The sequence below is a fragment of the Macaca fascicularis genome, chromosome 19 (assembly GCF_037993035.2).
Source record: "Macaca fascicularis isolate 582-1 chromosome 19, T2T-MFA8v1.1".
Lineage (NCBI taxonomy): Eukaryota > Metazoa > Chordata > Mammalia > Primates > Cercopithecidae > Macaca > Macaca fascicularis.
Window position 1 is genome coordinate 21,699,943 of NC_088393.1, and position 72,089 is coordinate 21,772,031.

The window sequence follows — 72,089 nt, forward strand, 5'->3', positions numbered from 1 at the left end:
GAACAAAATAAATAATTTTAACAAGGTGACTACCAGAAAATTTAAAACTTCAAAAATGCTGAAACCAAATGTATATTGTCTGCCTTGTATTGAATTGATTACTATACAATCTATGGCTTATAGTTCTGAATCTCCCAATGCAAATTCTCTGTATTTACTTGCCTGACACTCATGCTATACCCCTAATATTTTTGTTTGTATATATTAGTCCATTTTCATGCTGCTGATGAAGACATATCCAAGACTGGGAAGAAAAAGAAATTTAACTGGACTTACAATTCCACATGGCTGGCGAGGCCTCACAATCATGGTGGGAGCCAAAATGCACTTCTTACATGGCGGTGGCAAGGAAAAGGAAAAAGATGCAAAAGTGGAAACTCCTGACAAAACCATCAGATCTTGTTAGACTTACTACCATGAGACCAGTATGGGGGAAACCACCCCCATGGTTCTAGTTATCTCCCATCGAGTCCCTCCCACAACATGTGGGATTTATGGGAGTATAATTCAAGTTCAGATTTGGGTGGAGACAGAGCCAAACCACATCATTCTGCCTCTGCCCCCTCCAAATCTCATGTCTGCACATTTCCAAACCAATCACGCCTTCCCAACAGTCCTCCAAAGTCTTAACTCATTTCAGCACTAACTCAAAGGTCCACAGTCCAAAGTCTTATCTAAGACAAGGCAAGTCCCTTCCACCTAAGAGCCTGTATAATCAAAAGCAAGTTAGTTACTTCCCAGATACAATGGAGGTAAAGGCATTTGGTAAATACAGCCATTCCAAATGGAGACAATTGGCCAAAACAAAGGGGCTACTGGCCCTATGCAAGTCCAAAATCAAGCAGGGCAGTCAAAGCTCCAAAATGATCTTTGATGACAAGTCTCATATCTGTGTCAAGCTGATGCAAGAGGTGGGTTCCCTTGGCCGGGCGCGGTGGCTCAAGCCTGTAATCCCAGCACTTTGGGAGGCCGAGACGGGTGGATCACGAGGTCAGGAGATCGAGACCATCCTGGCTAACACGGTGAAACCCCGTCTCTACTAAAAAATACAAAAAACTAGCCGGGCGAGGTGGCGGGCGCCTGTAGTCCCAGCTACTCGGGAGGCTAAGGCAGGAGAATGGCGTCAACCCGGGAGGTGGAGCTTCCAGTGAGCTGAGATCCGGCCACTGCACTCCAGCCTGGGCAACAGAGCGAGACTCCGCCTCAAAAAAAAAAAAAAAAAAAAAAAAAAAAAAAAAAAAAGAGGTGGGTTCCCATGGTCTTGGGCACCTTTGCCCCTGTGGCTTTGCAGGGTACAACCTCCCTTCCAGCTGCATTCACGGGTTGGCATTGAGTGTCTGTGGTTTGTTGGTGCCTCTACCATTCTGGGGTCTGGAGGACAGTGACCCTGTCCTCACAGTTTTACTAGGTGGTGCCCCAGCAGGGACTCTGTGTGGAGACTCTGACCCCACATTTCCCTTCTGCACTGCCCTAGTAGAGGTTCTCCATGAACACCCCACCCCTGCAGCAAACTTCTGCCTGGGCATCCAGGCATATCATACATTTTCTGAAATCTAAGTAGAGGTTCCAAAACTTTAATTCTCGACTTCTGTGCATCCACAGGCTTACCACCACATGGAATCTGCCAAGGCTTGAGGCTTGCACCCTCTAAAGCCATGGCCTAACCTCTACATTGGCCTCTTTCAACCACAGCTGGAGTGGCTGGGATGCAGGACATCATTTTCTCCTAGGCCTGCAGGCCTGTGATGGGAGAGACTGCTGCGAAGACCTCTGATGTGCCCCAGAAGCATTTTCCCCATTGTCTTGGGAATTAACATTTGGCCCCTTGTTACTTTTGCAAATTTCTGCAGCAGCTGTCTTGAATTTCTCAGAACATCCATTTCAACCTCCGCCTGTTACCCAATTCCAAAGGCACTTTCACATTTTGGGTATCTTTACAGCAACACCCCACTCTACTGGTACCAATTTACTGTATTAATCTGTTTTCACACTGCTGATAAAGACATACTCGAGACCGGGAAGACAAAGAGGTTTAATTGAACTTACAGTTTTACATGGCTGGGGAGGCCTCAGAATCATAGTGAGCGGCAAAAGGCACATCTTACATGGCAGCAGCAAGAGAAAAGGAGAAAGATGCAAAAGCGGAAACCCATGATAAAACCATCAGGTCTCATGAGACTTATTCACTACCATGAAAACAGTATGGGGGAAACTGCCACCAGGACTCAAATTATCTCCCATTGGGTCCCTCCCACAAGTGGGAATTATGGGAGTACAATTCAAGATTTGGGTGAAGACACAGAGCCAAACCATATTTTATTTATATATATGTACACACACACACATACACATGTATGTATATATTATGGTTAATGAATTATTCATTATGTGAATAATTCATTATATATAAATATATATACATGTATGTATATATTTTAGTTAATAAATTATTCATTACATGAGCTAGCCTGTAATTAAAAGATTTTTATAAAATTTAGTAGTGCAGACAAAATAATTTTGATGTAATTCCATAATTAGTGTATTAAATTACATTTTATTTAGTTACAACACTCCACTTTGTTCTTTTAATTGGAGAATCCTATGTAAGCTTTCTTTTCTTTATTGCTCCTTTCTGTTTTTATAATTGATATATTGAGTCAATGTTTAGGTATTAGGGAAGCTTAATAAGTCATGAGAATGTTTTTATATATAAATGTAGGAAACACACCTGTCAGTTTTTGCTGTGTAACAGATGCTCCATAATACGTCACAAATATTTCTGCTAAAGTTAGTTTGTAATTTCAAGTCAGTGATGGAAAATATCAATGGTGAAGAAATAAAATTGATTCTTCAGGTGAAGAGAACATTATTTCCAGGCTGCAAAGCTGAATCTTGCTGAATTCAACCTATTTATGCCTGAGGTTACAATTTTTTGAATTTTTGCAATCAGATTTTTGGTGATGACCTTGAGCCATAGGATATAAATAACTCCCACATGCTTAGCGATCCAATAATGGAACACTAGGCATAAATGGATCATGGAGAAATTCTGCATGTATTATTTCCTAATTATCTTCAGTTTTGTTTGTCTCATTATGTGTATTCTAACCATGTATGCATCACAGCCCTTCTTCTTTTCTGTGTTATAGCTACAGTTTACTCACTGTTGTCTTCATGCCATGTCATTTCAAATGGTACTTTGTAGGTTTTGATGAGCAAGTTGCTATTTTTTTTTTTTTTTTTTTTTTTTTTTTTTTTTTTTTTTGAGACGGAGTCTCGCTCTGTAGCCCAGGCTGGAGTGCAGTGGCCGGATCTCAGCTCACTGCAAGCTCCGCCTCCCGGGTTCACGCCATTCTCCGGCCTCAGCCTCCAAGTAGCTGGGACTACAGGCGCCCGCCACCTCGCCCGGCTAATTTTTTGTATTTTTTAGTAGAGACGGGGTTTCACCGTGTTAGCCAGGATGGTCTCGATCTCCTGACCTCGTGATCCGCCCATCTCGGCCTCCCAAAGTGCTGGGATTACAGGCTTGAGCCACCGCGCCCGGCCACAAGTTGCTATTTTTAATACACTGAAAAATTATTTTTAACTGACGAGTTTGCTTATCAATATAAATTTCAGATCATTTAATTAAGATGAAAAGTATACACTATCCACAGGTAACAGGATTAAATCAGCATTGTTTTTCTTTGTAAAAGAAAAATCTTGGCTGGGCATGGTGGCTCAAGCCTGTAAATCCCAACGCTTTGGGATGCTGAGATGAGCAGATACCTGAGGTCAAGAGTTCATGACCAGCCTGATCAACATGGAGAAACCCCGTCTCTACTAAAAATACAAAATTAGGCAGGTGTGGTGGCACATGCCTATACTCCCAGTTACTTGGGAGGCTGAGGCAGGAGAATCGCTTGAGCCTGGGAGGCAGATGTTGTGGTGAGCCGAGATCGCACAATTGCACTCCAGCCATGTGCTAGAAAATGTACCTTAGAAATAAAATTTTTAAGAGAGCTAATGGTAAGTGAATAATTTTAAATTTAATTTTCTATGATATACTTACAGCACAATGTACATTTCCATGCAGAATCTTCTATTTTTAAGTTTGAGTATGAAATGTTGGAGAATAATAAAATAACTTCTGTGATTTGAAATATAGAAACATGTTTCTTTTCCATATTGATATTATAATTTGGAGGAATTTCTCACTCTCATTTTATCTTAGTGTTACAAGTTTTTTTTAGTGTTAATTTTTTTTTTATTTTTATTTTTAGGTTTTTTTTTTTTTTTTTTTTTTTTTTTTTTTAGTGTTACAAGTTCAGTCTACAGTTTTTAGTCACCAAACTGTAGCCAACTTCTTAGTCATTTTCTCTGGAAAAGCTTCAGAGATTATGATAGCTTTTTGGTTAAAACATTTCCTGTTATTTTGCATGCAAACTAGTTTACTGTGTTCACAGAGTGGCCAGTCATTGGACCATAAGCAACACCTGCCCCCTTCGTGTCTTTCATACCATTACCATCAGCACCAGAAACTCCAGGTGCCCCAATCTTAAAGTAAAAATCCTAAAGTACATTGGCTCCTCCCTTGCAATGTGCTGGGTCCAGAACATGCTGTCAAATATCAGAGTTTCTATGGTTATTGTTGCGGGAAGTCAGGGACCCCAAACGGAGGGACCTGCTGAAGCCATGGCAGAAGAACATAAATTATGAAGATTTCATGGACATTGGTTAGTTCCCCAAATTAAGACTTTTATAATTTCTTATGCCTGTCTTTACTGCAATCTCTGAACATAAATTGTGAAGATTTCATGGACATTTATCACTTCCCCAATCAATACTCTTATAATTTCCTATGCCTGTCTTTACTTTAATCTCGTAATCCTGTCATCTTCATAAGCTGAGGATGTATGTCGCCTCAGGACCCTGTGATGATTGCGTTATCTGCACAAATTGTTTGTAAAGCATGTGTGTTTGAACAATATGAAATCTGGGCACCTTGAAAAGAACAGAATAACAGTGATTTTCAGGGAACAAGGGAGAAAATCATAAGGTCTGAGAGTCTGCGGGGCTGGGCAGAACAGAGTCATATTTCTCTTCTTACAAAAAGCTAATAGGAGAAATATCGCTGAATTCTTTTCCTCAGCAAGGAATAGCCCTGGGAAAAGAATGCATTCCCAGGGGGAGGTCTCGAAAACGGTCACTCTAAGAGTGTCTGTCTTATGCAGTTGAAGATAAGGGATGAAATATGCCCTGGTCTCCTGCAGTGCCCTCAGGCTTGCAATGATTAGGAAATTCCAGCCTGGTGAATTCTAGTCAGACCAGCTGTCTGCTCTCAAACACTGTTTCCTGTTAAGATGTTTATCAATGACAATGTGTGCCCAGCGGGACATGGACCTTCATCAGTAATCCTAGTTTCACCCTGGCCTTGTGATCTCACTCTGCTTCCCTGCCCTTGTGATCTTTTATTGATCTCTGAAGCATGTGATTTCTGTGACCCACTCCCTATTCATACCCCCCTCCCCTTTTGAAATCCCTAATAAAAACTGACTGGTTTTGTGGCTCAGTGGGGCATCGCAGAACCTGCCGACATGTGATGCAACCCCCAGAGACCCAGCTGTAAAATTTCTCTCTTTTGTACTCTTTATTTCTCAGACCAGCTGACACTTAGGGAAAATAGAAAATAACCTACATTAAAATATTGGGGGCTGGTTCCCCCAATAGGTTATGACTGACAAAATAAATGACAAAAACACCCCAAAACTACATATTTTTGATAATATTCAGCCAAGATTATGACAAAGACACCAACAATATTTCAAACACTGTCCTCCTTCTATGATGTTTTAAAAATATATTCTTTGACAGATAAAATGTGTATGTTTTCTGCAGCACATAATATTTAGAAGTATATATATTGTCAAATGATTAGTTCTAGGTAATGCTTTACCTCCATAGTTAACTTTTTTTTTTTTTTTTTTTTTTTTTGAGACGGAGTCTCGCTCTGTTGCCCAGGCTGGAGTGCAGTGGTGCTATCTCGGCTCACTGCTAGCTCCGCCTCCCGGGTTTACGCCATTCTCCTGCCTCAGCCTCCCGAGTAGCTGGGACTACAGGCGCCCGCCACCTCGCCCGGCTAATTTTTTTGTATTTTTAGTAGAGACGGGGTTTCATTGTGTTAGCCAGGATGGTCTCCATCTCCTGACCTCGTGATCCGCCCGTCTCGGCCTCCCAAAGTGCTGGGATTACAGGCTTGAGCCACCGCGCCCGGCCCATAGTTAACATTTTTATGGTGAGACCATATGACATTGTCTTATTATTTTTCAAAAAAACAAACACATTATGAACTATAGTCACCATGTTGTACAAGAAATCTCTTGAACTTATTCCTCCTATCCAACTATAATTATGTATTTTTGACAAACATATTTCCAGCCCTCCATTTCTTCTAAATACCTTGGCACCTGATAGTCACCATTTTACTCTCTACATCACTGAGGTTTAAATTATTTGAAATCCATATGTAAGTAAAATAATGAGATATTAATCTTTCTGTGCCTGGCTTATCTCAACTAATGTAATGTCCTCCAGCTTAACCCATGCTATTGAAAATAATAGAATTTTCTTTTTTTTTAGGCCAGGAGTGGTGGCTTTCACCTGTAATCTCAGTACTCTGGGAGTCTGAGGCAGGTGAATTGCTTCAGCCAAAGAGTTTCAGACTAGCCTGGGCAACGTGGTGAAATCTCATCTCTAGAAAAAAATACGAAAAAAAAAAAAAAATCAGCTGGTCATGGTGGTGCATACCTGTAATTCCAGCTACTTTGGAGGTTGAGGAATGGGAATCTCTTGAACCAAGGATGCCAAGGTAGCAATGAGACAAGATCGTGCCACTGCACTGTAGCCTGGGAGACAGAGAGAGACTTGGTTTCAAAAACAACAACAAAAATTATTTTTAAAATAATAAATAGCATTCCATTGTGTATATATACCACATTGTCTTTATTTACTCATTAGATGTTGAAGTGAAGGTTCTGTATTTTGGCTATTGTGAAGAGTGCTACAAACAACATAGAAGTAAAAATATTTCTTCATTCTGATTTCATTTGTTGTGGATATATATCCAATAGTACAACTGCTGTTTTACATGGTAGTTTAAGTTTTTAAAGAAATCTACCTTTCATAATGGCTGTCCTCATTTACATTCAAACCAACAGTGTGCAAGCATTCTTTATTCTTCAAATCTTTACCAACATTTTTTCTTTTTAATAAGTCACTCTATCAGGAGTAAGTGTATAACTGATAGTTTTTTTAGCTTGCCTTTCAATGATAATACTTTACCTTGAAAAATTTCTTCTATTTTGCCAAAAAACCCTGCAGTTACATGTTTATGGCAGCATTATTCACAGGAGCAAAGACAGAGTTAAACAAGGTACCTATGAATCTTAGACTGAATAAGGAAAATGAGGTACTTATACTATGTAATACTATGCAGCCACAGAAAAGAATGATGTTTTTTGCAGCAATGTGAATGCAGCAGAAGGCCATTATTATAAGCAAATTAACCCTGATCAGTAAAACAAATGCCACATGTTCTCACATACATGTGGAAGGTAAACATTGGGTGCACATGGAAACAAAGAGACAAACAATGAACACTGGGATTCTTAAAAAAAGAGAGACAAGCATTGAAAAACTACTTGTTAGGTATAATGTACACTATTTGGGCAATGGGATTATTAAGTGCCTAAATGTCAGCATCATGCAGTATACCTGTGATACAACTCGGCACATGTACCCCCGAATCCAAATAAAAATCATAAAATGTTTTGTGCTATAATAACATGTTACATTTTTCTAGTTCTTGGTTAATAGTTGGAATTTGGGGTGAAAGACACAGAAGTATGTTTCCTTTGGGCACGGGGTGAATGTTTCTATGCCAGGTCTCCCTACATTTTATGAGCTAACATCTCTGAACGCTCTTGGCCTATTGCCCAAGAAGTGTTTTCTTCCCATGTATGTGGCCAAAATAAATGACTCTAAATATTTGGTTTTTATTTATTAACTGTACATTGGACTATAGAGTTAATTTGTTACTCTACTCTTTGGGGAATAAATTTCAGTATACAACCTGCATTGCTATAATAAATATATTATTCCTTTAGTTTCGATTCTTCAGAAGATGATTCAATTCCCTAGTGAATCAAAATTGAAAGGAGAATAACTCTTTAGGGTAATAGATGTAGAAAGACCCATTACTTTTGATCAACTTCTTCACCCCCAGCCCCAGACAATCATCATTCCACTCCCTGCTATTATGAGTTTGACTTTTTTATATTCTATGTAGAAAGGAAAACGTGGTATTTTTTTTCTGTGCTGGCTTATTTTACTTAGAATAATTCTTCCAGGTTTATTAATGTTGTTGTATTTTCTTTATCCATTCATGTGTTGATGGACACTTAGGTTGATTTCACACCTTAGCTATTGTGAGTAATCCACTTTCTTTTCTTTCATTTGTTTTTATATCTCTTCATTCCTTCCTTTTTTATTTCTAGAAGTATTTTACTTTTAATATATAAATTATGACTGTTAAATACCTTCATTTCTATACCTTTTTTGGTTAATAATTTGACTGATTGAAAACTAAGTTCTTCAAAAATGTTTTGGATCAAGGCCATTACTTCATCATTAACATAATTTGAGACAAAATAGCAATGAAAATCAACATCGATTAGTGAAGCAACTATGATCTAGCTCCTGGGTATCATTTCCTCTCCCACCAACATGAAAGCAGCATCTTTGTGTCATCTCTCCCAGTTCTAAGAAAGAGGTTTCTGATCAAATTGATCAGCATAAAATTTTATAAAATTTAACATATTTGGTCTGAGAATTAATCTACTACCAGCGAAGTTGGTCTTTTGATATGTATTGTGTTATGCTGTTCTATTTAAATTTTTAGAAAAACTAAACTGACAAAGCAAACATTTAACTTTTTTGAAAACTAAAAATGTTTAAGACACATTTTTGTAGAAACTAAAACTAAAAATAATTCCAAATTTTTAGAGAACATCTATCAAATACTTCAAGTTACCTTCCTCTGACAGTAGATATGTATTTTTCAATATTGCTATAATGGAGCTTTGGCTGTGCTTTGTGGCCAACTGTCATTTGTATCCTATTTTGTTGTGTAGTATCTATGTTATGCATTTTACATTTTAAAAGTTGTAGTCCATGCAATGTAATTTTCAAACAATTGATCAACCTTTTTCCATGTCAAACTCTCTGCTAAATCAGAAGACACTTTATTTCACTCTTCAAAGGCATTTTAACTGCCTGAAAAGCAAAGGGACAGTTCAAGTGAGTGTGCCAAGCTGCACAATCTGTTGAAACTTACACAAGTGTCAAGCTATAGAAATTCACACAAGTAATCTTCTGGTGAAAGAGGGTGCACTTCAACAGCATTATCACAGCAATGTGGAATAGTTGTAATAAAATTAAAGATGAATCACTGCCTTCCAGGAAAAGGAGTTAAGACTCCATCTCGAAACAAAATGTTGATAATAAAAAATACAAAACAAAGCATGATAATGTTGATGGCTGTTGTGAGACCTTGGTTCTTGTCTTCTTAGTTTTAAAACATTTAAACAAGAGACACAAAACAAAGAAGATGCAACATGGAGTAATTTATTGCAAAGTAGAAATGCTATTTTAAAAGTTAGGTGAAGAGGCCGGGCATGGTGGCTCATGCCTGTAATTCCAGCACTTTGGGAGGCCGAGACAGGTGGATCATGAGGTCAAGAGATTGAGACCATCCTGGTCAACATGGTGAAACCCTGTATCTACTAAAAATACAAAAATTAGCTGGGCATGGTGGCATGTGCCTGTAATCCCAGCTACTCGTGAGACTGAGGCAGGAGAATTACTTGAACCAGGGAGTTGGAGGTTGCAGTGAGCAGAGGTCATGCCACTGCACTGCAGCCTGGCAACAGAGACTCTGTTTAAAAAAAAAAGAAGAAGAAAGAAGAAAGAAGAAGAAAGGAGGAGGAGGAGGAGGAGGAGGAGGAGGAGGAGGAGGAGGAAAAAAACAGGGTGAAGAATAGCCAGTACTCCCTGAGAGAAAAAAAGATTCAGGGTAGCATGAGACAGCAGGCCGCGCATAGTGGCTCACGCCTGTAATCCCAGCACTTTGGGAGGCTGAGGTGGGAGGATCACCTGAGGTCAGGAATTCGAGACCAGCCTGGAAAACATGCTAAAACACTGTCTCCACTAAAAATACAAAAAACTAGCTGGCTTCGTGGCAGGCACCTGTAATCCCAGCTACTCAGGAGGCTGAGGCAGGAGAATTGCTTGAACCCAGGTGGCGGAGGTTGCAGTGAGCCAAGATTGCACCATTGCACTCCAGCCTGGGCAACAAGACCGAAACTTCATCTCAAATTTTAAAAAAAGAAAAAAAGAAAGAAAGAATGAGACAGCAAAGACTGGAACTAGGGACATTCCATTTGTGGGAGTCTTACATAATTATTTATAAGGAGGTGGGAAGAGATGTTACTAATAAGCATGTTCTGGGTGGTCCTCTTGGTACACAGACACAGTACCTGTACATGTTTCTTTATATGTCACATATCTCATTAACATCTTAAATCTCCACACAAGTGTGGTTTTTTTTACTATTATAATGAGTAAAAGGTCAGTTAGAGGACAAGTAAAATCAAAATGTGCTTTCTGCAGGGGAATTTCCCTACTGGAGAGCTTTTCTTGAATGAGCTGAAATCCAATGTAAATGCCGGTGCTTATTGTGTTGGCAGTCTGCAGTCGTCATGCAATTGCCATGGTTGCTGCATCCCCAAGACACAGCCACCCTCTTGACTACCTAGTCTGCCCCAATAGTATTTGTCTTGATTTATTCCCATCTATCAACTCTGAGACTCAGATTAAGCTGTTCTGTCAACATTGTCAACAGGGGGAAAATTAAAAATTTTAAATCAAATATATTTGAGCTTGATTTGGGTCACTAGCTGTGTATCCAAGAGAAATTATTTTACATTTTTGGAACCTCAATATGAATAAACATTATTTTCCCCAAGACTATTTTAATTCATGCATGGTAGCTAGAATACATGAAAGTCTTGTCCAAATATTAAACATTTAAGAGAAAGAAAATCATTCATTTTTCAAATATATAAGTGAGTTGGTATATTTTGTCATATTTAGTGTATTTTTTCTTTTTTAAAAAATGCCAAAATAGTAATTTGTGTGTGTGTGTGTGTGTAATAATAGACTGTTTCTAAATTATGACTTTGCTAATTTTCACATATGGTTTTGACTGCTACTGTCGGATTTAGGTTAAATTTCAAATCCACTGTGTGGTTTTTGGGGTCATTTTGGGGAACAAAATATTTGACTTCGACTGTTTGGGGAAACTTGGCTTCATTTCTGCCCTCTTTCTTTTTTTTATATCTGACACTTTAAAAATGACTAGGATTCAAGTAAGGTTGATTTGGAATCAAGCAACAGAAATTCCCAGAAAAGGCTGAGGGAAATAGCTACCGGATAGTGTCTTTCTGTGATTTACACATGAAACAGAGTTCAATAAAATTTATAAAGTTATTGCAAGTTTTTTGGCCGGGCTCAGTGGCGCACGCCTGTAATCCCAGCACTTTGGGAGCCTGAGACAGGTGGATTACCTGAGGTCAGATCTCAAAAAAAAAAAAAAAATTAGTGCAAGTTTTTTAAAATTAGGAACTAATTGCCTTCAACATACTAGTCTGTTGTCTTAGTTTGTCTATGGCAACCCTACCATGCAAAAACTTTAATTACAGAAAAGGATACTGCTGCTGCAATAAGATTTGGAACAAATACTTATATGCTTATAAACATTCCTCCTTAATAATCCTTAGATACATGTCATTCTGGTTCAATCCTTTTTGCACAACTGTAAGTCCAGAGACTCCTTCCTACCAAGGTCAAGCCACGGTATTTCCAGCTATTTATTTATTTATTGACATGGAGTCTCGCTCTGTCATCAGGCTGGAGTGCAGTGGCGCAATCTCGGCTCACTGCAACCTCCGCCTCCCAGGTTCAAGTCATTCTCCTGCCTCAGAATCCCAAGTAGCTGTGGTTATAGGCGTGCACCACCACATCTAGGTAATTTTTGTATTTTAGTAGAGACGGGGTGACACCATGTTGGCCAGGATGATCTCGATCTCTTGACCTTGTAACCACCTGCACACGTGGTGTCAAAAAGGAGGACTTCACCTCTGTTGAAATGTGCCTGCTTTTTAGTAAGTCACCTGTGTTTACATATGCAAGCCTCCAGCTTGCTTATCAGCTTGCAGCTTGAATTTTCAGGCTGTTTTCTGTTAGAAAAGAAATGGTTTGGGGGCTGCTTTTTAGTAAAGAAAAATTCGAGTGAGAGAACTCATTTACCCTCTCTAAATGCCTAAAACAATTTCTTAATAACTCCTGTGTTATTCCCTCCTCAGGAGAAGTATCCCTAATTGCTGTCATGGGGTGTCAGATGATGCATCTTTCTGGATACTTCCTGCTGAAAAGGGGCATCATGTTGGGGAACAGCAGTGAGGCTCCTGCTGAGGTTGATCTAAGAGTCCTTGAAAGAATGGTGTGTCCAGGCCGCCTGTGTGTACAGGCTCATACCTGTAATCCTAGCACTTTGGGAGGCCGAGGCAGGTGAATTACCTGAGGTCAGGAGTTCAAGATTAGCCTAGCCAACAGGGTGAAACCTAGTCTCTTATAAAAATACAAAAATTAGCCAGGCATGTGTGCCTGTAATCCAAGCTACCAGGGAGGCTGAGGCAAGAGAATTGCTTGAACCCCAGGAGGCGGAAGTTGCAGTCAGTCAAGATCGCACCACTGGTGCCAGAGACTTCATCGCAAAACAAACAAAAAAAGAACGGTGTGTCCATATGTGGCTCTGTTTGCAACATTATTTGGTGTTTGACTGCTTCTAGGTAAAATGAGATAATTTTTACTAGAAGGGTTAAAATATAGGATTAGAATATGCATATTAAGATGACTAGGGAATACTTTTAGGTTTAGGCCATTTTTATAACTTTCAATATGATTGGGAGAAACACATCATCCGAGGGCTAAAGTAACTTTAGTGTTAATCTTGGCAATGCCTTTCCTTTAATTATTAAACTCTTTATTTCCACAGACCATCTTATAACATACTTAAACTTTCTGATTCGCCCTAAACATCCATTCTTTAAACAACCAGTCATTTCCTTTTAGAACAAGAATTTACCATACAAGATTCTTCCTTATATAAAATCTCTTTCTTTGTAACTGTCTTTCTATAGCTTTGAGTGCATCATATTACCAATTTTTAATGAAAAATCCCACCAAGCTCCGTGAAGTAAAACTTTCATGCTTGGCCGGGCGCGGTGGCTCAGGCCTGTAATCCCAACACTTTGGGAGGCCGAGACGGGCGGATCACGAGGTCAGGAGATCGAGACCATCCTGGCTAACATGGTGAAACCCCGTCTCTACTAAAAAACACAAAAAACTAGCCGGGCGTGGTGGCGGGCGCCTGTAGTCCCAGCTACTCGGGAGGCTGAGGAAGGAGAATGGCGTAAACCCGGGAGGCGGAGCTTGCAATAAGCTGAGATCTGGCCACTGCACTCCAGTCTGGGTGATAGAGCGAGACTCCGTCTCAAAAAAAAAAAAACAAAAAAAAAAAACAAAAAACTTTCATGCTTACTTCTTGTCTGTAACTATTGCCCCGATACGAGGATAATTAAGCAAAACAACCTTGACTAAATCTTTCCTGCAATTATTAATACTGTTATAAGGCGGTAATTAGGCAAAGTATTACAGCAATTAGAATGTTGCAACCAGAATTACACATTGCAGGTGCCAAAGTGTATAGTTGTATTGCAAATAGTAGAGTGACTATAACAATTCCTGCAACAGCTGCGTAATAGATAATTTTTGTTGTTTTAGAGATGAAGTTTTGCTCCTGTTGCCCAGGCTGGAGTGCAAAAGTACAATCTCAGCTCACCACAACCTCAGCCTCCTAGGTTCAAGCCATTCTCTCACCTCAGCCTCCTGAAGAGCTGGAATTACAGGCCTGTTCCACCACGCTCAGCTAATTTTGTATTTTTACTAGAGACAAGGTTTCTCCATGTTGGTCAGACTGGTCTCAAACTCCCGACCTCAGTTGATCCACCTGCCTCAGCCTCCCAAAGTGCTGGGATTACAGGCCCGAGCCACTGCACCTGACAATAATTTTTGTTTAAAATTTTACTTGCCAAATTAATAGCCTATCAACGAAAAAAAGTCCAGGACCAGATGGATTCACAGCTGAATTCTACCAGAGGTACAAGGAGGAGCTGGTACCATTCCTTCTGAAACTATTCCAATCAATAGAAAAAGAGGGAATCCTCCCTAACTCATTTTATGAGGCCAACATCATCCTGATACCAAAGCCTGGCAGAGACACAACAAAAAAAGAGAATTTTAGACCAATATCCCTGATGAACATCGATGCAAAAATCCCCAATAAAAGACTGGCAAACCGGATCCAGCAGCACATCAAAAAGCTTATCCACCATGATCAAGTGGGCTTCATCCCTGGGATGCAAGGCTGGTTCAACATACCAAAGTCAATAAACGTAATCCAGCATATAAACAGAACCAAAGACAAAAACCACATGATTATCTCAATAGATGCAGAAAAGGCCTTTGACAAAATTCAACAGCCCTTCATGCTAAAAACTCTCAATAAAGTCGGTATTGGTGGAACGTATCTCAAAATAATAAGAGCTATTTATGACAAACCCACAGCCAATATCATACTGAATGGGCAAAAACTGGAACCATTCCCTTTGAAAACTGGCACAAGACAGGGATGCCCTCTCTCACCACTCCTATTCAACATAGTGTTGGAAGTTCTGGCTAGGGCAATCAGGCAAGAGAAAGAAATAAAGGGTATTCACTTAGGAAAAGAAGAAGTCAAATTGTCCCTGTTTGCAGATGACATGATTGTATATTTAGAAAACCCCATTGTCTCAGCCCAAAATCTCCTTAAGCTGATAAGAAACTTCAGCAAAGTCTCAGGATACAAAATTAATGTGCAAAAATCAAAAGCATTCTTATACACCAGTAACAGACAAACAGAGAGCCAAATCATGAATGAACTTCCATTCACAATTGCTTCAAAGAGAATGAAATATCTATGAATCCAACTTACTAGGGATGTAAAGGACCTCTTCAAGGAGAACTACAAGCCACTGCTCAGTGAAATAAAAGAGGACACAAACAAATGGAAGAACATACCATGCTCATGGATAGGAAGAATCAATAGCGTGAAAATGGCCATACTGCCCAAGGTAATTTATAGATTCAATGCCATCCCCATCAAGCTACCAATGAGTTTCTTCACAGAATTGGAAAAAACTGCTTTAAAGTTCATATGGAACCAAAAAAGAGCCCTCATCTCCAAGATAATCCTAAGTCAAAAGAACAAAGCTGGAGGCATCACGCTACCTGACTTCAAACTATACTACAAGGCTATAGTAACCAAAACAGCATGGTACTGGTACCAAAACAGAGATATAGACCAATGGAACAGAACAGAGTCCTCAGAAATAATACCACACATCTACAGCCATCTGATCTTTGACAAACCTGACAAAAACAAGAAACGGGGAAAGGACTCCCTATTTAATAAATGGTGCTGGGAAAATTGGCTAGCCATAAGTAGAAAGCTGAAACTGGATCCTTTCCTTACTCCTTATACGAAAATTAATTCAAGATGGATTAGAGACTTAAATGTTAGACCTAATACCATAAAAACCCTAGAAGAAAACCTAGGTAATACCATTCAGGACATAGGCATGGGCAAGGACGTCATGTCTAAAACACCAAAAGCAACGGCAACAAAAGCCAAAATTGACAAATGGGATCTAATTTAACTAAAGAGCTTCTGCACAGCAAAAGAAACTACCATCAGAGTGAACAGGCAACCTACAGAATGGGAGAAAATTTTTGCAATCTACTTATCTGACAAAGGGCTAATATCCAGAACCTACAAAGAACTCAAACAAATTTACAAGAAAAAAACAAACAACCCCATCAAAAAGTGGGCAAAGGATATGAACAGACATTTCTCAAAAGAAGACATTCAGACAGCCAACAGACACATGAAAAAATGCTCATCATCACTGGCCATCAGAGAAATGCAAATCAAAACCACAATGAGATACCATCTCACACCAGTTAGAATGGCAATCATTAAAAAGTCAGGAAACAACAGGTGCTGGAGAGGATGTGGAGAAATAGGAACGCTTTTACACTGTTGGTGGGATTGTAAACTAGTTCAACCATTATGGAAAACAGTATGGCGATTCCTCAAGGATCTAGAACTAGAAGTACTATATGACCCAGCCATCCCATTACTGGGTATATACCCAAAGGATTATAAATCATGCTGCTATAAAGACACATGCACACGCATGTTTATTGTGGCACTATTCACAATAGCAAAGACTTGGAATCAACCCAAATGTCCATCAGTGACAGACTGGATTAAGAAAATGTGGCACATATACACCATGGAATACTATGCAGCCATAAAAAAGGATGAGTTTGTGTCCTTTGTAGGGACATGGATGCAGCTGGAAACCATCATTCTCAGCAAACTATCGCAAGAACAGAAAACCAAACACCGCATGTTCTCACTCATAGGTGGGAACTGAACAATGAGATCACTTGGACTCGGGAAGGGGAATATCACACACTGGGGCCTATCACGGGGAGGGGGGAGAGGGAAGGGATTGCATTGGGAGTTATACCTGATATAAATGACGAGTTGATGGGTACAGCACGCCAACATGGCACAAGTATACATATGTAACAAACCTGCACGTTATCCACATGTACCCTAGAACTTAAAGTATAATAAATAAAAAAAAGAATATACTTACACACAAAAAATTTTTTGCTTGCCAAGATATAACATTTTCCTTTGGGGATCTATGAAATTACAAATACAATCTCATGTATAATTAAAATCTCCCTGCATATATGCGTTTTTAAAAGTTCTAATATTTGGCAGTAAATTTTGAGAGAAAAGGGTAGAAATATAAAAAAGTATTTAGTGAGGAGGAAGTGAGATTGAGTAAGATGAGTAGATCTCACTTATCTTTTATGGTTTTCAGCTTAAGTCCCTCTATTTTCTCACACTGATATTTAGGACACTCCTCTGGGCCATCAAGTGTTGCTCCCTCAGCTCTTCAGGCTTTGTGTCACGTATTCAGAAGTTGATACCTGTAACTTTTACTGCTGAGGGAGAACAGTGTATGGCCCTTCCTAGCTTGGCTTAGAGAAGGAGAGAGGGGAGAGTTTTCAGTAATACCAAATCTGGGTTAAACAGAGATGGTTCTATTTCCTGGGGTTGGGCTTTTTCTAGTTGTGTTAATTACTGTTGGAAGATCCAAGTGAAAAGCTTGGCGAAGGATTTTAATGACTTTCCATGGGCTGGAGGCTGGCAAATAGTTTGCCATCCTCTGACTGTAGCCATCCTGAGAACTGGAAAGTATGCCCTTGAGAAGTGGCCTATTTTATTTCTTCAGAAAAGTACTGAGGTTTAATTTCTCTTGTAGGGCCTTCCTAGATTAGAAGGGCTTGAAGTGTGTTGATGCCTTGGGGCTTCCTTTCCACTGACTTAGCTACCTATTTCCTTTGGCTATTTATTTGTTTCTCTTGATGTCCCTTACAATGCATCACTGACATTTCTCATGGAATGAAAACCGAGGATAATAACCTGTTAATTTCCTGTTGATATTTTATAGAAGATCCATTAGTGGTAAGAAAATGTCTTTCCTTTTAAATGGCGGCATGAGCATGGAGAACTAAGAAAGCATGCTTGGAGTCAGTGGAAATGTTAGCTACCTTTCCCTTGCTTAATTCAAGTATTCTTGTAAGAGCTATTAGCCCAGTTAGTTGAGCACTTGTGTCTGGAGAGAGACATTATTTAGAGTGACTACAGCTTATCCTGGCTTATTTCTTGCTATACTGGTTGTTGGCTAAGGGCTCCACCTAGAAGACAGTAATTCTGCCATGTTACATGGGGTGTAAACAGTTATTTCCTAAGGTTAATTTAGAGGCTTTTCTGACTAGAACTACTGTGACAGTGGCTTGGAGGCATGTGTAAATAACATGTGCTCCTAACTGCAACTAAGAGGTTGAGAAAAATATTAAGGTTTTCCTGAGATGCCCCTTTACAGTCATGCTACGGGAAGAGGGGAGGCCTAGATTTGAAAGGTAAAGACAGACAGACTGGCTCTAGTGTTTAAAAGGAGGTCTATTTTCTTCCCTTCAATTTCCAGAATCACCCAGGGCTTCTGTGCTGTAATGGCAGTTTGAGCTGCTGGAGACAGGGGTTTGAACCCTGGGACCCATCAGTCATGCTGGACCATCTGTGAGACTAGTCATAAACCCAGCAACCTTTGTCTCTGGGGGCAGTTTGATTTCCAGTGGTCTTCATCACAGGTTGGACAGGGTCAAGGTGGCTTCTTCTTGCTGTTTGGGCATTCCTTCTTAAAATGCCCTGACTTACCACACCAATGGCAACTAGCAGATGCACCTTAGGGATCTTGGACTTTGCAGGCTTGCAAAGCAGCTACTAGAGCCTTTGTCCTTCTCCTGAGCTTTCTCTTTCTCTTGAGCCACCTCCTGGTACCTATTTTAAAAGACCAAAGTGGCCACCTTCAGAAGGTTCTCTAAAGTGCTATCTGGTCCTATAGCTTGTTTCTGTAGTTTCCTTCTATATCGGGAGCTGTCTGTGTAATAAACTTGTTCTTTAGAATAAGCTGTCTGATGACTCAATCAGGGGATAAGGAGGTATGCTCTATTTTTTGTTTGTTTAGACATAGTTTTGCTCTTGTCGTCCAGGCTGTAGTGCAGTAGCGTGATTTTGGCTCACTGCAACCTCCACCTCCTGGGTTCAAGCGATTCTCCTGCCTCAGCCTCCTGAGTAGCTGGGATTACAAGTGCCACCACCATGCCTCGTTAATTCTTGTATATGTTTAGTAGAGACAGGGTTTCGCCACGTTGGCCGGGCTTGTCTTGAACTCCTGACCTCAGGTGATCCACCCACGTTAGCCTCCCAAAGTGCTGGGATTACAGGCGTGAGCCACCACTCCTGGCCAGAAGATCTGCTCTATTAGTGCCTCTCTCAGCCTTTCCATAAAGATTGCAGGATTCTCAACTGGCTTTTCATCTATTATAGGCAATTTAGAAAAATTGAGAGGTTTGGCCTTAGTTTTATGTAGGCCTTCTAATATGCATATTAAAAAGTGTTGTTGTTTTTTATTCCTCTGCAGAGGTATTGGAGTTCCAACCAGGGTTGTTAAGAGGAACTACTTCTGGCCAGGCATGGTGGCTCATGTCTGTAATCTTAGAACTTTGGGAGGCCGAGGCAGGTGGATCACCGGAGGTTGGGGGTTCAACACCAGCCTGACCAACATGGAGAAACCTCATCTCTACTAAAAATACAAAATTAGCTGGGTGTGGTGGGGTATGCCTATAATCCCAGCTACTCGGGAAGCTGAGGCAGGAGAATTGCTTGAACTTGGGAGGCAGAGGTTGCAGTGAGCTGAGATCGCGCCATTTCACTCCAACCTGGGGACCAATCTAGACTCCACCTCAAAAAAAAAAAAAAAAAGTTACTGCTTTGCTTCCTATTTGGAATGGTGTTTCTGCTATTTCTTCACTTTCCCTATCTCCTTTTTTCCTTTTTGGTGTATTATAGGAGATATGTTGCTCATCTCCAAAATCCTCTGCTGCCTGCAGAGCTGCCTGCTTTTCAGCTGTGGTTAGGGTTTTAGAAGCAGCATAACATCCTTTCATGGGAGGTAAACCACCTGAGTTAAATTCAGGAATGCTTCTTATACTTATTGGGGTTGTCAGAAAATCAGCATGTCTTCTTTTACTTGCCTAAGGTCTTGTAATGAGAAGGGAAATTGAGGTGGCCCCAAATAAGAGGGATTATTATATGGTTCCACCAGAAGTTGCTTTCTAATTTTGTGGAGTTATTCTCTATAGGCCTTCCTGATATGACTGTTAAAAAAGCTGGGTTGGGTCAGGCACAGTGGCTCATGCCTGTAATCCCAGCACTTTGGGAGGCCCAGGTGGGCAGATCACCTGAGGTCACAAGTTCAAGAGAGCCTGGTCAACATGATGAAACCCTGTCTCTATGAAAAATACAAAAATTAGTTGGGCATAGTGATGGGTGCCTGTAATCCCAGCCACTGGGGAGACTGAGGCAAGAGAATCACTTGCAGAAGTTGCAGTGAGGTGATGTCACACCATTACACTCCAGCCTGGGCAACAAGAGTAGAAACTCAGTCTTAAAAAAAAAAAAGAAAATGAAAAAAAAAAAAGCTGGGTGGGTCTTATAACACTTAAAAAAGTTTACTATAAATGTCATCCCCTTATTAAAAAAAAAAAAAAAAAGTCACTTTTATAAGTCCTGAAGTTAAAGGAGTTCCAGTGTTTGAGTGCACTTCAGAGGGTTGCTGAAGTTGATCTGTTACCAACCTAGAAAAAAAAGTGAAAATAGGTCAGGCTCAGTAGCTCACACCTGTAACCCCAGTACTTTGGGAGGCCAAGGCGGGTGGATCACCTGAGGTCAGGAGTTCAAGATCAGCCTGGCCAACATGGCAAAACCCCATCTTTACTAAAAATACAAGAATTAGCCAGGTGTGGTGGCACGTGCCTGTAATCCCAGCTACTTGGGAGGCTGAGGCAGGAGAATCGCTTGAAGGAGGCGGTAGCTGCAGAGAGCCGAGATCATGCTACTGCACTCCAGCTTGGGCAACAGAGCGAGACACCATCACAGAAAAAAAAAAAAGCAAAAGAAGTGATAATAAAAGCGTCTTTTTAGTCTCCCTCCTTTCAGTGTGACCCAGGGTGGACGAAAAAACAGCTGAAGCATCTTGACTGTTTTTTCTCCTTTGTTCCTGGCTCCAGCAGCATGTTAAATGTGGCACCCACAGTTGTAGGTGTAGCCCTCCAAGCCATGGAACTGGATAAACGAAGTGATGGGATTTAACCACAATTACCCACACAGCCTTAGTTAGCTACTTGTGGCTCCACTTTGACATTCTAAACTTGTGTGATCTGCCTGGCTCCCCAAAGAATGGATCTCTGGAAAAACTGTAATGGTAGCATGTGGGCAATGATTACATCTTCCTTCTTAATGGAGGAAGTGTGCTGGTTGGAGCTCTATATCCTGCTATTATGGCCCACGCTCAAACATTTCACCTTAGAAAATGGTTCCAATTAACTTGCAGACTTAAAATCTCCTAAGTACTGTTCTAACTGGAGACAGAACGGGTACACCAAAGCAACCTAAAGGGGGCCGGGCACGGTGGCTCATGCCTTTAATCCCAGCACTTTGGCAGGCTGAGGCAGGCAGATCACAAGCTCAAGAGATTGAGACCATCCTGGTCAACAAGGTGAAACTCCGTCTCTACTAAAAATACAAAAAAAATTAGCTGGGTGTGGTGGCAGGCACCTGTAATCCCAGCTACTCGGGCAGCTGAGGCAGGAGAATCACCAGAACCCAGGAGGTAGAGGTTGCAGTGGACTGAGATTGCGCCACTGCACTCCAGCCTGGATAACAGAGCAAGACTATGTCTCAAAAAAAAAAAAAAAAAAAAAAAGAATTGAGGACTGGTTAAAGGCTTTTCCACATTCTGCACATTTGTATGATTTCTCTCCAGTATGAACTTTCTGGTTTAGAAAAGTTTGAGGTGTTGTCAAAAGCATTGTCACCTTTTTCTTGTTTGTAGAGTTTCAATCCAGTATGAATTATCTTATGTATGTGAAGAATTGAGGACTTGTTAAAAGGCTTTGCCACATTCTTCACACTTCTAGGGTTTCTCTCCAGTATAAATTTTCTTATTTGTAGTAAGGATTGAGGTTCAGCTAAAAGTGTTGCCACATTCTTCACATTTGTGGGGTTTCTCTCCAGTATGAATTGCCTTATGTGCAGTAAGTTGTAAGGACTGGTTAAAGGCTTTGCCAAATTCTTCACATTTGAAGGGTTTCTCTTTAGTATGAATTATATTATTCATAGTAAGATTTGAGGACTCATTAAATGCTTGACCACATTTGTAGGGTCTCTCTGGTATGAATTCTATTTAGTAAGGGTTGAGGACCAGTTAAAGCCTTTGCCACATTCTTTACATTTGTAGGGTTTCTCTCCAGCATGATTTTATGTGTAGTAGGGGTTGAAGATTGGTTAAAAGCTTTGCCACATTCTTCATATTTGAAGGGTTTCTCTTTAGTATGAATTATCTTATGTTTAGCAAGAGTTGAGGACTTACTAAAAGCTTTGCCACATTCTTCACATTTGACGAGTTTCTCTCCAGTATGAATTTTCTCATGTTTAGTAAGAGTTGAGAACAAGTTAAAGGCTTTGCCTCATTCTTCATATTTGTAGGGTTTCTCTCCAGTATGAATTCTCTTACGTTTAGTAAGAGTTGAAGAACAGTTAAAGCTTTTGCCACATTCTTCACACTTGTAGGGTTTCTCTCCAGCATGAATGAACTTATGTGTAGTAAGGGTTGAAGACTGCTTAAAAGCTTTGCTACATTCTTCACATTTGTAGGGTTTCTCTCCAGTATGAATTATCTTATGTGTAGTAAGGTGTGAGGACCAGTGAAAGGCTTTGCCACATTCTTCACATCTGTAGGGTTCCTCTCTTGTATAAATTATCTCATGTGTAGTAAGGCTTGAAGACTGCTTGAAAGCTTTGCCACATTCTTCACATTTGTAGGGTTTCTCTCCAGTATGAATTCCCCTGTGTCTAGTAAGGAGTGAGAACCAGTTAAAGATTTTGCCACATTCTTCACATTGGTAGGAATTCCCTCTAATAGAAAAATCTTCTATGTTGAGTTAGGTATAAAAGTATACAAAATGATTTGTCACATTTTTTACATTTGAAAGGTTTCTTTCCAGTATGTCTTATTTCTATATGAATTTGAAAATTTATGAATGACTTTCACATATTTCGGACATTGAAATATTTTGCTCTTGGTAGTTGTCAAACACTGGTTTAGTCCATCGCAACCTTCTTTGTGCACATTACACTCATCTACGCTCTTATGACTTTTTGTTAATTGTAAATTCTCATGTCCACATTTTCTATATCTTCTCAGTACCACTTTTTGGAAAGAATTTTTTATGTCTTGCTCTGGCCTAAGGTCTTGGGCAAAATGAGAACACATAACTGAAAGAAATAAAAACAGATTACTTCACTTACTAGACTCAGATTAATATAGTTTACAAATCTCACCTATAAAATTATACAAACTAAATAAACAAGATGGCAAACCAAAATATCAAAAGCCCTAATTTCTTTATAGACATATAAATGTAACAAAAACACTAACCAAAATACATGTGAGGAAAGTTTATAAATGAGTTAAGTTTGTGAAGTGCCCCAGGTGAGCACAATGCAAAGAGTGACATAGAAGAAAAAGAAAAGTCTCTTAGGTTTACCTAAAACTGCTCTTTCTGGTCCCCAATATAACATATGGCCTTTAGAAGAAAACTGCCAACTTTTGGCTTTTTTTAATAAAGGTAAATACCGGCTCATATATCTTCATTACTTGCTTTTAGAGGCCTTTTCAGACACCGGTTTCTGTTTTTTATAACACATAGTGCTGAAAGAAATGGTGGCATACTTTGGAATGACAGTTTAAGTCTGCTGAAACTACAGTTAAATTTTAAAGCAGCAGAGAGACTGCAGTATCAAAGACAGAAAAGAAGTGTAGCAAGTGATTACTATTAAGAAGAAACACGAATAAATGCCTTTAACTAAAAAATAAACACAAAATCATTGACAAGACTCATTCTAAGAACACATTTGAGAGACTCCCAGAATCTCTAATCAAGACAACAGTTTTCGGACTATACCAGGACAAAGCTACCTTAAAAGATTGTGACAGGTAACTTTTTCTAATGTACAAATTTCATTTGAAGACTACAATGTATTAAAAAATCGGGCAATGTGGTTTCACCAAAAAATTACAGCATTTTCAGAAAAACATCATAAAAGAAATATATACATTTACGTTAAAAAAGGAAAATAAAGTGAATAATACTCAATGGGTGAAAGAGAAACAATGAGAACCATAAAAATCAAAACACGGGAAGAACAAAAATATTTAAAATATCAAAAAAACAGGAACTGGATGTAAAAAAAATACAACAAAGAATAACTGAAAACTCTTGAAAGAAAAATTGATATAGAAATGAAGAAGCTCAACAAAAAAACTAAGATACACACAAAGATATATTTATAACAAACACATATAAAAGCACCATTTCAAAGTCACAGACAAGAAGAGAATCTTAGGAGCTGCAAGATAAAAGTGATGTGGCATTTGCAAGCATAGTCTTATTAGACAGCCAGTAAATTGTCAACAAATTTTTTCAGGCCAGAAGGGAACTGTGTAATATAGTCAAAGTCCTGAAAAAAACAGTAATCAAGTAACTATAATACCATCAGCACGTCTGTCTGCCAAATAGAAAGATAAAAACCTTCAAAAATAGCCAAATTCTGAAAAAGTATATTGGCACTCCATACGCCCTACATACACCGAGAGCAGCTGCTTCTACTGAAAATAACAAAATTCAACAAAACAATAATCATATTAGATACATTATTTTCTGGGAAAGATATACACATATGCAAAAACTGAATTTCATAGCATTATCATAATGGTAATGTAAGATAATATGATTTGTAATATCAATAACAAACTGGAAAACATAACAGTATAGGTTTTGTATTTAACTGAAGGTGTATGAGATTAAAATATATTGTTTTAACTTTAAGATGTTTAATCTCCATTTTTCAACACGGTTACATTAGAAGTCAAGATGATTACATTATATTTATGGATAGTATGCAAAACAAAATGAAAAAATAAAGCGTGTCACAACAAAATTAAAATACACAAAAATTAAGGCAGTGAAACAGGAAATGAGAAAAAAACATATCTATAAGAAACACATAAAACAGTAAAAATGAGATGGTTTCTGAGGACTTAGTCTTTTCCTAAGCTGGCTCTGAGGAATCTAGGCACTTTCGATGTGTGGAATTCTTCCCAGTTTAGCAAACCCTTTCCACCAAAGGGCAGCTAGAGTACACTGTTAAGTGGTTCCCTGATCCCATGCATCCTGATGGGGAGACCTCCCAACAGACATCATCAGACAACATATACAGGAGTGTTCCCACTGTCATCAGGTCGGTGCTTCTCTGCAACAAAGATGCCAGAGGAAGAAGCAGGCGACTAGTCATCTCTGCTGTTCTGCAGCCTCCACTGGTGACATCTCCAGGTGTGGGACGGACCCAGGCAAATATGGTCTGGAGTAAACCCCAAGCAAATTTCAGCAGCCCTACAGAAGACAGCCCTGACTGTTAAAAGAAAAACAAACAGAAAGCAATAAAAACAACAGCATCAACAAAAAGTTCCCAAAAAACCTTATCCAAATTTCAGCATTCTCAAAGATTGAAGTTAGGTAAACTCACAAAGCTGAGAAAGAATCCACACAAGAATGCTGAAGACTTAAAAAGCCAGAATGCCTCTTCTTCTCCAAATGATTGCAACACCTCTCCAGCAATGAAACAGAACTGGGCAGAAGCTAAGAGAGATGAATTAACAGAAGTAGGCTTCAGAAGGTGGGTAACAGTGAACTTTGCTGAGCTAAGACAGCATGTCCTAACCCAATGAAAAGATGCTAAGAACCATGAAAAACATTACAGGAGCTGTTAACCTGAATAACCAGTTTAGAGAGGAACATAAATGAACTGAACTGTGCTTTTTGGTTCCTCAATAATCGAGTAGACCAAGCAGAGGAAAGAATTCAGAGCTTGAAGACTATCTTGCTGAAATGAGACATCCAGACAAGGTTGAAGCAAAAAGAAATGAAAAAAATCTCTGAGAACTATGTGATTATGTAAAAAGACAACCTGCATCTGACTGGGATACCTTAAAGAGATGGGGAGAATGGAACCAACTTGAAAAATATACTTTAGGATATCACCCAGAAGAACTTTTCTAACCTAACAAGAGAGTCCAACATTTTAATTCAGAAAGTCCAGAGAACCCAGTAAGATACTCCATGAGAAAACCAACCTCAATACATAGAATCATCACATTCTTCAAGGCTGAAATTCAGGAAAAAATGATAAGGGCAGCCAGAGAGAAAGGCCAGGTAATCTACAAAGAGAAGCCCATCAGACTAACAGTGGAACTCTAAGCAGAAATCCCACAAGCCAGAAAAGATAGAAGACCAATACTCAACATTCTGGGATTATAATTCCTTGGAAAAATTAGAAACTGGCATGCTGTAATAATTTTTCTTTAAACATGTCCTTCAACCATATACTCAAAAGGGCAATGTGACTGGTGTTCATAAGTACTGCCTCCCAACATACTAAACACGATTTTCAGTTTTAAGAGGCCGAGGCAGGCAGATCACCTGAGGTCAGGAGTTGAAGACCAGCCTGGCCAATATGGCAAAACCCCATCTCTACTAAAAATACAAAAATTAGCCGGGCATGGTGGTGGGCGCCTGTAATCCCGGCTACTCGGGAGGCTGAGGCAGAGAATTGCTTGAACCCAGGAGGTGAAGGATGCAGTGATCCGAGATCGCGCCACCGCACTCCAGCCTTGGGTGACAGAGTGAAACTCCATCCAAAAAAAAAAAAAAAAAAAAAAAGTCAGAGGTGACACAAGCAAATAAAAAACCATTTTATGCTCATGGATAGAAAAGATCAGTATCATTAAAGTGGCCATACTGCCAAAATAAATTTAACAATTTGTTACTATTCCTATCAAACTACAAAATAACATTCTAAAAAAAACAAAAAACACTAGTTTACAATTTATATGAAACTGAAAAAGAACCCAAAGAGCCAAGGCAATTCTAACCAAAAAGAACAGAGCGGAAGGCATTACATTATCCCACTTCAAACTATACAACAGAGCTACAGTAACCAAAGCACTATGATACTGATACAAAAACAGATTGATAGACAAATGCAACAAAACAGAGAGCCCAGAAATAATGTCATAACATTACAACCATCTGATCTTCGACAAAGCTAACAAGAGGAGTGTGGGAAGAATTCCATAAATGGTGCTGCTATAACTAGCTACCCCTATGTAGAAGACTGAACCTGGACCCCTTCCTTATGCCACACATCTACAACCATCTGAACTTCAACAAAGCTGACAAGAGGAAAGTGGGAAGAATTTTTTATTTAATAGATGGTGCTGGAATAACTAGGTAGGACTACGTAAAAGATGGAAACTGGACCCCTTCCTTAAACCATATATAAAAATCAACTCAAGACGAATTAAAAACTTAAATGTAAAACTTAAAATTATTATTATTATTATTATTATTATTTGAGATGGAGTTTCACTTTGTTGCCCAGGCTGGAGTGCAATGGTGCAATCTTGGCTCACTGCAACCTCCGCCTTCTGGGTTCAAGCGATTCTCCTGCTTCAGCCTCCCGAGTAGCTGGAATCACAGGCATGCGCCACCATGCCTGGCTAATTTTGTATTTTTAGTAGAGACGGTGTTTCACCATATTGGTCAAGTTGGTCTCGAACTCCTGACCTCAGATGATCCACCTGCCTCAACCTCCCAAAGTGCTGGAATTACAGGCGTAAGCCACTGCGCCCGGCCAAAATTATTATTTTTTTAAACCCTGCAAGATAAATAACCTAAGAAACAGGAACTAGACATAGGAACTGGCAAATATTTTATAATGAAGATACCAAAAGCAATTGCAACAAAAGCAAAAATTGACAAATGAGACCTAACTAAAGAGCTCTTTACAGCAAAGGAAACTATTAACATAGTAAACAGACAACCTACAGAAAAAAAGAAAATATTTGCAAACTATGCTTCTGACAAAGGTCTAATATGCAGAATCCATTAGGAACTTAAGTTTACAAGAAAAAAACAACCTCACTAAAAAGTAGGCAAAGGATATAAATAGAAGCTTTTTTTTTTCCTTTGGAGAATGAGTCTCACTCTGTTGCCCAGGCTAGAGTGCAGTGGAATGATCTCAGCTCACTGCAACCTCTGGCTCAAGGTTCAAGCAATTCTCTTGCCTCAGAGTAGCTGGGACTACAGGTGTGCAGCACCACACTCAGCTAATTTTTGTATTTTCAGTAGAGACAGAATTTTGCCATGTTGACTAGGCTGGTCTAGAGCTGACCTCAAATGATCCACCTCCCTCAGCCTCCCAAAATGCTGGGATTACAGCCGTGATCCACTGCACCTGGCCAAACAGATGCTTTTCTTGCTTCTCCTTCCTTCCTTTCCTTCCCTTCCTTCCTTCCTCCCTCCCCCCTCCCTCTCCCCGCTTCTCTTTCTTTTCTTTTCTTTCTTTCCTTTTGCTTTCTTTCCTTTCTTTTGTCTTTCTCTTTCTCTCCTCTCTCTCTCTCTCTCTCTTTCTTTCTTCTTTCCTTCTTTCTTTTCAGACAAAGTTTCACTCTTGTTGCCCAGGCTGGAGTGCAGTGGTACGATCTCAGCTCACCACAACCTCCACCTTCTGGGTTCAAGTGATTCTCCTGCCTCAGTCTCCCGAGTAGCTGGGATTACAGGCATGTGCCCACACACCTGGCTAATTTTTTTGTATTTTTAGTAGGGATGGGGTTTCTCCATGTTGGTCAGGCAAGTCTCGAACTCCTGAACTTAGGTGATCTGCCCGCCTCGGCCTCCCAAACTGCTGGGATTACAGGCGTTAGCCACCATGCCCGGCCCAGATGCTTTTCAAAACAAGACTTACATTGGCTAACAACCATAGTTTTAAAATGCTCAGTACTAATCATTAGAGAAATATTTTCAAAAACCACAATGGGATACCATCTCGCACCAGTCAGAAGGGCTATATTTAACAAGTCAGTAACAGATGCTGGCAAGGCTGCAGAGAAAAGAAAATGCTTATACCCTGCTGGTCAAAGTGTAAATTAGTTCAACCATTGTGAAAAGCAGTGTGGTGATTCCTCACAAAACTAAAAACAGAATTTGCCATTTAGCAACCTCACAGTTGGGTATATACCCAAAGAAATATAAGCTATTCTATCAAAAAACACATGATGCACATGCATGCTAATTGTAGCACTGTTCGCAATAGCAAAGACATGGAACCAACTTAAATGCCTATCAGTGGAAAACTGGATAAAGAAAATATGGTATGGGCAGGAATGGTGGCTTATGCCTGTAATCCAACACTTTGGGAGGCCAAAGCAGGTAGACTGCCAGAGCTCAGGAGTTCAAGACCAGCCTGGGCAAAATGGCAAAACTTCATCTCTCCAAAAAATACAAAAAGAAAAATTAGCTGGGCATGGTGGTGCACACCTGTAGTCCCAGCTACTTGGGGGGCTGAGGTAGGAGGATTGCTCAAGCCCAGGAGGTTGAGGCTGCAGTGAGGAGACATAACACCACTGCACTTCAGCCTGAGTGACAGAATGAGACCTGTCTCTGAAAAATAATGAAAATAAAACATTCAATAAAAACAAAATATAGCACATATAAATCATGGGATACTATGTGGCCATGAAAAAAAGAACAGGATCATGCTCTGTGCAACAGCATGGAGGGAGCTGGCAACTATTATCCTTAGAAAACTAATGCAGAAACAGAAAAACAATTGCATGTTCTCATTTATAAGTAAGTTAAATGTTAAGAACACATGGACACAAAGAATGGAAAAGAAGCACTGAGGCCGAGTTGAAGGGGGAGGATGAAAAGACAAAAAGGAGCCAGAAGTGGTGGCTCATGCCTGTAATCCCACCACTTTGGGAGGCAAAGGCAGGTGGATCACCTGAGGTCAGTAGTTCAAGACAAGCCTGGCCAACATGGCGAAACCTCGTCTCTACTAAAAATGCAGAAATTAGCAGGGCATAGTGGCCTATGCCTATAGTACCAGCTACACAGGAGGCTGAGGCACAAGAATCGCTTGACCTCAGGAAGCGGAGGTTGCAGTGAGCTGAGATTGTGCCAATGCACTTTAACCAGGGCAACAGAGTGAGATACTGTCAAGAAAAAAAAAAAAAAAGACAATCTGTTGGGGTCCGCGTGTTTCCTAAACAAAGGAATGAACACACAAGACAACACAGGACAAGACACACATGGCGGCCGCCCCAAACGGCACACTCTGCTTTATTTTATCCAGCCGTTTGTGGAACGTTGCCAAGTCACAGGACATGTGTTGCTTCTCTGACCTTTCCTTGACTCGCAAGATCAGTAAACACTGACCAGTTCCGAGTCCGCTGTTTACAGCTGGCTCCTTTATCCTTCTTGTTTGCAGAGAAGGAATGTCCTGCTTTGTTTGCAAGAGCAGGGCTTATTGGGAACATCCCGTTTGCGAGCACACAGTCCTCTACAACAATCAGAAAAAATACCTGTCTGGTGCTATGCTTAGTACTTCAGTGAAATAATAATCTGCACATCAAACCCTCATGACACAATTTTACCTATGTAGCAAACCTGCACATGTACTCCAAAACCAAAAATAGAAGTTAAAAGGAAGAAAATCGGGGCCACGCGCAATGGCTCACGCCTGCAATCCCAGCGCTTTGGGGGGCCAAGGTGGGCAGATCACGAGGTCAGGAGTTCGAGACCAGCCTGACCAATGTGGTGAAACACCGTCTCTATTAAAAATACAAAAATTAGCCGGGCGTGGTGGCGCGTGCCTGTAGTCCCAGCTACTCAAGTCGCTGAGGCACGAGAATGGCATGAACCCGGGAGGCGGAGCTTGCAGTGAGCCCAGATCGAGCCACTGCACTCCAGCCTGGGGGGACAGAGCGAGACTCCGTCTCAAAAAAAAAAAAAAAAAAAAAAATACACCTGAGAAAATTCCTAAACTCACTCTAAGAATGAAATAGGTAAATGAGAATTTTTAACAAATGAAATATATGATTAGATACTAATTTTTTTCTGAAACCCAGCTTTTATGCCCTTTATATATATTTTCTTACCTTTCAAGTCCTACTAATAAAATGCAATTTACCATTAAAAAATGAAAGTCAGAGGCCAGGTGTGGTGGCTCAGGCCTATAATCCCAGCACTTTAGGAGGCCGAGGCAGGCGGATCACCTGAGGTCAGGAGTTCGAGACCAGCCTGACCAACATGAAGAAACCCCGTCTCTACTAAAAAAAAAAAAAAAAAAAAAAAAAAAAAGGAAGTCAAAATAAGTGAAAACAAATCTTTTCCAGGTGACAAACCAAGGGAGTATCAGTGCTGATTAGAAAACAGATGTGTCTGACTCATTTGTCAAGTCAGGCCAGTCAATCACTTCAGAGATTCATCCACCGAATCCTGCTCCTGTGCTCAATAACCACTCACTCAGGAGACACTGCATTATGCCCAGTACTGTCCCATGTGCATTTTACTTTGTTAAGTTCTTGCACCATCTCACTTACATAAGTTTTTTTTTTTTTTTTGTCTTTGGGATACTTTTTCACAAAACTTAGAGAATCCAAGGGGCAAAAAATGATTTCTGTGTTTCCCTCTCGATTTCAGCAACTGATTGGCCAGTAATGTGTCTCCAAGAAAGGGAAGCTAGGTTGGGTGAAGACAATCTTAATGTCTGAAGGGGTTGGCTTTTCAAAGGAAGAGTATGCCAGGAGATGCCTCTCAGCCCCAGGGCATCCACCTACTCCCTTGAGGATACACTCTATACCTCAGGTTGTCCTCAGGGAGAAAATAACCCGGGAGCTGATATTCACTAGACACTCTAGTAGACAAAGCCATGGTGGGCATCTTGGTTTATCTTCAGACAGTACTGAAACCCAGGACCAGAAAAAAACTGAAGGTTGGCTGAGGACACATCACTCCATAAAGTTTCCAAAGGAAAGCCTTGATCTGAAAACTTTCTGATAAGATCTCCGTGCCTAGGGAAGATTAAAAAAAATAAGAGGCACAGAGAGTTTTTACAATAGTGTCAGGGGATTATTCTTTGCTTTATTCTCATGGGAAATATTTCCAAACAAAACAATTTTTTTTTAAAGTGCCATCCAATGCTTTGTCAAAAAATGATTAATCAAAATACAGTATCAGAAATGTACACTAAAGGAAAAATAGTTGACAATGTGAATCATGAAAGGAAAGTTGTCGTCGGGACTGTAAGAAGAAACTGGAAATCTGGTACTTGACTGCAAGCCAGAGTTAGGCTGAAGGAATGAGGGGTAGAGGGTAGACTTGAGACACATGGGGGTAGGCTTGGGACACATGTGAAAAATCCAGGGGAAAAGCAGTTCCCTGTGGAATGTGAGAATAATTAAGTGGCAGGCAATTGGACTGAGGTGGCTCTAGTCCCAGGGTCCCTATTTTTTAAAAAATCTTACTCAAATGCATTTTTTGTAAACTACTACATTGAAGGAAACAAAATTCAGGCTTAACCAATTAACCTCCGATTACATAACCAGGAAATTTCCACCTTGATTGTACAAAGTAAGAAAGTATGTAACTGTACCTAACCAATTATTGGATTTGGTTTTCTTCATCATGCACCTTATAAAAGTCTTTCCTTCAAGCCCCTCCCATGAACCACAAACTACAAACCATAGCTGGGTGCTCTATAACTTTTGAATGGCTCTTTGATTAAATCTTTAATATTTTTGCGGTGACTCCCAAACATTTTTAATAGGAGAAAACAGGAATTGGGAACTCCACAGACCAAAGCTCTTCCCATTCATGAACCTGCATCCTGAGTCAGGATTCTCCCCTGACGCCCCTCCCTGGTCCCCGTACAATCTGGGAGAGACGAGGCGCTGCTGGTGCAGAGGTTCCAGGCCAGGGCACAGTCCCTACGCAGGGAGGAGACAGGACTCCCGGGGCCCGGCTGTCAGCGTAGCCACCATCTTATGGCCGAAGGGGACTGAGGCCGAGCTGGGCAAGGAGAACTCGGGGAGCAGATTGTGGAGCTGACTGAGGGGAGGCCTGAGTCCCGCCACAGTCACTTCCCACCGGTTCCAACCAGCCTCTCCCCCTCTTGGGATGTCGGACGCAGCACTCTCACCATTTCTAGGCTTCCAGGGAGTCCTGGCGTCTTAGCTGTGCATCTCCCAATAGCTGCAGGACACAGGACCACAGAGGCTGGACCCGTAGGAGCAGAGGATACAGGGCAGTGAAGACGAGACCTGGAGCTCCGGCTGCCGCAAGAAACAAAGGCCGCAGCGAACCCGGAAGCCGGTCCAGCCCAGCGTTTCTGATTGGATAATGTTTAAGACCCGCCCCCTCAGGCCCTAAAGGTGTTGGGCTAAATGAACCTAGGCTGAGCGACAGCCTAGGCTGCACGTTTTTCCGGCAGGGGTTCCTGCCTGAGCTGAGCCGGGTCCATCCCAGAAGGTATTTGCATTTAAATTTGTGCATAGGGCCGGGCGCGGTGGCTCAAGCCTGTAATCCCAGCACTTTGGGAGGCCGAGACGGGCGGATCACGAGGTCAGGAGATCGAGACCATCCTGGCTAACACGGTGAAACCCCATCTCTACTAAAAAATATAAAAAACTAGCCGGGCGAGGTGGCGGGCGCCTGTAGTCCCAGCTACTCGGGAGGCTGAGGCAGGAGAATGGCGTGAACCCGGGAGGCGGAGCTTGCAGTGAGCTGAGATCCGGCCACTGCACTCCAGCCTGGGCGACAGAGCGAGACTCCGTCTCAAAAAAAAAAAAAATAAAATAAAAAATAAATAAATAAATTTGTGCATAGGGTTATGTGCATTTATAAATAATTTATTATATGGGTAGTCACAAATGAAAAGAATATAATGATTATTTTAAAATTTCAACTTTTATGACCTTCCTGGCTTCTGGTCCTTTGAGCAGGCAGCCTGAGATTTTTAAAAGGAGGCAATCCTCTGAAATAAAATAAATAAAATGTAAAGTAAATAAAATGTAAACCACATGTGAATTTTAAGTTTCCTAGTAGCCAAACTTTAAAAAGAAACAAGAAACAGGTGGACTCGACTGTAACAATTTAACCCAATATATCCAAAATATTATAATTTTAATATGTGAACAATGTGTAACTATGAATGAAGTAAGTACATATATTTGGAGCTAAGTCACTGAAACTAACTCTGTATTGTACCTTTCTAGCACATTGCAATTCAGACCAGTCACATTTTAGACACCCAGCAGCCACACATGGCTAGTAGCTGTCACATTGAAGTGAAGCTCTGACATCAGAGGGGTGAAGGGCCTGAACATCACCTTTCTGCCAGAGGTAAGGTGACAGCCTCTCTTTACCAACATCTCTTTTTAGTTCCAAGGATGAAACAGAAAAGAGTGACCATAGAAAAAGCAGAGGGCAGCAGGAATAAAATAACCACTGTTTGCCATCTGTTGCCACCCCTCTTCCAGAGATCAGACAGTGAACAAAGGCTGATGGGCCCACAGGCGAAAAACCTCTGTCTTCAGATCTGTCCACAGTCTTGACCTCCAATTATTAGATATGAAGAAAATAGATTAAAGGCAAACTTATTCTGCTATGTGGCCTTGGCCCTAATGGTCAGGCTGTGGTTATCTGTTTTCTCCTGTGGTGTGAGATACTTGTGAGTATAAGTGCCAACCACATATATACATGCCCACATGTACTCCTGCATTATTCAGTATTGTCTTACAAGACATCCAACTTTAAATCAGGGAAAACTCAGTAGCTTTAGGGTGTCCACTATTAGAAGGTAACTAGTAATCAACCTGTCATTAAATCCCAGCATCCTAACTGCACTGGGTGCATGTATTAGTTAGCTACTGCAGCATAACAAAACATCCAAACTTATTAGGTCATAATCGAGATAGTCAGTCATTTAGGCTGGTCTCAATGGGGCCATCCTTCTGGTCTCAGCTGAGCTCCTTCAGACATGTATCATCAGCTGCTTGTTGACTGGGCAACTGTGTTTCTGGGAGTGCGCTTCTGATTCTGTGACTGTCAACAGGGGCAACTTGTTTCTCCCCATGGTACCTTATCCTCCAGTTGGCTAACATGGGCTTTTTTAATGGAAATGACAGCATTATGAAATAAAAATAGAAGCATTCAAGACCATTTGGGTCTAGGCCCCAAACTAGCCCACTGTCACGTTCACAAGTTTCCACTGTCCTGAGTAAAAAAGGCCAGCCAGCTCCAGTGTTCAGAAAACAGATTCTGGACCTCGATGGGAACAGCTGTAAAAGCACCTGGCAATAGACATGGATAGAGGAGAAATGAAAAATTGCTACCATTTTTGCAATCAGTATCATTCTGCCCTTTTTTGTGTATGTTGTTTATAGAACTCTTCCACATCAAGAAACTTGTCCAAAGACCCACAGTTACTAAGTGGCTGGGCTGAGACTCAGGATCAACTGTGTCTGACTCCAAAGCCCATTCACCTCCATAGATCACACTACAATGCTAAAGTAGCTGCCACAGATCCTTGAAATCCTGAATAGTGACACTTTAATAATAGAATCAAGATCCCCTTTAGATTTGTGACTATATAATACTGTTTATTATTGGGAATAATCCTCCTAAGAAATTGCAGAAGCACACGGTGGCTCACACCTGTAATCCTAGCACTTTGGGAGGCTGAGATGGGAAAATCACATGAGCTCAGGAGTTCAAGTGCAGCCTGCACAACATAGTAAGATCCTGTCTGCACGAAAAAAAATTTAAAAATTAGCCAGACATAATAGTGCATGACTATAGTCCCAGTTACTCAGGTGAATGGAACAGGAGGATTGCTGGACCCAGGAAAGTGGAGGCTGCAGTGAGCCATGAGGAGTTATACCACTGCACTCCAGTCAGACTGATAGAGTGAGACTGTGTCTCAAAAAAAAAGAAAAGAAAAGAAAAGAAAAGAAATTGCAGAGACAATTTTAAAAGACACAGAATACTTTGGGAAAACAGGTTAGGGACAAGTTTATAAAACCAAAGCCCAACGACACATTATGTATTTTTAATCACAGAAAAAAAAAAAATTGAAAACTTTTAAAAGAAAAAAACTTGCGGGGCATGGTGGCTCATGCCTCTAATCCCAGCACTTTGAGAGGCCAAGGCGGGTGGATCACCTGAGGTCGGGAGATCAAGACCAGCCTGACCAACACGGAGAAACCCCGTCTCTACTAAAAATACAAAAATTAGCCCGGTGTGGTGGCAGGCGCCTGCAGTCCCAGCTACTCAGGAGGCTGAGGCAGGAGAATCGCTTGAACCTGGGAGGCAGAGATGGCGGTGAGCCAAGATCGCGCCATTGCACTCCAGTCTGGGTGACAGAGCGAGACTCCGTCTCAAAACAAACAAACAAACAAACAAAAACAAAAAAAAAAGAAAAAGAAAAAAAAAACTTTAGAGAAATCAAATGTAACAGAGTTTAATCAAGCAAAGACTAACTTGCAAATCAGGCACCCTGTGAATTCAGAGTAGGCCCAGAGGGACTCCAGCACAATCCTATGGTGGAAGATTAATGAACAGAAAAAGCAAAGTGACATACAGAAAATGAAAGTGAGGTACAAAAATAGCCATATGGATTACAGCCTGGAATTTGCCTCATTTGAACATGGTTTGAACAGCTGATATCCTTTTATTGGCAAAAACACAGTGGTTGGTACAGGAATAGGTTACACTGTATTTACATATCTAGTTAGGTTTGAGTTTACCATGTACAAAAAAAAAAAACCTATTGATCAAAATTAGGGAGCTGTGTTGGTCAGGCCTGTTGTCCTGGTGCCTAAGGAGGCGAGGCTAAGCATTCGAGGCCAGGCAGGGCCACACAGAAACCTCTCATCTATAATGTTAAAAAAAAAAAAAAAGAGGAAAAAAAAAAACAAGCTTGCTGGGCTCGGTGGCTCACACCTGCAATCCCAGCATTTTGGGAGGCCAAGGCAGGCGGATCATCTGAGGTCAGGAGTTCAAGACCAGCCTGACCAACATGGAGAAACCCCGTCTCTACTCAAAATACAAAATTAGCCAGGCGTGGTGGCACATGCCTGTAATCCCGGCTACTTGGGAGTCTGAGGAAGGAGAATCGCTTGAACCTGGGAGGCAGAGATGGCGGAGATGGCGGTAAGCTGAAATTGCGCCATTGCACTCCAGCCTGGGCAACAAGAGCGAAACTCCATCTCAAAAAAAAAAAAAAAAAAAAATTACACACTATAGGCCAGTGCAGTGGCTCATGCCTGTAATCCTAGCACGTTGGGAGGCCAAGGCGGGCAATCACTTGAGGTCAGGAGTTGAATTTTCAGCTTGATTATGTCACATTTAGCATGAGTGACTCCATTTTGGTAGAGTTGGGTCTGTTTGGGCCTAGTGCACGAGCTCAGTCCAGAACAATGGCCTCCAATAATTTTATTTTAAAATTCCTCCCTCGGCCAGGCGTGGTGGCTCATGCCTGTAATCCCAGCACTTTGGGAGGCCGAGGTGGGCGGATCACGAGATCAAGAGATCAAGACCATCCTGGCCAACATGGTGAAACCCCGTCTCTACCAAAAATACAAAAGAAAATTAGCCGGGCATAGTGGTGTGCGCCTCTAGTCCCAGATACCTGGGAGACTGAAGCAGGAGAATTGCTTGAACCTGGGAGGCAGAGGTTGTAGTGAGCCAAGATCATGCCACTGCACTCCAGCCTGGTGACAGAGTGAGACTCCATCTCAAAAAAATAAAAAATTAAAATTAAAATTCCTCCCTTTTGGTTAAGTTCTCACATAGGTCACAGTGTGACCAAAATTCAGGGTCTTAGTGCCACTCTCAATTTTTATTATTTTGAGTTTTTGTCCTATTAGGTTATTCATAGGTTATGGTGTTCCGATGGTCACATAAATCTTTGAGTTTTTCTCATTCCAGTTAAAGAGAAACCCGTTGATATTCTAGAGATGACTAGATGCGAACACATAACTTTTCAAAGAATACAGTGCAGTAGAGAGACACTCTTTTGACTTTCAAGAGGATAATACCAAAAGTTTCAAGTATGCTTATAAGCCAGGGTCCCCATGAACCAATCAACTAAAATTAAGTAGATCAAATAATTAGTTAGATAAATAGTCTGCTCATTTCAACCCAGGAGCCTGTTCATTAATCCCCTACAACTAAATCTCTGATAATACCCGATGTATTTCTCCATGTGCAACTACAAGTATTAGCAACTACACAGACACTTCTCTGTTCATCCGGTAAATAATTTAGAGAAATTCTATTATTTAGCACAACTTTAGTAAGAAAATTCAAAGTCTGTAGTGTAACCATAGATTTTACAATAGAATCTGCTGGCCAGGTGCAGTGGCTCACACCTGTAATCCCAGCACTTTGGGGAGCTAAGGCAAGCAGATCACCTGAGGTCAGGAGTTCGAGACCAGCCTGACCAACATGGAGAAACCCCATCTACTAAAAATACAAAAGTAGCTGGGCGTGGTGGCGCATGCCTGTAATCCCAGCTACTTGGGAGGCTGAGGCGGGTGAATTGCTTGAACCCAGGAGGCAGAGGTTGCAGTGAGCTGAGATCGTGCCATTGTACTCCAACCTGAGCATCAAGAATAAAACTTTGTCTCAAAAAAAAAAAAAAAATCACAGTAGAATCTGCTATAGAACCTATTATGGGAGATAAATTTCTGACCATTGCCTCATTTACTCTAAACCACAGGAAAAAAAGACCTAACAAATCATGCTCATTTAGAAGAGTAATGGCGTCCTGGCAATGATCCAAAACCTACTCTGAATAAATTCTGTTTAATGTATAAAGTAGGTTAAGAGAAATGGACTGATATTCTCTTTCTGATATTATGAGGCAACAAATGTCCTTTTAGAAATTATCACCCACATGGGCCTTTCATCTTTTACCTATCAAGATACAAGTATTTTCATATATAAGATTCGCTGCAAAATCTTCCACATATAAAATTATATCCCATGAGTACACACAAGAGACCCCTTTTTTATTTCTGTCATTTGGAGAGCCATAAGAAAATAATAGTGAGGCTGGGCGCGGTGGCTCAAGCCTGTAATCCCAGCACTTTGGGAGGCCGAGACGGGCGGATCACAAGGTCAGGAGATTGAGACCATCCTGGCTAACATGGTGAAACCCCGTTTCTACTAAAAAGTACAAAAAACTAGCCAGGCGAGGTGGCGGGCGCCTGTAGTCCCAGCTACTCGGGAGGCTGAGGCAGGAGAACGGCTTAAACCCGGGAGGCGGAGCCTGCAGTGAGCTGAGATCCGGCTACTGCACTCCAGCCTGGGTGACAGAGCTAGACTCCGTCTCAAAAAAAAAAAAAAAAAAAAAAAGGAAAATAATAGTGAACTAGAGTGTCATGATAGCAGAGATGTCTTATTTTTTTATCTTGTGGGGAAAAAAGCTATCTACAACAAAGTTGCCATCTGCTTTTGAGGAGAAACATCCCTGGTTAGCTTTACTTAAAATCTCCTATGTGTTTAAAATTGCAAGAGTTTGGGGGGACCCTTCTGAGTTGTGAGATTATGAACCCAGGATTTAAGGTCCTGAAGTCTTGCTGCAGTAGAGATCGCAGACAGACTCAATCTCTGGGTTCTAGATTATAAAGGGTTTTACTGTACTCAGTCAGTAGACTACTAAAAGCATTCTTTACCTGGTGAAAATCTGCTTTGCCATAATGCATTAAAGCCTTGCTGCATTTAGTCATATTAGACTTCAGTAGCAGAAGATACGTGAGGTTCTATTATGAGATGCATCGGCCTTCCAATGACTATTTTATAAGGATCAACACATTTTTTTCACTCTAAGTAGATCTGATTTTCATCAATCTGCAATTACAAAAGCAATCCAGTCACTTTAGCTAGCTTTTCTCAATACTATTTTATCTGTAACACCTTATTTAACAGTTTCACAACTTGTCTAATGAAATAAGTATCTTTATCATTGGAGACTTTTTCAGAAATGTCCCATGAGGAAAACCTGTTTCCTAATATCTTTTAACATCAGCCTTCTTACATGAGAAAGTTGTTTGTTTGTTTGTTTGTTTGTTTGAAACGGAGTTTCACTCTTGTTGCCCAGGCTGGAGTGCAATGGTGCGATCTTGGTTCACTGCAACCTCCACCTCCCGGGTTCAAGCAATTCTCCTGCCTCAGCCTCCCCAGTAGCTGGGATTACACGCATGTGCCACCACACCCAGCTAATTTTGTATTTTTAGTAGAGATAAGATTTTTCCATGTTGATCAGGCTGGTCTTACTTCCAACTTCAGGTGATCCTCCCACCTCAGCCTCCCAAAATGCTGGGATTACAGGTGTGAGCCACCTCGCCCAGCCGAGAAAGCTTTTATGCTACCAGCAAACATGCATTATAAATGACAAATGAATAAAATTTCTGTGTAAATGTTTAAATGGCCCATCAGGTAGCAGAAAACATGAAGTTTTGCTTGTCTTCTGATGATTGTATGTTTGACACACAAATTGTCGTAATCTATTCTAGTAATTTAGAGTAGTCACCACACACATACAAACACACACATTTAATATATATTTAAATTAGATTATTTTATCTCTTCTTTGATTAAGAATGGAACACAGCACTTTTAATAACGGAAGATTTAAGAACTCAGGAATGAACAAGTGGCTCTTGGCTGTCTATGTTCTCCATGAGTCCACACTTAACATTAAATTTATGTCTTCTTAAATATCAGGTTTGTTTCTCCAATTTAGGAACATAGCACTGATAACTGAGGGGCTATCATAGGTAATTTGACTTGCACAACAAAATTTATTCAAACGGCATAACTAAGCAATTTAGTGGCCACGCGTGGTGGCTCACACCTGTAATCCCAACACTTTAGGAGGCTGAGGCAGGTGGATCACAAGGTCAAGAGATCGAGACTATCCTGGCCAACATGGTGAAACCCTGTCTCTATGTTTTTGTTTACTTTTTTAAAGATCAGTTGGCTGTTAGTATTTGGCTTTATTTCTGGGTTTCCTATTCTGTTCCATTGGTCCATGTGCCTATTTTTATACCAGTACCATGCTGTTTTGGTAGCTACAGCATTGTAGTATAGTTTTAAGTTGGGTAATGTGATGCTTCTAGATTTATTCTTTCTGATTAGTTTTGCTTTGGCTATGCATGCTCATTTTTGGTTCCATCTAAATTTTAGGATTGTTTATTCAAATTCTATGAAAAATAATAATTTTATTCTGGTAAGAATTACCTTGAATTTGTAGATTGCTTCTGGCAGTATGGTTACTTTCACAATATTGTCTCTACCTATCCATGAACATGGATGTTTTTCCCTTTGTGTTATCTATGATTTCTTTCAGCAGTGTTTTGTAGATTTTCTTTTAGAGATCTTTCACTTCCTTGGTTAGGTGTATTTCTAAATATTTTGTTTTCGCAGCTGTTGTTAAAGAAGTTGAGTCCTTGATTTGATTCCCAGCTTGGTGGCTGTTGGTGTATAGCAGTGCTACTGATTTGTGTAAATTGATTTTGCATCATGAAACTTTACTGAATTCATTTATCAGATCTATAAGCTTTTGGGTGTGTCCTTAGGGTTTTCTACATATTTGATTTTATCATCAATGAACGGTGACATTTTGACTTCCTCTTTGCCAATTTAGATGCCCTTTATTTCTTTCTCTTGTGTGCTTGTTCTGGCTAGGACTTCCAGTACTATGTTGAATACAAGTGGTGAAAGTGCCCATTCTCATCTTGTTCCACTTCTCAGAGGAAATGTTTTCAACTTTTCCCTGTTCAGAATATTGCTGGCTGTGGGTGTGTCATAGATGGATTTTATTACCTTAAGGTATGTCCCCTTTATGCTGATTGTAAGGATAGCCGAGAGAAAGGACGAGTAGACCCAGTCAGGCAAGCAAGTTTTATTGTCCTGCCAAGCTGCTCCTTGACAGGCAGAGGAGGCAGCCCCACTTACAGATTACAGCAGGGCTTTACAGGGCAAGGAAGTGGGTTGGGGTGTGGGAATTGAGTCGGGGGTACAGGTGTCCTAACCACATCCTGGAGATGTTTTTTGCCAGCTTTGTTATGCAAAGTGGACAGGTATTCTGAACGCATCCTGAAGCATCAGCCAGTTCAGCTGAAGTCCTTTGATCACAAAGGTACTGGAAGGGTCAGTGGTGGAGGGTCTACTTCTAGCTTCAGGGGAGCTGCATGGGGGTCACAAAGGACTGTATTGGAAGACTTATGGGAAAGGAGGGGAACAGTCTAGTTGGGTTGACCCTAACATTCCAGCCTTTTAATAGATGATGGAAAAGGGGCATTGTTCTTGTCAGGTTGCTTCAAGCTGAGAGGGGGCAGTGGTTAGGAGAAGAGGCTGGAAGGTAGGGGTTGGTTTTGGTTCTGGTTTTGAAATTGTTGGTATTCTTGGAGTAACATCATGTCCTGTATGGTTCCGTGGGTGAAGGCCCAGATGCGGGTCTGTAAAAACTGAGGAAGAGGTGCAAGGGGCAGGGCCCAAAGGCCAGGAGAAGGAGGATAGTTATAACAGGGCCAAAGAGGGGGAGTAGCCAGGGGTCCCAGGATCTCAAGAACTGAGAGAAAAAGGGGGCCAAGACAGCCAGGCAGAGAAGCTATTTTCTTTTATTTTTTGGGTTTAGTCTTTGAGTTTTTTGACTGCATCTTGTACCAAACCTGATTGGCTGAGATACAAACAGCACTGCTTATCTAAGAAAATGCAGAGACCTCCTTTTTTGGCATTAAGTCAAGACCTCTGCGGTCTTGGAGGACTATGACTGCAATGAATCTCATTGTGATTGGAGGTTTGAGATGGTGTTAGCTATGTTCTCTGTATTGTATGTAAGGTCTTTTGAGAGTGAGCGATAGTAGGTGAGGGAAGTGAATAGTCCTGCTACTCCAGTTCCTGCGGGGGTGGCAATTCCTAGTCAGACAAGTAAGCGTATGAGTTGTATGGCTCAATGATGCTGAACTGAGTCCTGAATTGGGATAGGCAGGGATTGGTTTCCTGGTGCAATGTCAATTTTGGGACTAAGAAATACTAGGGTGCAGGTGCTGGTCCAATTGGTGGGGAGGCAGAGATAAATTAAGGTGCCACATAGGAAGAATATGCCTTGGCTAGGTAAGCAGAATTGGTTGTGTATGTTAAAAGATGTGTAAGTTTGTTGTCTTCGTACATCCATGCCCCTAGGGTGCTAGCTAAGGCAGCTGCCGTGAGTGGTTGTAAGGGATTGTTTGGGGTTTTTTGAGCAGAGTTTTTGTCTTTACTTTCCCAGTGGAAGAGGAAGCATTTGTGTTCGTTAAGAGCTGGTTAGAGGGATTATCTTTAAAGGATGGGATGAGGAGGCATTCGTCTATAGTGCAGGGATGAGCTTCAGAGGGAGATGGGGTCCAGGTTTGGAGGGAAAGACAGAGTGTCTTCCATTACAGTATCCAAAGTTTATGTTCTGTAGGAGGGTGATGTTAATTTGGTGGTGGTGGAGGGGGCAGTGCCTAAAAAGCATAAGGTAACCCTGAAGATCTGGAGATTGGTATGGTCAACTGGGCCCTGGAGTCGTAGGGTAAAAGTAGAGTGGCTTGAAGGTAGGTGGTTGTCCAGAGGGTAGGTAGCATTGAATGCATAAAGGGGCTTGAAGATTTAGAAAGGTGTTGGTGGTTATGGGACCTAGGATGGGCTTGGTATGGTTAGTATAGGGGTCAGGTAATCGAAAAATAGGGACGTAATAATAGAGCTACTTGTTCTGTTGTGGCAAGAGGCTTGTTTGAGCTAGAAAAGGAGTTAGAATGGTCTATTCAGGCTTTTAAGTCTGGGAATTGGAGGGGGGGTGCCTAGTTCATAATGGGGGTGGAAGGCTACTTGGGAAAAAACCCAGTCCTGAGCTGAAGCAGGAATTGCGGTGTAAGTTGTAGTTGATAGGTAAAAACAAAGCTAGCAGTTGCCTGCTAGAGTGGGGTTAGCTTCTTTTAATAGGGAGTGTGTAAGATTGAGGGTTTTGTGAAGGTAGTTAGGTATTGGTGGAGGAAGGAGAGCTAGAGTGTGAGGGGGCAGGAGGGGCAGGAGGAGTAAACAGGCAAAGGGCAACTATGAAAGTGAAGAAATGGTTTCATCTTGGGTAAAGTTACACAAGTTACCTTGGAAGGTGAGGTCAGTTATCCAGCCAAGGAATGCAGGGAGGGTAGGTTGTTCTGCATAAAACCATGAAATGTCTTCTATGAGGCAGTGAAGGAAGAGGGTGAAATGGCAGGACAGGCAAAGGCAGGACATTTAGGAGGGACGGTTACTTGTTGGTGGTCTTTACTCCTGTAATAAGGAGGATTATGAGGCAAAAGGCTATAGAAATTGAGATTTTCTGTTTGAAGTTCCACCCTGGGGGTGTTACAGATACATTCCTATGGCAAAGAGCAGAGTAAGTAAGGCAATTCCTGTAAGGGCAGTACAGTAAATGATTTCCATTAATGAGGGTTCAGATATTTAACAGTAAAGAGTGGTAACTTATCTGTTATGATTCATGGCTGGGAGAGTGGGGTCTTCTGGGATGGGCTTAAGGCAGAATTGGGTTGGTCCAAGGGGAGTGCTGGAGTATTTGCAGGGAACAGCTGGTTGGTTGGTTGGTGGCAAGTCAGTTGCAGGAGCCCTTTTTAATCTGGAAAGATGGTACCAAGAGTTGTCCTGAAAGTTTGACTGCAGGCAATAGTGAGAAGAACTTGGAAAGGGCCTTCCCACTTTGGTTTAAGGCTCATTGGAGTGAGGGTTTTTAGGAAGACACTCTCCTGGAAAGAGGGTTTGAGCGGCGGGGCCTTGGTGGGGTTTTGGGAGGGCCTGGTCTGCTTGTTCGCAGAGGAGATGACAGATGAGGGAGAGCGTTGCGAGGTATTCTCCTAAATGAAAATTAGGAGGGGGTCTGTTTTATAAGAGGAAAGGGTGTCCATACATTAACTTGAATGGACTGAGGAAGGAGGGGGCTTTTGGATTGACTCTGATGCGAGCCAGTGCTATAGGTAAAAGGGAGGTTCATGGTTTTTCAACTTCAGCAGTGAGTTTGGTTAACTGAGTCTTGAGAATCTCATTTGCCCTTTCAACTTTTCCAGATGACTGGGGATGGTGTGGGATATGGAGGTGCCACTGAGCAGCAAGGGACTGAGAGACTTGTTGGGTGATTTGGGAGATGAAGCTAGGGCCATGGTCTGATTGTATGGAGTGAAGGAGACAAAATCTAGGGATGACTTCTGTTATAAGAATTTGAGAGGCTTCTGCAGCTTTTTCTGAAGGGGTAGGAAATGCTTCTACCCAACCTGAGAAGGTGTCTATGAGGGTAAGAAGATATTTAGTTTTTTTTTTATGGGAGGCATGTGGGTGAAGTCTACTTGCCAGTTCTCCCCTGGGAGTGTTCCTCTGAGCTAATGTGTAGGGATGAGGAGAGAGTGGCCTTGGGAGGAAGTAACAGATCATATATGACAGTTTGAGGTTATGTCTTTTAGTGAGGTGAATAGATGGGGAGAGGAGAAATAAGGGCAAAGGAGCAGGTACAGGGGGCATGCACCGATATGGAAGGATTAGTGAAGAGATGTCAGAATTTCCATGGTTTGCTCTTAGGGGAGGACGAGCTTTTGATTTTTGATTATCCAGTCCCCTTGAAGGGAGGCTCTTTGCTGTAGTAGCGAAGCCTTTTTGGTGGGAGAGTACTTGGGTTGGATTGCTGGAGTAACGAGGAGGAGGGGGGCAAGGACAGAAGAAAGGGAGGTTTCTTTTGCTGCCTCATCGGCCTTTCTGTTCCCTCTTGAGATTTCATCGGATCCTGTTTGATGTCCTTGACAACGTATAACTCCTGCTTTACTTGGGAGGTGTGTGGCCTGAAGGAGTTGGGGGCCGTTAGTGATAGCAGTTCCTTTGGCAGTAAGGAATCCTCTCTCTTGCCAGATGGCAGCATGGGAATGAAGAATGTGATAGGCATATTTGGAGTCTGTGTAAATGTTGACTCATTTGCCTTTGGAGAGGGTTAGAGCTCTGGTGAGAGCTATGAGTTCTGCTTTTTGGGAAGAGGTTCCTGAGGGTAGGGGTTTAACCTCAATTACTTGGTTTAAGGTAACTACTGCATACCCAGCAATTTTGAGAGAGTTGGCAGCTCTGGAAGAGGAGCCATCTATGAATAGTTGGTCATCTGGATTAGTGAGAGGCCTGGAGGAGATGTTAGGGAAGTATGGTTGCAGGTGGTCTAGAATTTCAGTACAGGAGTGGGAGGGAGGCAAGGAAGACATTGGAACTAGAGATGCAGGGTTAAGGGGGGAACTTTTGGCAAGATGGAACTCGAGGTTGTTGAGAAATAGGTCATGAAGAAGCTGGATGCGGGACGGGGAGAGAACGCTTAACACTGGGGAGGAAAGGAGGTCCTGTAAGTTACATGGACTGTGGATGGCGGTGTCTTGACGAAATGTTAGCTTTTTACTTTCTAAGGCCACTAGAGCTCTGAGGCAGGTTGGCCATCTTTGAGAAGTATTGTCTAGCTGTTTGGAGAGGTAGGCTATGGGGGCAAAGGATGGAGGACTTCCTTTTAGTTGGCCAAGGACACCAAGGGCTATTCCTTGGTTTTCAGTAGTGTAGAAGGTGAAAGCCCAGGAAATATCAGTCAAAGATAGGGCTGGAGCAGTTTTAAGTGTGTGGAAGCTAAGGACTGTGTTGTGGGAGGGATTTAGGGGCTCATTTAAGGTGCCTTTGGCTGCTTCATAGAGGGGGCGGGCTAAGAGGGTGAAGTTGGGGATCCATATTCTGAAAAAGTCTGCTAGCCCTAGGAATGAAAGACTTTCACTTTTTGAGGAAGGTGAAGATAGATTGTCTATTAAGGCTGCCCACACCAGGGTCATGACTCAGGACCTGGAGGAAAGTTGAACCCTTAGGTAGGTCACAGTAGGGGTGGAAAGCTGTGCTTTGGAAGGAGAGACTCTATAGCCTTTATCAGCAAGGAAATTGAGAAGGTTGGTAGTGTGGGTTTGGGAGTCTTTTAGGGAGGGGCTACAGAGGAGGAGATCATCTACATATTGAAGAAGATGGTGGGGGAAAGGTTTAAGGAAGTGAGGTCTTGAGCTAGGGCTTGCCTGAAGAAATGAGGGCTATCCCTGAAGACTTGAGGGAGAATAGTCCATGTGAGTTGTTGTGACTGGAGGGTGTTGGGGTCAGTCCTAGTGAAAGCAAAGAGGTTTTGGGAATCAGGGTGTAGAAGAATGGTGAAGAAGGCATGTTTTAGGTCAATTGCAATGTAGTGGGTGGTGTTGGAGGGGACAAGAGAGAGAAGTGTATAGGGGCTAGGGACTACAGGATGGATAGGGAGGACAGTCTGATCGATAGCTTGGAGGTCTTGAACAAGTCGGTATGAGTCATCAGATTTTTTAACAGGGAGGATGGGGGTGCTATATGGAGAATGTGTTGGTCTGAGAAGACCGTATGAGCAGAGCTTGTTTAGGATGGTTTGGAGGCCCTTTTGGTGGGTTAGGGAGATGGGATATTGGAGAATTTAGGAAATTTGGAGATTTTTTTTTTTTTTTTGACCGAGTTTCACTCTTGTTGCCCAGGCTGGAGTACAATGGCATGATCTTAACTCACTGCAAACTCCGCCTCCTGGGTTCAAGTGATTCTCCTGCCTCAGCCTCCCAAGTAGCAGGGATTACAGGCATGCGCCACCACACCTAGCTAATTTTGTATTTTTAGTAGAGATGGGGTTTTGCCATGTTGGCCAGGCTGGTTTCAAACCCATGACCTCAGGTGATCTGCCCACCTTACCCTCCCAAAGTGCTGGGATTATAGGCATGAGCCACCACACCTGGCCTTGGAGGGGTCTTTTAATTTGATTTTGATGGGGTCACAGTAAGCAGCTATGGAAAGGGTGGCAGTATCCCACACCACTGGGTTAACGAGAGAGGCGGGAAGTGGGTACTGGGGAGAGGGGTCAGGGGCCGGACAAGCGGAAAGGAGCAGGAGGGACTCTGGTTGAGGGAGGCAGGAAAAGGTGATAGAAGATTTAAATTTGGCTAAAAGATCCCAGCCTAGAATGGGGGTAGGGCAGCAAGGCATAATAAGGAGGGAGTGTGAAAAAATAGTATTAAACAGGAAACAAGTAAGGGATTCAGTGGCACATGGATGTGAGATGAGTCCATCAACCCCCACGACAGAAACCTGGAAGGGACTAGTGCGTCCTGAAAATTCAGGCAAAGCTAAGTAGGTGGCCCTGGTATCGACTAAAAAGGAGATTGGCTTACCTGCTACTAGCAGAGTTACCCTGGGCTCTGATGCAGTGATGGCAGATGGGGCCGGGGGCCCTGGGCTCCATCAGTCTTCAGCAGCCAGGCCAAGGAGCTGTGGGAATGTGAGTGATTCTTCACGCTTTGCTTTGCCAGGGCTTTGAGGAGCTGACCTGTTAGCCTGCTTAAGAGGACAATCAGATTTCCAGTGGCCATTTTGTTGGCAGGCTGGGAAAGGAGTTTTTGGCACTCATGGGTTAAGATATGCCCACCCCCGATGGCCTTCTTTGCCACACTTAAAACAAGGCCCAGGGGATTACTGCTATCGGGTCTTTTGCACCGTTGGGTGCTATGGCCAGGTTGGCAGATAGCTGCTGCTAGAAGCTGGTATTTAGCACGACCTCTTTGGGCTTTAACTAATTTATTTAGCTCATCCGTGTTATTGAAGACTTTGAAAGCCAGGTTAAGGAGGTCTTGTTGTGGGGTCTGAGGGCTGTCTTCCACCTTTTCTAGTTTGCACTGTATGTCAGGAGCAGATTGAGAGATGAAATGGGTATTAAGAACAATAGTTCCTTCCCAGGAGGTGGGGTCAACGTGGGTATATTTTTGGAGGGCCTCTGTAAGGCAGGAAAGAAATTCGGCAGGGTTTTCATCAGCTCTTTGGAAAATTTCTTTGAGTTTTTCAAAATTTATGGCCTTACGGGCAGCTTTGTTAAGGCCTGCGATGAGGCAAGTGATCATATGATTATGAGATGCCCTGCCAGGATCTGTGGGTTGGTACTCTTAGCGGGGTTCTTCCCAGGGAACTGCAGCAGCTCCTACGAGCTTAGTAGGGTCTTGCCGATGAAGATTGTTGGCATGCACCTCAGCTGGGAGCTACACTCTTTCCTTCTCTTCTGGGAGGAGAGTACAAGAGAGGATAATATAGAGATCAAGCCAAGGGAATTCATAAGATTGGGTAAGGTATTTGAACTCCTTAATACAAGTGTCGGGATTGGAGGAAAAGGACCTGAGACGTTTTTCAATTTGGGAAAGGTGAGAGAGGGAGAAGGGAACATGGATGTGAACAATTCCTTCAGCCCTGGCCACCTCTTGGTGGGGGAAGTATACGGGCTGGTTGTTGGGGGTGCTGAGTTGGAGAACATGTATGAGGTGGAGATGGGGAGGAATCAGAATCAGAAGCTGGGTGGTTGGAGAGCAGGGGGTGGGGGGGGTGGGGAAGAGGTAAGGCAGGAGCGGGAGCATATGGTGGAGGGTCATGATGATCTGGCAGAGGATTATGATGTTGTCAGTGAGGAGGAAGAGGAATCGTCAGAAGGAGCAGTGAGGGGGATGGCTGAGGATGGGTCAGACTTGGAACAGGCAAGGAGGATCTGGAAAGCAGAACAGGACTGACAGAGAGAGGGATGGCTACCAAGGGCAAAAAAATAAAAAAGGCTGAATATAAGGGATCTCTGACCACTTTCCATTGCAATGGCAGAAGTTGTCTAGGTCCCTGAGGATGTTAGAATCGAAAGTGCCATTTTCAGGCCATTGGGAGCCGTTGTCCAGTTTATATTGAAGCCAGGCTGTGTTACAATAAAAGATGAGCCTTTCTGGACAAATTTTGGAATGGAGGCCAAGGGTGTTGTGGTTGCAGAGGAGACATCCAAGGGGGGATGTCTTTGAGGGAGTGGACTGAGAGATTCCCATGGTGGAATGAGTGAGGGAAGGGTAGAAACGGGAGACATGGCCAGACACTAGAACTGTGGGAGAAGGCATCCCTCGTCCCATGATTCAAGTTGGAGAGGAGCAATAATCCCCCATTCAGGCATCCCCGAAAGGGAGATATAGAGGGCCTGGAAGCTGGGAGGAGGAAATCCTTGGCCCAGTGCTGGGTCTTTTGGGAAAGGAAGAGTGGACAAGGGTTCCAGGCAAAAGGCAGAAGTCTCCTTTACCCACCCCTGAGGCAGCCCTGATGTTGGATGTGTTTCCCAGCAATGGAGAGGAGTAGGAAATCCCCTGGGTCTCTGCAAGTTCTGGAAGGGGGAGTTCAGCCAGGGGAAGGGGGCAGAGGGAAGAAGAGAGGGAGAAAGTGAGGCCAACCTCTACCACCTTCTTGGGTTTTGGCACCAAAATGTAAGGTTAGCTGAGAGAAAGAACGAGTAGACCCAAAGTCAGGCAAGCAAGTTTTATTGTCCTGCCAGGCTGCTCCTTGACAGGCAGAGGAGGCAGCCCCACTTATAGACTACAGCAGGGCTTTATAGAGCAAGGAACTGGGTTGGGGTGTGGAGACTGAGTCAGGGGTACAGGTGTCCTAACCGCATCCTGGAGATGTTTTTTGCCAGCTTTGTTATGCAAGGTGAACAGGTGTTCTGACAGCATCCTCGAGCCGTCTGCCAGTTCAGCTGAAGCCTTTTGATCAAACAGTTACTGGAAGGGTCAGTGAGGGAGTGATCTACTTCTAGCCTCGGGGGAGCTGTGTTAGGGTCACAAAGGACTGTACTGGGAAACTTACGGGAAAAGAGGGGAACAGTCTAGTTGGGTTGACCCTAACACTGATTTTGCTGAGGGTTTTAATCAAAAAGCAATGCTGGATTTTCTCAAATGCTTTTTCTGCATCTATGGAGATAATCATGTGATTTTTGTTTTTAATTCTGTTTATGTGGTATATCACATTTATTTACTTATGATGCTAAACCATTCCTGCTTCTCTGGCATGAGATGCTTTTGATCATTGTGTATTATCTTGTTGATATGCTATTGTATTTGGTTAGCTAGTATTTTGTTGAGAACTTTTCCATCTATGTTCATCAGGAATATTGATGTGTAGTTTTTTTGTTGTTATGTTCTTTCCTCGTTTTGGTATTAGAGTGATATTGGCTCCACGAAATGATTTAGGAAGAATTCCCTCTTCCTCTATTTTTTGGAATAGTTTCAGTAGGGTTGGTACCAATTCTTTTTTTTTTTTTTTTTTTCTGAGTTTTAATTGGAAACAAAATGGTTTAACAACTCATAATGAATTATAAAACTTTGGTAGTTACATTGTACTATCATTTATGAGGCATTTATTCTTCATTACTTACACCTGAAAGAAACTGCACACTTGTATGTTCTGTTCCCCCATTTCAGAGGAAGATTATGATCTAAACTACTTATATAAATCAAAACCCAACAGGGCTAGAAATGAAATATAAAAAGAACCAAAACTATAAAGAACTGTGCCATAAGAGCATTACATGGTGTTAGCTCATATTTGGGGTCTGAAAGCAATTTAGCTCATCTCACAGGAAACAAAGGCAGGAGCTGAACCATGAAAACCTCAATTATTTTTAGCATACCTCTTAATTTTTCCTTCCTCTGGTTTCTTGTCTTCTGTGCTTGAGTCTTGAACAGGTAACCATTTAAGAGGATGTCAGTGATAGATGGGCCATGGAGGAAGTGTCAGCAAACATGAAAAAGCAAATCCGGCCATAATTATATAGACAGTCCACCCGAACTGTTCAGCCATGTGCCCATAGATAAATCCAACTATTGCAGAAAAAAGAATAATTCCCTGAAACATCTGTTCAGCTATTCTGGCCCTTGTAATCCATCTGTGTGGGTGGCAAGCTCAGATGTTCCAGCATGGCTGGCTCAGGAGGTGGGCGCCCGAGCTCAGGTGACAAGCTGCAAGGCTCCAGCCTGGGCAACAGAGTGTCTCAAAAAATAAAACAAAACTCGCTGAATAAATATTTTCATTGTCTTTCACTATGTTCATAGAATTTATAATAAGAAATGTCCAATGTTGAAGACAGGAGGGGTCCAGGGAAGGTTTTGGATTATGATGGTAGATTTCTTTTTTTTTAATCATTAATTTTCATCTAGAAAGTGTTTGCACCTGTCTTTCACTTTTGTTTGATTAACACTGATTGTCATATTAAAAGTCACTCTAGCCGGGCACAGTGCCTCACACCTATAATCCAGCACTTTGGGAGGCCAGGCGGGCTGATCACCTGAGGTTGGGAGTTCGAGACCAGCCTGACCAACATAGAGAAACCCCGTCTCTACTAAAAGTACAAAATTAGTTGGGCGTGGCAGCGCATGGCTGTAATCTCAGCTACTCTGAAGGCTAAAGCAGGAGAATTGCTTGAACCCGGGAGGCAGAGGTTGCGGTGAGCCAAGATCCTGCCAATGCACTTCAACCTGGGCAACAAGAGTGAAACTCCATCTCAGAAAAAAAAAAAAAAAAGTCACTCTGAGCTTAATTGTGTAAAGGAAAAAAAAAAAAAAAAAGGCCTGTGGGCAGAACTACCAGGCAGAGGTTCTAGTATAAGAACAGTGCCTGTAATCCCAGCACTTTGGGAGGCCGAGACGGGCGGATCACGAGGTCAGGAGATCGAAACCATCCTGGCTAACACAGTGAAACCCCGTCTCTACTAAAAAATACAAAAAAACTAGCCAGGTGAGGTGGCGGGCGCCTGTAGTCCCAGCTTCTCGGGAGGCTGAGGCAGGAGAATGGCCTGAACCCGGGAGGCGGAGGTTGCAGTGAGCCGAGATCCGGCCACTGCACTCCAGCCTGGGCGACAGAGCGAGACTCTGTCTCAAAAAAAAAAGAACAGTGTAGGGTTAGGAAGAAAGGACAGCCATGCTGGGCAGCAGAGAGAAGGTGATGACCATGAACAGAAAAATTTGCAAACCCAGCAAGTCAAGGCGCTAAATAAAAGTCTTTTGTCCTGCACTGGCCATTCAACTTCATGAACACTCCAAGAGAACATCCTCTTTTAAGGATACTGGCTCACACCTGTAATCTCAGCACTTTGGGAGGTGGAGGTGGCTGGATCACCTGAGGTCAGGAGTTCGAGACCAACCCATCCAACATGGTGAAACCCTGTCTCTACTAAAAATACAAAAATTAGCTAGGCATGGTGGTGGGTGCCTGTAATCCCAGCTACTTGGGAGACTGAAGCAGGAGAATTGCTTGAACCTGGGAGGCGGAGGTTTCAGTGAGCCAAGATCACATGTACTCCAGACGGGGCGAGAGAGTGAGATTATGTCTCAAAAAAAAAAAAAAAAAAAAAATTTCTGGTAGTTCTTATTTTTCAGTAATCTTGTGAAAGAATCTGATTTCTCCCATCAGTCTGTCCCCAGGAATAAAATCACACAGTTGATTGCCATTCTTATAATGGAATCTTCCTGGAATAGGCTACAAGGATATTGAGAAAGTTGCTATCAGTCATTCACACACTGAAGGGACATTAATTCACCAGAGCCTTGGTGAAGAATGAAAGGAGCTCGTTATAAGCAGGTCTGGGTGGTGCACAGCATATAAAGGGGACAGAGGAAACCAGGGAGCCTGGGCCTGGAGACAGCTTTAATCCCTGTAGGTACCAATATTATGTTCATTCTACATTGGAGTAAACTGGAAAAAAAAGGCAAGTAACTTGTTTACGATTATACTATCCCAGAGTAGAGGAGCCAGGATTCAAATTCAGGCAGCCTGCCCCACCATCAGAGCTTAAAGTCATAACTGCATACTGCAGTTGTAGCAGGACGAGCCGCAGACAAAACTCCTCAGACACCGGATTAAAGAAGGAAGAGGTTTTTATTCAGCCGGGAGCGTCGGCAGACTCGCGTCTCAAGAACCAAGCTCCCTGAAGAAGAAATACGTGGCCTTTTTAAAGGCTTACAACTTTAAGGGATCCATGTAAAAGGGTCATGATAAATCAAGCATACGTGGAAAACGTGACGAGGGGCTACATGCATCAGCTAACAGAACAAAAGGTTTTACAGTGCTTTCTCATACAATGTCTGGAATTTACAGATAACACTAGTAGTTTTGGTCAGGGGTTAATATTATCATTATTATTTTAACCACCAGGGCCAGGTGGTGGTGCCAAGGTCGTCTAGCTCTTTATCTTACTTCTGTTTCTTTCCAACTTTTTGCTTTCTCCCCCTTCTCCTGTCTTATAAACTAGGGAAAAGGGGAGACGGGGAAAAGCTGGGAAAGACAGCAGGAGAAGTGGTGGTCTCATTCTATACAATGAAGCAGGATTCTACTGTGGCTAGGTACACTAACTCTGGGTTCACATCTCAGCTGCTCTGCTATTTCCAGCTGTGTGACTGTGGGAAAGTTACTTTTCTGTGCTCAATGTCCCCTGTAAAGTGGGGATAGTAGTACCCACCTTGTGGAATTCCTTAAATGAGTTAATAGCTGCAACATGTTTAAACAGTACCATGTACATGGTCACCATCTAGTAAATACAGTCTATTATGTCTGAACTCTAGATGGACATGTTTCTTAAGATTCTGAAATTAGACCAGGTGCAGTGGCTCATACCTGTAATCCCAGCACTTTGAGAGGCCAAAGCAGGTGGATCACTTAAGGTCAGGAGTTCAAGACTAGCCTGACCAATATGGTGAAACCCCATCTCTACTAAAAATACAAAAATTAGCCAGGTGTGGTGGCGGGCGCCTGTAATCCCAGCTGCTTGGGAGGCTGAAGCAGGAGAATCACTTGAACCCGGGAGGCAGAGGCTGCAGTGAGCCGAGATAGCTTCACGGCTTTGCACTCCAGCCTGGGCGTTGCAGCGAGGCTTCCTCTCAAAACAAAAAAAGAAAAGATACTGAAATTCTGGACTCTGAAATGCCAGGGTCCAGAATCCTCCAGCAGCATTCTCCTATCTTTTGACTGCAGAATCGTACCCTGCCTCCCAGGATTGAAAGGAATAGGGCACACTATCCACCTAGTTCATCCTCATAGTAATGTGATGTCAAAGCCTTGGCTGGGGCCCAGCCACTGTAACCTTCCGTTCTTCTTCCCCCACATGGGTTCTAGCTCTAGTTCTATCCTAAACTTTCTGTGTGACCTTTGTCTGAGCCTCAGCCTTTTCATCTGCAAAATGGGAACCAAGCACCTATTTTGCACAGCCTCATAGAGTATAGAGATCAAAAGAAAAGATGGGTACAGGAATATTTTGTAAACTCTGTAGTGTTGTATGTGAGTGAAAGATGGCCAGTTACTGAAATCCCTGAGGAAAGGACATGTCAGTTCCCAAATCAAGTCTTAAAATCTTTCATTTTTTTTTTTTAGGTATGTAAAATATTTTTTTGAGGTATGCATTTAGGAGGATCCTGTTGATAATCAAATTAGTGGGTTTTCTTTTGAAAATATTTTGATTTACACTTTGTTCTTTTCTTTTCTTCTTCTTCTTCTTTTTTTTTTTTTTTAGAGTTTTGCTCTTGTCACCCAGGCTGGAGTGAAATGGAGCGATCTGGGCTCATGACAACCTCCGCCTCCCGGGTTCAGGCTATTCTTCTGTCTCAGCCTCCCGAGTAGCTGGGACTACAGGCGTGCACCACCACACCCAGCTAATTTTTGTATTTTTAATAAAGACGGGGTTTCACCATGTTAGTCAGGATGGTCTCGATCTCTTGACCTCATGATCCACCTACCTTGGCTTCCCAAAGTGCTGGGATTACAGGTGTGAGCCACTGTGCCCAGCCTTGTCATCCTTATAGCTTCTTATTCATTCCACATTATTAGTATATTTTCCATTTTTCCCATTGTCTTGGGTTAAACGTTTTAAACTTAAGTCCCATAACTGTGGGTAACATAAGTTGCAATTTTCTTTTCACCTACGAAAGATACCACATTTGGAATGTCTGCAGTTAATTTGTGTTGTCTTTTTTTTTTCATTATTCTTGTGAAAAGTTGGACAACCCATGGAAATTTTTTGTTTGTTCACTCATATCTAAGAAGAGCACTTACTTCTTAGTTTAATTACATCCTGGATTCTTCCTTTGGTTTTCTTCTGTACCTAGAAAATTCTCTTTGTTTTTTCTTTTTAATTTTTTTTTTTTTTTTTTTTTGAGATGGAGTTTCTCTCTTGTTGCCCAAGCTAGAGTGCAACGGCAGGATCTGGGCTCCCCGCAACCTCCCTCCCCTACCCCTCACCGCCCAACCCATTCAAGCAATTCTCCTGCCTCTGCCTCCGGAGTAGCTGGGACTACAGGCGTGGGCCACCACGCCTGGCTAATTTTGTATTTTTAGTAGAGACGGGGTTTCTCCATGTTGGTCAGGCTGGCCTCTGTGGGAAAGAGAGTTTCAGGGATGCCAGATGAGTTGGTCTCCCCTGTGTGACACCCATAGGGAGCCAGGGGCGACCTCTGAGGAGAAAAGTCTCCTTGTTGCCTTCATATCTTTATGCCCCCAAAGCATAACAGTTCCAGGCATGCCACAGGTTGCTGGGGGAAATAACACTCCTTTGAAGCAGTGGAGTATAATCAAACATCCTGGCCTCTCCTGAAACCCACTCCCACCCATTTCAGTCCTGATAAGTTAAAGATCCTAAGTAGTTGAGACACACGCCTTTGCTTGAGGAAATTCACAGAAACCGCCACTGCTATACATCTTATTGAATGACTCGTGAGTTCTCCTTCACTGATTAATCCTTTTCCTCATCCCTTCCTACCCCTCCCCTTTGCCCTAAGAACAAAGAGCTTGTAAACCAATAAATTGGATGGAGGCCCAGAGCTCAGGGCGTTAGCAAGCCTCCGATGCTCCGGTTGCGGTCCCCTGGACCCGTCTTTTATTTTTTTATTTTATTTTTATTTTTTTTTGAGACGGAGTCTCGCTCTGTCACCCAGGCTGGAGTGCAGTGGCGCGATCTTGGCTCACTGCAAGCTCCGCCTCCCGGGTTCACGCCATTCTCCTGCCTCAGTCTCCCGAGTAGCTGGGACTACAGGCGCCTGCCACCACGCCCGGCTAATTTTTTGTATTTTTAGTAGAGACGGGGTTTCACCGTGGTCTCGATCTCCTGACCTTGTGATCCGCCCGCCTCGGCCTCCCAAAGTGCTGGGATTACAGGCGTGAGCCACCGCGCCCGGCCCTGGACCCGCCTTTTAAACTGTTATTCTCTTTCTAATTCCTTTGTCTCTGCTGGGCTCTGGGTACCCGCCGGGTGGTGTGGGGCTGGTTTCCCCGACCTCAGGTGACCCGCCTGCCTCGGTCTCCCAAAGTGCTGGGATTACAGGTGTGAGCCACCACGCCCGGCCTGTTTTGTTTGTTTGTTTGTTTGTTTGTTCTTTCTGATACAACAGAGTCTCGCTCAGTCACCACACTGGAGGGCAGTGGCGCGATCTCGGCTCACTGCAACTGCCTCCTGGGTTCAAGCGATTCTTCTGTCTCAGCCTCCGCGTAGCTGGGACTAGAGACGCGCCACCACGCCCAGATAATTTTTTGCATTTTTTAGTAGAGAGGAGCTTTCACCATGTTGGCCAGGATGGTTTCCATTTCTTTTTTTTTTTTTTTTTTTTGAGTCGGAGTCTAGCTCTGTCGCCCAGGCTGGAGTGCAGTGGCCGGATCTCAGCTCACTGCAAGCTCCGCCTCCCGGGTTTACGCCATTCTCCTGCCTCAGCCTCCCGAGTAGCTGGGACTACAGGCGCCTGCCACCTCGCCCGGCTAGTTTTTTGTATTTTTTAGTAGAGACGGGGTTTCACCGTGTTAACCAGGATGGTCTCGATCTGCTGACCTTGTGATCCGCCCGTCTCGGCCTCCCAAAGTGCTAGGATTACAGGCTTGAGCCACCGCGCCCGGCCGTGGTTTCCATTTCTTGACCTCGTGATCCGCCCGCTTCGGCCTCCCAAGTGCTGGGATTACAAGCGTGAGTCACCGTTCCTGGCTGAAATTTCTTTTTTTTTGGAGCCTCGCTCTGTCGCCAAGGCTGGAGTGCAGTGGCGTGATTCGGGCTGACTGCAAGCTAGGCCTTCAGGGTTCACGCCATTCTCCCACCTCAGCCCCTGGAGTAGCTGGGACTACAGGCGCCAGCCACCACGCCTGGCTCATTTTTTGGTTTTGTATTTTTAGTAGAGACGGAGTTTCACCGTGTTAGCCAGGATGGTCTTGGCTAGTCTGGATCTCCTGACCTCATGATCCGCCCTCCTGATCTCGTGATCCGCCCGCCTTGGCCTCCCAAAGTGCTGGGATTACAGGCATAAGCCACCGCACCCGGCCTGAAAATTCTCACTTTTTAAAAATATTTCTAGGGCTTCCGGTGGAGTGCTGGGTCGTCGCTAGCAGCAGTCATGGCAGCGGAGGAGAAGGACCCTCTGAGGTATTTCGCGGCATACGAGAGCAGCAACTCAGGCTCCTCGGACGAGGAGGATAACATCGAGCCGGAGGAGAAGAGTCGCAGAACCCCGGATCCAGCGAAGTCGGCGGGCGGCTGTAGGAACAAGGCAGAGAAGCGGCTCCCGGGACCCGACGAGCTGTTTAGGAGCGTGACTTGCCCGGCCTTTCTCTACAATCCGCTCAACAAGCAGATAGACTGGGAGAGGCACGTCGTCAAGGCGCCTGAGGAGCCTCCAAAGGAATTCAAAATATGGAAATCAAATTATGTACCACCTCCTGAGACCTACACCACTGAGAAGAAGCCTCCTCCTCCAGAGCTTGACATGGCAATAAAATGGTCTAACATATATGAGGACAATGGTGATGATGCCCCACAGAATGCTAAGAAAGCTACGCTTCTACCGGAAGGGGAGGAGACGTTGGAATCAGATGATGAAAAAGATGAGCATACTTCTAAAAAGCGCAAAGTAGAGCCAGGAGAACCAGCAAAGAAGAAAAAGTAGAAACAAATGACCAGAATTTCTGGACTGCTAAACTTGTTGAAAAGTTTCTTTGGACAGATTAAGTTGATATTGTGGGTTATTATGACACATCTCCATGAAAGTGGATACGTTAATGAACTAATAAGTATTGCCTCAAGAACTTTCCACTGTAGAATTCTTTTTTTATTTAAAACATGTATGTATTTAAAACTCAACTGGTAACTTGTGATTGTGAAATTGATAACACTTGGATGCATTCTTGCTCTCACAGAATTGGTGACATGCTTTTGAGAGTTTTGTCACATGTTGACATGCCAATGTTCTATAAACCTTTTATAAAGGAATATATTTTTAAAGTAAATATATTGCAATATACTGTGAACTTGTAGGGTGCTTTTCAACAGTCTTTGTACAGTGTAAATAGACCATGGAAATAAAATTACTTATTCAATATTACTATTACTGCATAACATTAACATTTGAATGTTTGTCTGTGACAAGTACCCTATTTGTTGTGTGACATTTTAAGTTGTAATAAGAAGTATTACCATTTAAAGAGTGCCTCCTGTGTTCCAGGTGCTTTGTGCATATGTTTTCTCTGATCCTTAAACAACCTAGCAAGGTATTATCAGTATTCTCATTTTATAATAAATAGTGCTTGAGTAGCTTGTCTAAAAAAAAAAAAAACAAACATATTTCTACTCAGGCCAGGCACGGTGGCTAACCTCTGTAATCCCAGCGCTTTGGGAGGCCGAGGTGGGGAGATCACCTGAAGTCAGGAGTTCGAGACCAGCCTGGCCAACATGGTGAAACCTCGTCTCTACTAAAAATACAAAAATTAGCCAGGCGCACTGGTGGGCAGCTGTAATCACAGCTATTTGGGAGGCAGGAGAATTGCTTGAACTCAGGAGGCGTAGGTTGCAGTGGGCTGAGATCTGTCACCACTCCAGCCTGGGTGACAGAGCAAGACTGTCTAGAAAATAAATAAATAAATAAAAAATATATATATTTTTCAGCATTTTAAAGGTTTCTGTAACTTTCTCAAGATTTTAGCATATAAAATATTTTATAAAGATTTAGAATACATAATATTTTTCTAAAATGCACAAATATCATGTTTCTGAAAAAATATTTTACAGTTTTTTTTGTGTGGCACACAATGACATCTAATGAGAAACCTAAAGTTACATCAGTTAGAACATATCTTTTCTTTAATATACCATAAAGTAATAATAATTTGTAAAATATAATTTCTATTACTAAGAAATTGATTCTATATTTATACAAATTTCTGAAGTAAAAGTACATAACTAGAGAATAATACCTATATATGGCCAAAATTATGTTTTTCTATATTACTAAAGTAATATTGGCAAAATTATTGACCTGAATTCAGATTTTTGGCTTTAATCATCATGCTTTTTTATCAGCACTTCCCTGAATTCATAAAAATAATCTCAGTTTGAATCTTCCATTTAATTCAGATGTTAATTTTAAAAAGTTTTTGGCCGGACGCGTTGGCTCATGCCTGTAATTCCAGCACTTTGGGAGGCCGAAGCGTGTGGATCACCCGAGGTTAGGAGTTTGAGACCAGCCTGGCCAACATGATGAAATCCCGTCTATACTAAAAATACAAAATTAGTTGGGCATGGCTGCGGGCACCTGTAATCCCAACTTACTCAGGAGGCTCAAGCAGGAGAGTCGCTTGAACCCAGGAGGTGGAGATTGCAGTGAGCCGAGATTGTGCCATTGCACTCCAAACTGGGCAAAAAGAGCGAAACTCCGTCTCAAAAAAATAAATAAAATAAAATTTCAGGCAGAGTCTTGCTCTGTCACCCAGGTGGGAGTGTAGTAGCTTGATCACAGCTCATTGCAGCCTCGACCTCTCTGGCTCAAACAATTCTTTCATCTCATTTTTACACTTTTTGGAGAGATGAGGTCTCACTATATTGCTCAGGCTGGTCTCAAAACTTTGGGCTCAAGCAATTCTCCTGCTTTAGCCTCCTAAAGTGCTGAGATGTAGGCATGAGCCCCTGCACCCAGCAATTGTAAAATTCTTAATTTAATTTGATTTGGCTAGATACTACTTGTTGAATTTACTTTAGTCAACGATTTTTTTTTTTGTTATTTACAATGCTCAGAAAATACTACCTCTTGGGATTCCACTGTCATAATTCAATGACATATTTTAGGCCTAAAACCTTTCCATTTAAGGCTGGGAGCACTGTCTCCCACCTGTAATCCCAGCACTTTCAGAGGCCAAGGCGGGCGGATCCCCTGAGGTCGGGAGTTTCAGACCAGCCTGACCAATATGGTGAAACCACATCTCTATTAAAAGTAGAAAAATTAGCCAGGCGTGGTGGCAGGCACCTGTAATCCCAGCTACTTGGGAGGCTGAGGCAGGAGAATCCCTTGAACCCGGGAGGCGGAGGTTGCAGTGAGCCAGAGGTTGCAGTGAGCTGAGATCATGCCAGTGCACTCCAGCCTGGGAGACAGAGGGAGACTTTATCTCCAAAAAAAAAAAAAAAAAACCAAAACAGCAAATGAAAAACAAAACAAAAACAAACAAGAAAGTTTCCATTTAAAATAATTGTCTGGTGTTTGAAAACAATGAGTGTTCTATATTTACTGGCCAAAATACAGCCTATGCCTAATTATTCAAACTTTCTAATAAAGTTATTTAACATTATGCTCATGCAGTTATTGTATACCAGAAAATTTAGTTTCTATAATTACACTAATGACCTTAATGTAACTTAACAGAAGTAAAAAATGTGATGGAGGCTAGAAAAGAAAGTGGATGAAGAAAGAGAAAATGTTGATCAAAGTGTACAAAGTTTCACTTAGAAGGAATAAGATCAAGTGATGGATTGCACAGAATAGTTGCTATAATAAATAATGCATTCTATATTTCAAAATTGCTATAAAGAGATTTTATATGTTTTTGACACAAAAATATCCTAAGTATGTGAGGTGATAAATTTTTTAGTTAGCTTGATTTAAAAATTTTGCACATAAACATATTAAAATATGACATAGTACCCAATGAATACATACAGTGATTATGTATTAATTTAAAATATAATTTTTAAAGCAGTACAATTTTTTATTCAATAAATATTTGATATAGTCACTGTAAACTCTTAGAAGTTAAGCCTATCAATGTTCAATGGCTTGGAATAATGCCTCACATATTTTATGCCCTAAATACTAATAACAGTGATTGTCAGAGTATCTTTTGGTTATAGCTTTCTTTAAATATAATATTATTTTGTTGTTGCTCTTATTAAAACTTATTTTTCTGTCATACCTAAATATTGCTAAAAATAAAAGAGAGGATTTCTTTGCCTGCTTTATAAAGTCCACAGTCAAATGTCAGTTTAGCTAAGGTTATATTAAGTCATTTGTTTTGGAAAGTAAACATGAGAATTAAATAATACAATTATAGTTATATTCTCTATTCTAACAATTGAGAAAAATTTGAGTTATTAATTGATAGGGCTAAAGTCTTATTTTATATTTTTATTCCAGATTATTTCATGTCAAGTAACCAGAATATCAATTTTCACAGTATACTATGAAGTAAAAATAAATGTGATAGGCACAGATTATAGAAGTAAATTAGAAAAACATTCTATAAATAGAATCTGTATATATATATATATACACACAAACACACACACAAACTACTTATATATATAAGAAAATTGAGTATATGAATTGCCATGTAACAAGTAAAAAGATTAATTTGAATATTTTAAAATAAGAAAGCATATCAAGTTGCTTAAATTTTAAGTTTCACCAACATTTAATGAAAAGTTACTACCAATATCTCACAAACCCTTTCAGCAATAGAAGACAAGGTAACATTTCTTAATTCATTTATTAGCAAGGATTACCTCAACGTCAAAATCAGACAAAAGAATCACAAGAGGACTACTAACCAAAATCCCATATAAATATAGATGTAGAAATTCTCAGAAACACTAGCAAATTAAATCCAGCAACATATAAAAATGATTACATATGGCTGGGTGTGGTGGCTCACACCTGTAATCCCAGCACTTTGGGAGGCCTAGGTGTGCAGATCACTTGAAGTCAGGGGCTCGAGATCAGACCGGCCAACATGGGGAGAACCCATCTTTACTAAAAATACAAAAATTAGCCAGACATCCTGGTGCGTGCCTGTAATCCCAGCTACTTGGGAGGCTGAGGCAGGAGAATTGCTTGAACTGGGACCTGGGAGGTGGAGGTTGCAGTGAGCCAAGATTTGACCACTGCACTCCAGCCTGGGCTACAGAGAGAGACTCTGCCTCAAAAAAAAAAAAAAAAAAAAAAAAAAAAGATTACAGGCAGGGCATTGGGGCTCAGGCCTGTAATCCCAGCACTTTGGGAGGCTGAGGCAGGTGGATCACTTGAGGTCAGGAGTTCAAGATCAGCCTAGCCAACACAGTGAAACCCTGTCTCTACTAAAAAAAATCTAATAATAATAATAATAATAATACAAAAATTAGCTGGATGTGGTATTGTGCGCCTGTAATCCCAGCAACTTGGGAGGCTGGGGAAAGAGAATGGCTTGAACCCAGGAAGGGAAGATTGCAGTGAGCCTAGATCATGCCATTGTACTCCAGCCTGGGCAACAGAGTGAGACACTGTCTCAAAAAAAAAAAAAAAAAAAAAAAAAAAAATTCCTACCATAATCAAGTAATATTTTTTCAAAAAATAAGTGTTGGCTTAATATTTAATAAATAATCTCTAACATATTACAAAATATTGTTTGCCCCCATTTTCTGTGTCTGCTCACCCTGTTCAGAACCCAAGGTGCCATGCTGCTTCTGCATCTCTAGGAAACCAGGTGCCCAACCATGAGAACTAGGAGGAAGGGAGTTGAAGGAGGCAGAAGAGGAGGTGTGCTGTGGAAGCAGGAGTGATCAGACCTCCAGGCACAGGATACCCAGGACAGTGGGGAGGGCAGGGCTGGGAGCTGCATGGGTCAGGCAGTAACAGGTGCCAGAGGTCGCCACCATTTCACACCTCAGGCAGGGCCACTGGGGTAAATCTGAAGGCACTCACAGACTGGGTGCTCCAGAAATGGACAAAGCAGTAGCTCCAGCTTGGCATTGCATGGCCATTATCATGACCAAACAATGGGGAAAAAAACTGACTCTCCAACAAATGGTTCAGAAAACTCAATATTTAAATTAAAAAAAAAAAAAAAAAAAAAAAAAAGCTTGGTCTCTTTCTTTGAACATTATACAGAAAAAGCCTAGGTATGCAAAGCAGGAACTGGAAGTAATATTTGCACAGCCGTGGTTATAACAGCATTATAAAAGCCTGAAGATACATATGACTGATGCTGCCATCTGTGTCCTCACAGTGATGCAATGACAGCATCCTGTGTACACACGCAGAGCTAATACCATGAATTCACTCACTGAGCCCATGACTTAATCTGAAACTAGACGACTGGTACTGAAATTCTCCCCCTCAGTGAATCCATAGGGAATCACTTGACTTTAATGTCTTGTTGGGTTTGGGTTTGCATGCAATAACTTAAGAAGTCTTTTATTATTTTTTTTTTCCTTTTTGCTATTTTGTAGGACTTTTTCACAATGTGGAAAACAAAAACAAATCCAGACCATCTTAAACTTAAATGCTTATATTTTATTAAACAAAACAGGTGCTTTCTAGACTCTCTGTGATTATTATGAGGTATTTGAAACAGGATATAAAGAGTAGTTTCACATTTTAACTTAATCTTTTTGGAGGTTGGAATGGTTCACTTTAATGAAAGATTTTTTATTTTAATGTTCTCTGTTGTTTTAAAATGTGAACTATTTGAGTCATTACCTGATGCAAATAACAGACATAGACATGAACAGGTTACAAAAGAGGAATAATGTTTTTGATGTGCACAAAAACTCTTTTTAAAACTGAATCTTTTAGTACTCACTCTGTGTAGATGAGTCAAGAAACACAACGGGAACTAGTAAATTGCAATTTTCTGCAGTGGAAGATATCTGCAATCACTAGAAGAAACTGAATCAGAAAAGCGGAAATGGCCTGCAGCAACCACACAAGCCTGTGTGGACAGAAAGCATACTCACTAATAGCAGAATGACAGAGAGATTACTTTTTAATTAATATCTGTGACATTTAATTCTTTTGCATCAGAACTTGATTTTCATTCTAAACTTTCCCACTATGCAAACATGCATATACAAACATGCACACACACACACCCTCACATTCTTACACTCATGCAAATTCAACCAGATTTTCTGCAGCCAGGATATCTTTAAGTACACCAGATTAAACTAGATAATTTAGGGATTATCTGAACCCACCAGAGGAATTGCTTGTTCACTTTCTCTGTAAATGTAAGATCAGTATTTCCTAGGTGTCCCACTGATATCTTAATTACAACTTTCTGATAAACTACTAGTGAGAAAGAATTTGAAACAGACCCTTTCTCTAGACATATTTTATGACTCTAAAATGTATTTCTATTGTAGAATACAGAAGACATTAACTCATTTGGCAAAAAGGAATCACAAGTTACAAACTTGCAAAAATTAAATGAGTGGTGCAGATAAAGTTGTAAAATTAAATTAATGATGCAGATAAAGTTGTTAAATATCTGAAATTACTAGAATTGAATTCCTGTAACCCCTGACATCTAAGTTAATATATCAAAAAGGTTAAATAATTTAAACAATTTATATTCCTGGATAACACCTTGATTTCTAGTGTCTTTAAATTATTAAAAACATTTTAGCCAGGCTCAATGGCTCATACCTGTAATCCCAGCACTTTGGGGGGCTGAGGCAGGTGCATCACCTGAGGTCGGGAGTTGGAGACCAGCCTGACCAACATGGAGAAACCTCTTTTCTACTAAAAATACAAAAAAATTAGCCGGGCGTGGTGGTGCATGACTGCAATCCCAGCTACTCAGGAGGCTGAGGCAGGAGAATCACTTGAACCTGGGAGGTGGAGGTGGCGGTGAGCTGAGATCATGCCACTGCACTCCAGCCTGGGCAAGAAGAGCAAAACTCTGTCTCAAAAACAAAAACAAAAACAACGACAAAACAAAACAAAACAAAATATTTCTTTGTAAATCTGGCTCTGTTTTCAAAGTGAATATTGTTATAAATCATTTATATTCTTCTCCTCAAATGCCTTTACCTTCCATTTTTGTCTTAGGGAATCTGAGCATATCTTGAAAAAAAGGTCTGTGGGAACACTGGCTCTACCAGAGGTTTCTTATGGTTTTGCACAGTTTTGTGATTAAGGAAGGGAATGATCTTAGCAAAATGGCAGAAACATTGACAATTCAAAACTGATACTGAGAGGCATATTTCCAGGTGGAAATACAAGGCAGAAGTAGAATGATTGACAATGTAGAAAACAGCACTTGCATAGAATGCTGTTTTGAGCTTAAGTGTAAAGAATTCCTGCTTTGAATCATTAAGGGATTTTTACATTATTCATCTGGTGTAACACACAACACAGATAAAGAGAGTCAGCAAATGGAAGGTTGTTTTTATTTTACCAAAATCTTATATTATTTTCTAATATTAATTTACTTAGTTCCTAACAACTAAAAAACTATTTTGTGCAATGAATGATATTTAATGATGATGGGCGCAAAGCTTAAGACAAAGAACAAGAAACAAACATTTCTGCAGCTTGTCACTATTCACAAAGCACAAAATTCAAATGCATTTTTAAATTTAATACTCAAACAACCTTATAAATTCTTAATAAACTCCTTATTCTACCTTTTTTTTTTTTTTTTTGACATGGCGTCTTGCTCTGTCGCCCAGGCTGGAGTGCAGTGGCACAATCTCAGCAAACTGCAATCTCTGCCTCCCAGGTTCAAGCAATTCTCCTGCCTCAGCCTCCTGAGTAGCTGGGATTACAGGTGCGCACCACCACAGCCAGCTAATTTTTGTATTTTTAGTAGAAACAGGGTTTCACCATGTTGGTCAGGGTGGTCTAAAACTCCTGACCTCATGATCCACCCGCCTTTATCTCCCAAAGTTCTGAGTCTTTGTTACTGACCTCGATCCCTGGTGGACTGAACAAAGGAGGGCAGATGTGGAAATAAAGACAAAGACACAAGAGTATTTTTGAAAGAAGGGGTCAGGCGGCACCTTGCCTCTAGTAGACAAGGGCCCAGATTTTCCACAGCCCTTTGTATTTATTGGTAAAAGAGATAGTGAGAAGGGGGATGGAAGAAGAGGTCATTTGCTCAGTCCAGAGTAGGCTTGCAAGACTGCATTCCTCAAACAACAGGCTCAGATGTCCCAGTAGATAACCTCAAGGAGCCGAACACCAGGGAGTGACTGCCCTCAGCAAACTTTCTGGTGGCAGGCGCAATCGTGAGTTTGCTCACATCCTGCATTCATGACAAACAGTAGTTTGCTGTTTGATCACATAGCCTCTAGTGGAATGCTGAGTTGGTCACAATCCCTTTGGCCTTTTTGGCTCCCAACCTCTCCTACTTTGTGTTTATGTATTAAAATAATATAAGGCCAGGCTGGGCAGCTCTCATTTTCCAATTGACATTCCATCTGATTTTAGACTATGAACAGAAGACAGAGACAGAACAACATTATTCCAAGAACTACTTACAAGATGTTAATGTGATGCTTTAGATAGGTCCAAGGGTTGAGGCTCTCCAGGCCTTGCTGGAATTTGGTCCAGCCTTCTAAAGAAGGCTGAAACTCTTGAGTTTGTTTATTTAGATCAAGAATTTTGTTTTGTAATTCACCAATATCAGAGGTGATGTTGTATGTGAAAGCTCCCTGCAAATGGGCTTTCACAAGGTCCCATGGATACTCGCTTTGGTTATATTCTAAGTTGGTTACACAAATATGAGTGTGATTAAAATGACAACGCAATTGCTCCTGTAATTGCAAGCTTTGTACTTGTTCTCCTAACCATAGAACCATTAATTTTAACATTGCCACTTCAGTTTGTAACTCAGTGTTAATTTCATTCTGAAGTAGCCATGCTTGGACAGCTGTGGGTGTCCAGTTCTCCATATACTGAGCTGTTTGAATAGAACTATGCAGAGTTACAGAGGACATCATAACAGAAGTTATTAGTGTGACCAAGGAAACAATAGTGAAAATTATCATGCCTAAGGCTCTATGGACATGATGAGTAAGCTGAGTTAGAAGTTTCACAAAATGTAAAGCAGGTGTGGCAGTACAAGGCTTGGACAGATTGACAGGAATCTATAGCCCAGGGATGCAATCTAAAATCATCAAAGTAAAGACACTATGTGTTTGCAATGTGCTATGATTAATGCAGTGATATAACTGTCAAGATTTACAGGTCAGTTGGGTATTGTTTACCTGGAACTGGTCCTTCTTAGCTGCCAAAAAAAAAAAAAAATTAATAACACAAACTGTAGGCTGGGTGCAGTGGTTCACACTTGTAATCCCAGCATTTTGGGAGACCGAGGCAGGTGGATCATGAAATCAGGAGTTTGAGACCAGCCTGGCCAACATAGTGAAACCCCATCTCTACTAAAAATACAAAAATTAGCTGGCTATGGTGGCACATGCCTGTAGTCCCAGCTACTCGGGAGGCTGAGGTGGGAGAACCGCTTGAACCCAGGAGGCAGAGGTTGCAGTGAGCCAAGACCATGCCATTGCACTCCAGCCTGGGTGAGTGAGACTCTGTCTCAAAAAAACAAACAAACAAACAACAACAACAACAAAAATCTGTGAATTGAGTGGTGATATTCTTTACAAATGCAACATTAAGACTGTGTCATTTACTATTGCTATTATTGCATAATATTCCATCCCTTCCAACCCAGATGTTGCCATTCATAAATGGGAGTGCTGCCTTCCCTATCATCTCTTGAATTGGTTCTTTCTTCCCTAGATAATGCCACTGAGGAAGAGGTGGGCTAAAGCCTGCTCCATGCCAAGCAAAAATCTGGGTGGCAGACTGGGATTGGATTCTAGTGTTGTATAAAGAAGAAGCATTAAAAGCTTGCCACCAATGCCAGGGAAGTTTGTGCCATGATTTCCACTTTTCATCTTTTCCATCTAATTGACCTTTAGGTCCCCAATCCACAATGTCTCCTGTTAACATAGATTGTTTTCTAGCCAGTGGGCCAAGACATTAGGTCCAAGGAGGGGGTAGGAACTCTTGAAGGGAATCCATTCCATATAGTCAGTACAATTAGGGCAGTTGGGCTGGGAATGGTTGGTGAGCACACCACTTACATTAATAGAACCAAGACTTAATAAGTACATGATTTCTCTGTAGTGACTCAACCATATTTAAGCTTGAATTGTAAGACAGCTATGACTGAGTGATATCTTTGTGGTGATACACATGAGGAGTTCTTCCACTGGAGCGATATAATTAATGACATTATTCTGACAGTCTAACTGTTCTGTGTCAGGGGGAGTTAGGGGTCCTGAAGCCCAAGCTCCTTGATCATAATAAATCTCAGGAGGAGTGTCACTCTGAAGTATAGGTCATACTGCTGGGGGATTGGGAACGTATGCCCAATATGTTTTTGCCTCTGCACAAGGAAAACATATCACACAGGACCTTATGGCTAACATGGCCACGAACATGTAATTAGGGGTCACATAGACATAGCTAAGCTTACCAAAGGTTGCTATGCGTATAACATCCATTTGCCAAATTTCATTTGGAGCCAAACGTCATGGGTTACAGCCTTCTACAAGTGTGGCTCCAGGGACATGCTGGCAAGTAGGACAGGCTTGTATTATAGCCCTAGCTTGGCTGTGAGATAAATGGAACATACGAGTAAGGGCGGAAGTATTTTGGTGCAGTAGCATTTGCTGAAACACAGAACCAATCAATTTATCTGCTTTATCGTTCCCTAGGGATAATTGTCCAGGAAGCTATGTATGAGAACACATACGAGAAATACGAAAAGAAGCTGCACGAGAATGAGTATCTTTTTGAAATCTTAAAAATAAACAGTTCCAGTTCTAGTGTACTTTTAATTGTAGCAGTTTCTGTGCCACTGGCTACATTTACAACATAAGCTGAATCACAGACAATGTTGATAGGATCTGAAGCTGTGAGCTGTAAAACCTGAATGACTGCAATTAAACTCTGAGCATTGAGCTGAAACCCCAGAGGTCATTATTGCTTCAATATGTTTAGGTCCATAGACAGTGGCACAGCCTTTGGAAGAGCCATCAGTAAAATAATTCTGACCACCTGGAATAGGCTTCCAATGAGTAATCACAGGAAGAATGAAAGAATGCATTTTATAAAACTGCAAAATTTTGTCTGAGGGATAATGATTTTCTATTATTCCCACAAAGTCCACAAAAGCAATTTGCCATGCAATTGACATTTCCCAAGCTGTGGCCTGTTGCTGTGAGTCTAAAGGAACAATAATTTTGTCAGGGACATATCCCGTAAGCATTTTTGACCTATGCCTGCCCCTAGTCACCATTTGTGTAATTAAAGAAAGATAAACTTGCAAGGTTTTGACTGTTTGATTAGGTAAAAAGAGCCATTCTATTACTGTTACAGACTTGTCTATGAACTGGCCCAAAAGTCCTGTTGGAGAGTCAGGGGTAGGAAGAATAAACAAAAGCAAGTGTTTTTGCGGTTGCAGCCGTGAGTCATGCCTCTGCTGTAACATTTGCTCTACAAGCCATAACTCAGCTTCTGCCTCTTTAGTTAATTGGCATGGGGAATTTAAAGAAGAATCTCCTTGAAGGGTTTGTTAAAGATGTGTAAGTTGATAGGTACGAATTCCTAACATCGGCATAGCCAATTATTATCTCCTAATAATTATTGAAAATTATTTAAAGTCTACAGACTTTTTCTGTCTTTATGGAGAACAACTTTCTGAGGCCGTACATTCCTCTCTGTAACAATAGTTCCTAAGTATTGGTATGGAGAAGTTGTTTGTACCTTCTCTGGAATATTTTGAGATTCCAATTAACAAGAGCTCACTTTACTTCTCTGAATGATTGATGCAATATTTGATCTGTAGGAGCGGCTGAAAGAATATCATCCATAAAATGAATGATGTAAGCTGTAGGAAACATATTCCGAGGCTCCTTTAATGCCTGTCCTACAAAATTCTGACATAGCATAAGACTGTTATGCATGCCTTGGGGTAAAATTATCCATTGATAACAAGAAACAGGTTCTCTTTGATTAATAGAAGGCACAGAGAAGGCAAATCAAGGCTTATCCTTCTCGTGTAAGGGTACAGTAAAGAAACAATCCTTAAGATCTATTAATAGCCTCTGGAGATGGTAAACCTTTCTGTTAGGTGCCCATCGGTTTAATTTCTGCATTAATAGCTCTCAAATCATACAGCAGTCGCCATCTTCTGGACCTTTTTGGAATAACAAACACTGTAGAATTCAAGGGACTGACTCCTCTATGTGTCCTGCATCTAATTGTTCTTTTACTAGCTGCTGATGTTGCGTCAGCTTCTCCTGAGATAGGGGCCACTAATCCACCTACATGGGTTTGTCACTAAGCCATTGTAATAATAAGGCAGAGGGTGGAGGAGAAATATCAATGACCCCCATCAGAAATCCTGATGTCCTAGCCCTTTTCTATCTGTTTTTCCAGTTATTGATATCGGGTTAGGGTTTCCTTGTAGGAACCTCCCCAAATCTTTTCCATTCTGATATCCCATGTTCTTCAACATTTTTAATCCTGGGTTATCAAAGTTTTCATTTGTAAGTCTCATATCCCATGCTGTAAGTCAGTCTCAACCCCATAAATGGATAGCTATATTTGCAACATAGGGCTGAAAAGTACATGACTGTCCATCTGGACCAAGACAAGGTAAAATCTCAGTACTCTGTTGAACACTTTGAGCTGTTCCTACTCCCACTAGGAACGTAGAAGTTAATTGCAAGGGCCAGGATGGGGGCCATTTGTCTTTAGATATTACTGACACATCAGCTCCTGTATCCATAAGCCCATAAAATTTATTTCTTTTAATTTATACTACACAGGTGGGTCTATTAGAGGCTATGGTTTGGGATAGATAGATTTCCTGTATAGTTGCGCTTCCCAAACCCTTTATTTCCTTGTTTCTCCTTTCGTGGAGAAGGGTGTAATTTATAGGGAATAAGCAATAACTGAACAATATATTCTCCCGGCTCAAAAACCCAAAGATCTTGTGACATTAAAACTGCTTGAATTTCTCCTTCATAATCAGAGTCAACAACTCCTGGGACAACACTAATGCCCTGTAAGTTAACGCGGCTTTTGCCTAAAATTAGTCCCATGTATCCCGCTGGTAAATGTCTCCAAATGCTAGTTGGACTCTTGGTGGGTTTGTCTCCCCCACCTAATGTAACCCTTTCT

At 41.6% G+C, this 72,089-nt stretch overlaps 3 pseudogenes across 1 annotated transcript; 1 reads left to right on the top strand and 2 right to left on the bottom strand.

The window, feature by feature from the left end:
• Positions 1–19,353: 19,353 nt before the first annotated feature.
• LOC141409226 (uncharacterized) lies at positions 19,354–33,229 on the bottom strand (annotated as a pseudogene).
• Positions 33,230–51,459: 18,230 nt separating this feature from the next.
• Positions 51,460–51,766, bottom strand: LOC123570210 (signal peptidase complex subunit 1 pseudogene; annotated as a pseudogene).
• Positions 51,767–57,775: 6,009 nt separating this feature from the next.
• Positions 57,776–59,421, top strand: LOC123570209 (UPF0690 protein C1orf52 pseudogene; annotated as a pseudogene). Its single transcript, XR_012428640.1, has one exon. The product of XR_012428640.1 is annotated as a UPF0690 protein C1orf52 pseudogene (transcript).
• The last annotated feature ends 12,668 nt before the right edge of the window (positions 59,422–72,089 follow it).